This window comes from Helianthus annuus, chromosome 11 (assembly GCF_002127325.2).
Source record: "Helianthus annuus cultivar XRQ/B chromosome 11, HanXRQr2.0-SUNRISE, whole genome shotgun sequence".
NCBI classification, from domain to species: Eukaryota; Viridiplantae; Streptophyta; class Magnoliopsida; order Asterales; family Asteraceae; genus Helianthus; species Helianthus annuus.
In genome coordinates this window covers 39,774,570-39,846,658 of record NC_035443.2, presented here as the reverse complement: position 1 = coordinate 39,846,658, position 72,089 = coordinate 39,774,570, and the positions used below count along the sequence as shown (strand labels likewise).

Below are 72,089 nucleotides of genomic sequence, written 5' to 3'. Positions count from 1 at the left end.
GTGGGGATGATGATTTCTTGTGCAAGGTTCCAATCTTCTTGTGGGAAGATTGGCTCCATGAGAATCATAACAAGAATGTTCAACCTTTGGTGTAAAAGGTTGATTTCTTGGAAGCTTCTCTCAAGTCCCATTGTTAAGTAGTTGACCCGGTCGATTAGGATCTTTTCCACCGATGTCATCTCCTCCATAGCCTGCCTCATCGCACTCACGTAATGGACAAGAGTAGCCCGGTGGAGGGCCTCCTTCCCCTCATGTTGTTCCCTATAGTAGTTGACGAAGTTCCACTGTTTCTGCTTGACATTCTAAGAGAAACAAAGAGGTCGTCATTTACGCAGAACATCACCACGGCCCCGTGCCTCCACTTCTGTTATGATTTCGAACCCAGAACTCTCTACTTTAAGTTATTTTTTCTTTGGTTTTTGAAAGTTTAGAATGTAAATATGTTGAAACATTGTTGTAAAACATTTATTTTAAGATATTTTGGGTTTAAAATCACTTATTTATGTTGAAAAAGCTTGAAGGTTTGCAAATTCAAGCTTTCATGGAGGTTGAATGTTTTGGAGAAGAAGGAAAGAGATATAAGTGGCAAAGACAAGACGATTTGATGAAACATTTTTAAGAATATACCTTTTTGGGTATATGTGTAGAATCAAATCAGATATTTGTCTTTGGAATGAGTTCAAGACATGCTGCCAAACGGCTGACTTTATAGAAAGTGACAGCACAGTGGCCACGGCCCCGTGCCTGGGTGGCACGACCCCGTGGTTTGCAACGGGTCAGAATGGCTTTTGGTAGCAAGTGACCACGGGGCATGTTGGCAAGGCACGACCCCGTGGTGTCCTAACAGATGGCACGTGGGCGTGCTTATGTGGCACGACCCCGTGTTGTTTTTGAGATTTATGACGTTTTGTCTTATTTAAGGCATTTTATTTTATCAGGTGGCTCTTTACTGGTGGGGACAACACCAAAGTGCCGGATGTACCTAAGGTTCTTGTGATTTATACGAAAACACAAGAGGTTGTCAGAAAGGAAGAATCCTAAACTATACGGTGCGTGAAAACAACCTTTATTTACCTTATCCGGTCTCTTGTTAAAGAAGGTATGAGTCGAATCGCTCTGGTCTATGTATGCACCAGATGTAGCTAGATGTAGCTGGTGGTGAGTCCGCCATGGCACAATCGAAACAGGGACGACTATTGCATTCGTCCTTACAATCTGTTAGGGTACGCGTAGCGGCTTTGATGTCGTTTATTTCTGAATCGGCCCCCATCAAATCTTCTCCATTGTTAGTGTTTTGTGATGAATACGTCACATTCATCATAAACTATATTTCTTTTAATTTCTGGAGAATCCTTTTTTCTATTTGGCATATGTCATCTAAGGTTATGTCTTCTTGAAAAGAGGTTTGATGGCATTCAGACGGATGATAGTTATCATTTTTACTTTCGCCCCTCTTAAGGTGACTTTCACAGGGGGACGACGGGTTCATTAAGTAATGGGGGTTGAAATTTAGAAAGCAGCATTCTAAATCTCGATAAAACCCACCACATAATTGACACCAGTCACCGTAATAATTGTGAAAGTAAAAATAATCAGTATCGTCCATATTTTTGTCAGATGTTATTAACCGTTGGGATCAGACGGTCCTGTTTTGCAGTTGCTGGTAGGGGAGACACGGCCCCGTGTTGAACTAACACGGCCCCGTGTCACAGCTACTGTCTGGCTAAAACAGTTTTGTCAGCTGCTGTTAAGGGCACAACCCCATGTTTAGTGAGCACGGCCCCGTGCTGCAGTGTAGGATCGTTTTCGGACCCAAACGAGTTGATCAGAAGAGTTTTGCTCAGTTTGAACGGTGGAAACAGACAAACTGAGGTCAGTTCAGCAATGATATCACTTTAAACTATCGATTATATTGATAAAAATGACTTTTACAGCGAGTCGACACTTCAGCAGCACTTCGTTGCAAAACCGGAAGAATGTTATGTGATTCCGCTCGAACTGACCTATTTATAGCCAATCAGGTTCCGCTTGAACATGACAATGTTCATTTCAAGCGGAATAACATCAATTAACTTCAAGCGGAATCAGCTTGATAACTCGAGCGGAATCAGAAACTATTAGATTTTGCTTGAAAATGACATGATGTCATTTCAAGCGGAATCACTACAAATTCTCACTATCTTGTTTTTCGTGCCCTGATCTAACCACTTCTTTACAAGACTCGATACAAGACGAAGTCGACAGACGCATGCACCAACAAACTCCCCCTCGAATGTTGACGAGTCTTCAGTGTCGAGTCTTCGCATCTTCAGTCTTTATCAGTCTGCGGGCTTCTTTTTGAAGTATCTGACGCTATAAGTATCCTCAATCTCTGTCTCTTCTCTTTCTATCATCACCAACAAACTCCTCTCAAACAAATACTCTCCCCCTCGAATGTTGAGTCTTTAAATTTATCAGCATCAGCAATCTCAGGATCACAACCTGGCTCTTTGTCCTTCAGACTCCCCCTCTCAGTAAGCTGGGATCGTAGTCTGGCTTTCACAGGTTCAAGATCGTGCCTTGGCTCTCATCCTGTTCTGGATCGAAACTTGGCTTTCAATATATCCCAAGATCACCTAGCTCTTATCCTTCACAAATCTCTACCCAAAAATAAATTTTCTGATGATCACTTGTAAAAACAACTTCACAATCAGATACATCACTTGTGGATAAGATATCCAAACAATGATTTTTCAATGATAATCTTTGATGAACCACTTGCAGGAATACAATTTTTCAATTCAAATAACTTTTCTCATTTCATTTCAAAACATCTCACCCAAACCATTAGTTCATCATGATTAGCACTTGTAATTTTGAAAATCAGCTCTTCAACATCAGTTGTCGAAAATCTTTTTGAATTTTTCAAAAGTTATGCTAAAACACACTAAAAAACCTTTTGGATTTTGAATAATATGAAATGCAGTAAACAAATATTTACAGACAATATTTTTGTGAGTTTATGTAAGAGGATCATATCAGTATCTGAGACAAATCACCAACACCATTAAGGTTCATTTCATTTTAAGTTCTAAACAATTCACCTAGATTGTCAGTATACTGATCCACTTAAATTTTCACACAAAGTTCAATTGTTTCGAGCTACGAGATTAATATCTTAAGCACTTAAACTTATTCGCTTGTCCCACTACTTGAATATACTCCCGTATCCAGATCCCAATATTCAGTAGTATAGGTGAGTATACCACAGATGATATCTTATAGGTGAGAGCTCAGGTCAGAACTTCCGTTCAGCAGAGAAATGACGGTTCGACTTTAGGTGTGTCCCCTTTAGAGGATCTTTTCTTCAACAACAATGATTAGCATTTTTCAATGTTTCATCATTTTTATGCTGAGGGTGGCGCTATATTTCAAGCATTTGCAGTAAGTATTATACGGGGACTAGGTCAGAATGTCCGTTCAGCAGAAGTCCCGGGATAATACCCCAGATATCACTGAGTATAAAGACCTAGTATCTCAGAAAGAGGGACCTTTCAAACAAGATTTCGGGGGTAACCCATATATCCAAGAAATGTTACCCACGAGATAAGCAAGTTTGAAATTTTAGGTTTATATCTCATCACAATCTACTAAATGTGCAAAAACCTACTGGCACATCCGTAGTGAGATTGTTTATCACATTTATAACTTTCCATTTCTTTAGCATGTTGTGATAGTCCACTGATGTACTATCATTTCCTCTTTTTCACAACAAAACTCATTTTTGGTTTTATCATGTTTTTGGCTTTTTCAAATTTTCTAATGTTTTTGTATTTTTTGAAATTTTTACTCCCCCTAAAATGCAAACACATTTAAAGAAATTTTGAAAACAAAATGTACAGACAAAGTTGACAACCGTTGTGAATTGCTTCAAATCGCCATCCACTTGGCATAAACAATCAGAACTCCCCCTTTCAACAAACTATTTTCCCATTTGGATTTCAAAACACTTAAGTTTGTTTTAATCAAAATGGTTTTTCTGGAAAATAAGTTTAGTTGATTTTACCACTTGTAGGGATGAGGATCATCATTTTGCTTTTCAACCACTTGTATGAGGATTACATCAAGTTCAAATTAATGACCTTGAGTAATCACTTTGTCAGAAATAAACTTTTGTACCATTTGTAAGACGAAATCACTTTACGTGAATTTCTCAAGAAAGATGCCGACTCCTGCTCCACGTTTACCAACCTGGGAGCTCCGGCAAGTCAGGTTTTTCTATTCAAAGAATATATCCACCCAAGCCTGACCAGCCTTGGGTGTTACCGAGCTACCAACACTCGGTTTCTTACCTCCCATCTTCTTCTCATAGAACTCTTTAACCCCTTTGACTTTTCTGTCAATCATTTTTCCAAAGATGTGTTTTACTTTGGGGTTAAAGGCCTTTTCAACATCGAAAACCTTTTTGTCAGAATAAAACTGATTTGAAATCTCAACTTTACCAATTTTCTTCTTAAAATTTTCAGCCCGAAGTGGTGGAAAATTTTCATCATCCACAGTCGGAACTGATTTTTCACCATTTTCCTCAACCTGTGGCTCCTCTGATTTTGTGGAATCAGATTCATCGCCAGAAGATAGCTCCTCTGATTTTGATCTATCAGAATCATTGCTAGAACTATCAACAAACTTCTTAACAACCCATTTCTGGTTGTCAGATTTAGCTCTCTTCTTGTAAAACCTGTTTGAACATTCACCAATTTCAAATTTTGAATTTTTGAATAGTTTAGTTCTATCAATTGGTGGTTCAAACTCAACCACTTTCTCTTTCAGTTTAGAAACTCCCTGTTTGGATTGAATTGCCTGTGAACAATTCATGGCAATATGACCACTTTTTCCACACTTGAAACAGGTTCGAGTTTTCTTTTTCTGATCAATAGTCTGCATTTCTTCTTGCTTCTTTGCAAGGAACTCTCTGTTTGACTGCTTTCTGAACATCTTTTCTTTTTCTTCTTCAGAAGATGTACCTGAAACAAATGTCATTTTTTATTTAAAATCTCGAATATATTTTTCATTTTTCTGTTTTTCTGTTGGAGTAAAACCAAGACCTTTCTTTTTGAAATTACCGTTATGGTTTGGTTTCTTCTGAAAACTAGAACCAGAACTGTAACCCTTTTTCTTGTTTAATCTTTGTTTAACTCTTGAGGTGTAAGGTTTAGGTTTTTCATTAAGATTTTCATCTTTTGTTTCAGAAATATTAATTTCTGTTAGTTTGAAAACCTTTTTTATCATTTCTGGTTTAACAACTCTTATTGGAAATTCCTCATCAGAATATAATTTGTCCGGATCATTCAAAGTATAAGCTACTTTAAATGTTTCATCATTCAAATTAGATTTTGATAACAAGAATTCATTACTACAAACTCTTTTGCCTTGTTTTTCATTTTGACCCGGAGTGCTGGACTCAGACTTTGACTCCGACATAGACTCCGATTTTGACTCCTCAGTTTCATCGTTATCTAACACATGATCCACCACTTTCTTCATCAATTGAGATTGTTGATCAGTGTCAGACGATGTAAACGTGACATCAATATTTTCTAGCAAATTAACTGATGACTCCGACTCCCACTGTAAGTTTGTTGCCTTTTGGACTCTTTCAGAATTTGGATTTCTGGGAAAATATCCATTTTCCAGCGGGGGTGGACACTTGTTGTAACTGACACCTTGTTTCTTACCAGAATTATTTTTGTCAGTCTTTTTCTTTGTGTCACTCTTCTTTTCAGTCTTCTTCTCAGGAGTCTTTTCTTCAGAAACCTTCTGTTCTTCAGTTACTTCATCTTCCTCAAATGCCTTCATGCCTTCAACAGTTGGATAAATCCTGTCAATGACATAAGAAGTACATGAGTAACTTTTCAACAAACGATTTACTATTTCAGTTTCAATTCTTTATAATTCCAGTTTCTGTTCAAGAGCAGCACACTTATCGATGTAGTTGTTCACAACTTTCTGCTTGATCATGAACGCTCCTTGAAGTGTCTTCATTGCTGTTGCCTGTTCTTCACTCGTATCATTGTACATGTTCATTGCTTTGTTCAACACATCGTAAGACTCTTTCAATCTGTTCATGTTGTGAATCAATGAACTGTTTTGTTTCTTCATTGCTTCACAATTTTCACAAATCACTGGATTCTTCTTTGCAACAGCTTCTTCATCAATCTTGAAAGCTGGAACTTCCTTTACTTTTCTTCTAACCACCAGAACATCTTCATCATCACTGCTGACCGGTGTTTTTACCTTTTTCTTTTTCTGTTTAGCTTTTTCATCTTCACTGTCACTTTCTGCCATCATTTTCAAATGATCTCTCATTCTTTTAGCATAATACTCAGTATCATCATCACTGTCTTCTTCAATTCGAGCAACAAAAGCTTTGTGAACTGAAGCTTTGTTAGGATCATAATCATCCCAATTGAAATTCTCCCAGCTAATCCCTTCAGGTAATTTTTCATCGTCTTGATCAATTACGCATGCTTTAGCATCAGATGAAATATATTTATCCTAGTTGAACCCTGTTGATGGCTTCTTTTCATTTTGATTCACCACACAAGCTCTTTTTGAAGAATCTTTAATCACATTTCTTCCATGTGCTGTTTGTGCCTGATGTTGAGTTGGTTGTTGAGCAACTTGATGGTAGATGGCCTTCCGATAGTAATCATTGTTGTTGAATGGATTTTGAGTTCCACTTGCTTCGCGATAGTGCACTCCCTCTTGAAGTGTCCTTTTTCCCTGCGACGAAAACAAGTGACTTTAGATTTATCAAAACCTAAAGTAGAAACATTAGCCTCACGGAGATCATCTCTTCCTGTGATCTGCTTAAATTTCTCAGCTCGTCTCAACACACTTGCCAAACACCATTTTATATCCATTACCTCCATCTCTTCAGCATCGATCTGGTCGTAATCCTCCTTAGTAAGCATTGGATTCCCGATTCGACCTGCAACCAAACTACCATAAGATTCTAAAACAGTTCCCAACAAAGACATATGGCTCTTTGCAATTTCTTCTGTATAATCTTGATCATCCTCAAGATTCAAAACAATGTTGCACTAAAGCTTCTTGCCATTTCTTGTTGCTGAAACATTTGGATCAAATGATGGAAATGATGAAAAACTTGTGTTGCTGTTTGATCCTTTGGATGAACTTCCAGATGAGTTCTTTGCATTGAATGCAGTTTCCACTTTTGGTGACATGTTGGTTGTTTTATCATTCAACCCTGCTTTATAGTACAAGCCGATGTCTTGTTCACCATCAAACACTTTCATTCTTGAGATTTTTATCTGTTCCATTTCCTGAGCCTCAATCTTTTCAATGAATTTGCTAAGTGTCAGATTGCTAAACCCTTTCTTGTTTCTTAGCATCATGAGATACGTGCCCCAACTTTTGTGTGGCAATGCATCAGCTAGTTTCTCAATCAACTCCTCATTATCTTTGTTGATGCTCACTCTCTTCATGCTTACCAACAAATTGCAGTATCTTTCGATTATCTGCTTTGTACTTTCATTCTTCAAACCTCGAAATAGAGCAAACTCTTTTTTCAAAAGCGATTTCTTGTTTTTGATCATTTCTTGACTTCCAACAAACTTAGATCGTAATGCTTTCCAAATCGAATATGCACTCCCAGTGTGTTGCAGTAAGACCAAGATATCCTCTTTCACAGCTTGTTGTAGCAGACTTAGTATCATTTTTTTCATTTTTGTATTTCTTTTTATCATCTGCACTCATATCCTTAATAGCAATCTCCTCTTCATCGTCATTTGTCGGTCTAACGTATTTTTTTTTCAACACATTCCCAAGCATCTAAACAGTTTGCTTGTACCCAGTTCTCAAAATGTCCTTCCCAACCCTTATACTCCTCGATGTTCATGAGCTTAGGCGGTTTTTGCATAGTCCCTGTTTCATTTTCCAACATCGTGTTCTGTGCAATAGTGATCGGAGTAACCGGGGTAGCGAATGCGTTATAAAATTTCTCGTCCATGTTTCGGATTTCAAGAAATTTCAAAAACTGTCTTTCAAGCGAAATAACACACTTCAAACAAAAACTGTTCAAGCGAGATCACTGATTTGAAGCGGAATCAAACAACACCTTTCAAGCGGAATATGGTTTCGAGCGGAATCAACAAGAAATTCTCAAGCGAAATACCAGTTCAAGCGGAATCAACCAGTATTTTCAAGCGGAATACCGGTTTTCAAGCGGAATCAACCAGAAATGCTGCTGATGTCATCATTTTATCGCTGATTTTTGAAGCGGAATACGAAAAATTTCCAGTTTTATATTGATTTTAAGCCTGAAACTTTCAAGGTTTTGTTAAAATGCAATTCCGAGTATGATATGTAAAAATCAGACCATTTTGACCGTGAAAAGTTTTGAATTTTGAAAAAGAAGATGTAGAAATCAGAAAATGTGGCTAAATTGGTAAGAACTCTTCTTCCTGAGCTCTGATACCACTTGTAGGATCGTTTTCGGACCCAAACGAGTCGATCAGAAGAGTTTTGCTCAGTTTGAACGGCGGAAACAGACAAACTGAGGTCAATTCAGCAATGATATCACTTTAAACTGTCGATTATATTGATAAAAATGACTTTTACAGCGAGTCGACACTTCGGCAGCACTTCGTTGCAAAACCGGAAGAATGTTATGTGATTCCGCTCGAACTGACCTATTTATAGCCAATCAGGTTCCGCTTGAACATGACAATGTTCATTTCAAGCAGAATAACATCAATTAACTTCAAGCGGAATCAGCTTGATAACTCGAGCGGAATCAGAAATTATTAGATTTCGCTTGAAAATGACATGATGTCATTTCAAGCGGAATCACTACAAATTCTCACTATCTTGTTTTTCGTGCCCTGATCTAACCAGTTCTATACAAGACTCGATACAAGACGAAGTCGACAGACGCATGCACCAACATGCAGCTGTAGGAAAAACGCAGAAAATGCAAAAACAAAGAGAAAACCTAAAAATTAAAAAGAAAAAGATAAAAAATGATTAGGGTGTTAATTTTAACCTTTCTCAAAATCCTTGTGTCCCCGGCAACGGCGCCAAAAACTTGACATGCACCAGTGTGAATCAAGCTATAAATTTATAAGACACGATACAATACTACCACTCTACACACGTTAGGGCAAGTGCACCCATCGTAGACGTAGTATAGTGATGGTATGATACCAAGGTCGTCCAAGGACACAAGAGATTTTAATATCAGCTTATCGTTAACGTCTAATCTAACCAAATTTTGATAAAAGTTTTGAAAGTTTTAAAAGATAAAACTAGAAATGAAAAACGTAAATGAAAGGAAAAACAAATAGACAAGAAGAAATCACTTGGTTCCAACTCCTCTTTTATGTATCATTTTGCTGATTTCCATACTTTGGGCTTTTTAATAGAATATCTTAGTTATCGTGGCATGCCCCTCTTGTGAAGGTGACGCTACCCTCAACCATATTGGTCAGAGTCAGGAGGGATACAGTCCCACAAGGTCGGATTATTGAAAGATAATTAAATAAGTTATTAGTGTGAAAAGTGGTAGGCCCCTCTTGTGAAGGCGACGTTACCCTCGTCCACATTGGCCGAGTCAGCAGGGATACAGTCCTGCAAGGTCGGATAAAGTTTTACTTATAGTTTATTTATAAGGGGTTCAAGCCGTTCTTTCTTCCCCCAATTTGATGCTATCTGCCTCAAGGGAAGTCCTAATAAGCTTGAACCAAGTCCTCGCAGGATCTATACACTAAACGAGGCAAGAACTTTACCCAAACACCCTTCTAACTGTCTTCCAGACAGTTAATGTGCTTTTTATAGACCGTAAAGACACGAATGAGTGAATCAACAAAACATGATGAAATGTTTAAATAAAGTTCACTTTCACTATAAAAAAACTAGTTATTAAAGTCATTAATATATTCCCAATTAAAAAGTTGCCAAAGATTGGAAATCAAAAGTAATACATAAAAGATTTGTTTTCACCAAATGATGTGAGAGTTTAGCTAAATGTGGCCTTTGATTGACAAGAACTCTTACAATCGATCTTGGATCCGGAGACTACTACACACTCTAAGAGATGAAAGATGGATGATGGTGGTGGGTGTTGGTTTTGTAGTGGTGGTGGACTGTTGGCAAGTGTGAGAGAAGTGGTTTGCCAAGGGATGCCTTTCTCTTGAACCAAGCACCTCTATTTATAGGTGACAACAGAGGGCAAACACGACCCCTTGCCCACCTGGCACGGCCCCGTGGTCTTCTCTTTCTCTCCCATCATTAACTGTAGATGTCAGGTCTTTTACTAACACGTCCCATGTTTTCATAGCACGGCCCCGTGGTGAATGTACTTGTTGTACTATCACAGATTATGCGAATCTTAGAGTTGACCACGGCCCATGTTGTGTTGGCAGGCCCTGTGTTAGTTTGTCTTTTGCTGTTGTCTTTTTCTGCAGGGAATCTTGATTGGGCACGACCCCATGCCTGGTGGGCACGGCCCCATGCTTAAGCTTCTGTTTTTGTTATTTTTGTTGTTTTAGATGTGGATGGGGGTTCGGCAGGTTGTGTCACTCCTTCTTCTTTGTATTTGTGTTTGTTTCTTCTGTTAATTTGTTCCTTTTATTCGTTTAAGCTCTTTTGATCCTGTAAATTAAAAGTAAACAAAGAAACATGCTTTTCCAACATTAGTACCGAAAAAGGGTTAATTTTATTCCTTGTTTGGTGTAATTTATATCTTGCATTTTGCACACATCATCGTCGGATAACTGATTTTAGCTGGTTGGCCCTCTAGTTGTCGTCGCATCAGCCGGACGCTTCCTCGAATATCACCCGTCACCGACGCACGATCAGACAATTGATCAGCGTCATGCTCTAAGGCTTGGATTGGTTCCACTCACGCTCCAGAGTACTCACCGGATTCCCTTCGTCCCCTCGTCGGCTTTATCTATTTCTCTCAACGCTCTCTGTTTTACTAAGGTGTGGATGTGTGGAAGACTTTGAGTTGTTATCAAACTGTGGTCAAATCCAATAGACTGAAAGTTATACATGTTCAAATCGGCCAGTATTATCGGTTGAATCGGCTACCAGAGATATCACCAGTACGATAGAGCAAGGTCTAATTAGGGCAACTGTGTAATTTTTTTTAATTTTTTTAGCCATCGGAAAATTCAGGATTACGGGTGCATATCGATGAACCGATGCATACCAATACCGATGAACCAGTTTATACCTATATTCAATTTTGTGTTTTAAAGATGATGAATTGGCTTCTTAAACACAAGATTACTTATTATATAGGTTACCTATCTTACGTAATTTTAGTATGTTATGATTATTGATAACTAAAACTTATTAATTTATATTATAGAAAATCAAAATTACTAATGTTCTTGTTGAAGATAATAACATTTTGGAATTTGATGTTTAGATATCATTGGTGTATCCATTATTATATATTTTCACTTTTATTTTATTTAAAATGGTGGACTACCGTTTGATTTTATTTTACATAAACAAATGGATTAAAATATGATAAAGAGTAAAATGCCAAAATCTTCCCTGAGGTTTATGCCTGTTTGTCAGTTTCATACAAAATGACTTTTTTGTGTCAAACAACCCTTCACCTTGGGCATTTTTTGCTATTATTATCCAAACCACTAACTTAGTTTACTTTTTCTGTTAAGTTGAATGATAGTTGAATGAAACTGTCAAATATAAAACCTCAGGGACGATTTTGGCAATTTACTCAAACTCTTTTTAATTTCTTTTATTTACTTAATTTTGTCACACACACACACACACACACACACATATATATATATATATATCTATACTACTTTATAAAGCATATAGGAAGGATAGAAATGGTCATTTGCCACTTTACAAGTCTTTAAAGCTCATTGTACAACCTGTTAAGCACAAAGGTGTTGAAAACTTCTTTTCAACACAAGCTGATACCCGCTTGGATCTTACCCGGATCAACTTGACCCGTTTTACTTTAATGGATCCAATATAAACATTCTATCACTCATTCTAAACCACAAAATTCATTTTATCCATCCTGCCGCTCCACCTTTCTCTACAAACCCTAGATCCTCCACCGCTCCTCCACCGCTCATCCATGGAACCGGTGGTCGCCATCACCGTCTTCTCCCCTTCTCCACTCTTAGTGGTACCGTTTTTTACCCTATCTATCGTTTTTGTTTGTTAAATTTTAGATCTTTTAAGTTTTTTTTAAACATCTTTGTCAGATCTGTTATAGTACTTTCAGATCTGTGTTGGTTTTGTGTTTTTCTTAATGTTTTGTGAATGGATCTACGGAGAGAGTATATATTTTTGTATTGATTAGGGTTTTTGTTTTCTAGAAATGTGAATACAGTTGAAGATGAAGACTGATGAACAGGTGAAAGAGAGAACACTGCGGATTGGTTCAATAACCTTCAAATTCAGCCTTAGTGGTACCGTTTTTTACCCTATCTATCGTTTTTGTTTGTTAAATTTTAGATCTTTTAAGTTTTTTTTAAACATCTTTGTCAGATCTGTTATAGTACTTTCAGATCTATGTTGGTTTTGTGTTTTTCTTAATGTTTTGTAAATGGATCTACGGAGAGAGTATATATTTTTGTATTGTATACTGTTTTTGTTTTCTGGAAATGTGTGTACTGTTGATGCTTTTTCAGGTTACGGAAAAGCATAGTAACTGATGTGGAAAAGCATCTATGAAGGTCAAACCTGGTCAAATGGTATATGAACCGATTCTTGAAGAAGGTGTTTTTAGGTTTGATTGCTCTGCTGATGCTAACTTCTGTTTTGTTAGATTTTGTGTTTATGCATCTTATTTAAGGTTATGAATATGGTAATTAGCTTCCAGCAACCTCATTTTATGGAACAGGGGAAGTTAGTGGACAACTTGAAAGAACAGGAAAAAGGGTTGGTTTTTACTTTTTTTTTCAATTATTTATTTATTTTTCATAAATTAATAACTGGACTTGTTTTGTTTGGTTCGGGTCGGGTCGGGTATTGACGAAGTGGAACCACATCCTTATACCAGTCACATCCTTGGGTTCTAGCTATTCTTCCTCTCGGAGACGCGTTAGGAATTCTTGCTGATACAACAAAACGTTGCGAGGTGCTTAATACATCTCGCTTATTTCACTGTTTTATTTTCTGAATATTTTGCTGTTATAGCTATTATATAAGTGTACTTTTTAAATATATTCAACAGATTGATCTACGTAAAGAATCGACAGCAAAGCTAATTGCCCTGTCACCTTATCCTGTGATTACGTTTGGTCCGTTTGCTTCCGCAACCAATGTTTTGACATCGTTGTCACACGCAATTGGTAATTTCTGAACTATGAATGAAATATGAATATATGATTATAGTTATAGTGTTTTTTACTAAAGGTGACGTCTCCGGTAACGGTATTATTATTTTAGGAACCGCTTTTCGTACCTGAGGTTTTTAGCACCATCTACCCAATGTATTATATTTCTGATGTCACTTAGATCCAAGGGCTTCAAGGTATTTTGTTCCAAATTATGAACGGACGTTAAACTAGAGGTGACAAGATGGGCGGGATGGCTAATTGGTCAAAATAAGTAATAAGTTCGGGTTAAAACATGTCAGTTTTTTTACAGGTCTGGTTAACAATATCCTTACTTCAATAATATCACAAATATTTTATAGTCCTAAGCATATGGTGATAAGACTGATTAGGATTGTGGTGAATGATTTGTTGTACTAAACTTACATAATTTCGAAGTTCTCATAAGTGAATTAAGAATAAACTAAACTCATATTAAAGTTTGTTTGTTTGACCCGTTTACTAAAATTGATGAGTCTGACCCATTTACTAAAAGTGATGAGTTTAAGCCGTTTACTAAAGTAGCTCACTATGACCTGTTTGTTTCAAATGGTAACCTTGACCCGTTTATTATAATAAGTGTGACCTGTTTATGATAGTTGCTAATTCTGACCCGTTTATTAATTATTTTTTTAACTGGTCCGGTTAATTATTTTAACCGATTAGGTTAATTAACCGGATATTTTGGGTTATTAACTGATTATTTTGCCTTTTTATTTTGAATTTTTCGGTTTTTTTTTGTTAACTGGTCCATTGGTTAAAAAACCGGTTAATAACCGGTTCTTGTACTAAGTACTTATAACCGGTTACTAACCTACGGTTAAAAATAACCACTAACTGGTTATTCCTAAACTGGTTATTAAAGGTTACAATTATGATTAATTAACTTGTTATTTTGTGCACCTCTACCAGAGACTGAAAAAAGATGCACTGTGGATAGGCACTTAGGTGGCATCGATGGGAACAGTCAAAAGCAATGGAACTGGAAACGTGGTCCTGCTTTTCTTGAAATTACGGAGTATAATTGGCTGAGAAGAGATATGGACGTTATGGCTTTGGCTGAAGTTAACGATAAGTGGGTTTGGATCGAGACTAACTTATATGAATTCTTAATTTGTGCTGTCAAGAGAATGCTTTCCAAAAGGAACGATTATTGCGGTAACTACATCTTAGAATGGTGCAAGTGGTTACCGTTGAAGTGTATTGTTTTCGTGTGGAGAGCTGAAATGGAAAAAAATGCGACAGGAGCGGCTTTTATAGACTGAAATATTAATGTGTAAGTCTCAAACTGGCCATTTTGTCATTACAGCGATGAAACAGTGAGTCACTTGTTTTGCTCATGTATGATTGCTTCGACAATTTGGCTGCACATTAGTAGATGGTGTAAAATAGCTCTCTTTGTCGTAAGCTCGGTTAGAGATAGCCCTAAACTCTCTTTGTCGTAAGCTCGGTCGAGCAAAGGCCCCGGCTCTGTCGTGGGTGGTTATTTCTACCGTGGCGCTGCGGATCCATGCTTGATTTGGCTGGTTAGTATACATTTGCATGTCAAAATGGGTCTGATTGTGTTGTGCTGATGCGAGCAAAGGCCCCGCCTCTAGGGTTTAGTGTTAAAAACGTCGGGTCTGGTGGATAGAACGAACGGCCGAACAAAACGCGATTCGGGTCGAAACCTACTAAATCGCATGATGGCAGCGGCGAGTTCTAGGGTTTCGGCGGCTACATGCCGTTAGGTTCAAGTGGAGGCGGTGCAAAGTATGCAAGGTGAACTTTACTCTCTAATACTTACTCAAATGTCATCACAAATATATTCCTTTTCTAATGTTTTGATTCATAATCATCTGTAAACAGAATTGCTGTTTATACGGCTCTCTATGGGATGTTTGGAGGATTTGTTGCTGATGTCATTGCTGCCATCGGTCAGGTTTGCAGTTTGCTTGGCAACTAAATGACAACTATACTATTCTCAAGTTGGAACAAAGGTATTAATAATGTCCAGCTTGCTAAAAAAAATCTATTTGTTATTTGCGATGACAGCTATACTATTCTCAGTTTGGGAATGGTCAGGATCGGCTTTGGATGAGGGAGATGAAGCATCTAAATGGTTCACTAATTATCTTGGCAAGCCAAGTCGGTTAGTGTGTTTTAATGAAGGTAATAGTGACCTGTTTATTCATCAATTGGTTTTTCGGGTCATGTTTTTACGACAGATATAATAAAATATGTCAAACATGTTGAGTACAATATTGTAAAGTATGATCATCAATGAACGTGTATAAGTTTACTTGATGTTAATAATTTATGTTGATACAGAGTCGGAGACTAGACATGTGGACCCAAATTATGCATCTGGATTCAGAGTTATGTTTTCTGATGGATATCCGTTCCTTGTAGTGTCCCAGGTTGGTTTTTAAGCTTGTTTTGGTATTATATTCTGTAAATAATAATTATTTTTTAATGCATTTTTGGCAGGAGTCTCTAGATTCATTGAATGAACGTCTTCAGGAACCTGTACCAATAAACCGGTTCAGACCAAAGTTTACATAATTTTTCGGTGTTGGGTTGTTTATCATCAAACATTTTAGAATTTTTTGTCCAGTTGGGTTGGATGGGGTCACACGGATCACACGTAAAAAAATACTGTATATTTAATCTTCAGTAGAAAATACATGATAAAAATACTACATGCTTACATTTGCTCTGTATAGGCTTTATTTCTTATGGTTGAGGTTGCTCCAAATTATTGATTTGCGGTTGTTGTATGGTTTCTGTGCGCCTGTTCACACATCATAGCAGCTCGCAATATCTTTCTTGATGAACACTTAGTCCTCTCCGATTTTTTCTACCAGTTTGTTTATCTATATTAGAATAGTTTTTTCTATTAATAAACTAAGGCTTTTGGATTCATATAATCAGGTTGATTTAAGGTTTTTTGTTTGTTTATTTTTTTTAATAAAAATATTATAGTCTAATTGGGTATATTGTATTTTCTTTTCAGTTTGTATATCATACATCATGTTTAATGGATCTGCTTGCGAATCTGTATCAAGATTCCTCCATGTTAACCTTCGAATGTCAGAGGATTCAAGGATCTCAATACATTGTTTGTAAGGTTGCTTCTCTCCTGTTCCAGTAGTGTAAACACAACATCACAACTGGCGATCGTCAGCTGTCTAGACCGGCCGGTGGTATACTTGTTTTTGGTATGTTCGAACGGTTCCTGATTCTCAGATGTTGGAAACGACGTCGTCGTGTGGGTCAGCATGGCACGAAGTGCTTAAAAAGCGAGAGCTTTTTTAAGCTAGGTGCATAGTACAAAAGACGTCGTTCAGGGCGCAACACAAAAGTTGCGATCGGTTGCACTTCAGCGCCTAGGGCGCTTTTGACATCATAGGTTTATTTCAAATTTATTATGAAATTTCTGACTGAAACTTCTCTAAGGCTTTAGCTGATGTGTGTAAATGTTGTGAGTTCTTATAATCTAAAGTGGAACTTTAAAAATTTTGGTTATTATTGTAATAATACAGAATTTGTGACCATATTTAAGTCATTTTCTATTTATGAACTTTCTTAGAATGTTTGTCCCTTACTAAGACATGGCCTTTGTCATATATATAGTACTAGGACCTGTTTGCAAAAAAAAAAAAAAAAAAAAAAACAAAACAAAAAAAAAACGGTAGCATGCCAATTTTAGTCTGAATTCAACCAATTCAACTAACATGCGTTATTATCATTTCTGACATATAATACAAACTTACAAAAAGTAAGTAATTATCTTGAAATAAGATTACAAGATTTATTATCAGTGATTTAAACTAGATATTTGATTATAATGATTTAAAGTGCATTTATCCACTTATATTAAAAACAAAGTTATACCTACAAGGAGACATAATGTATGTGATATTGATTAATAGGATATGTAATAATCTTGTTCTGGTGATGAGATATGTGATCAACTAGGATCACTAACACATAAAATTAATAAAGTTGAGCCATGATGCATGTATGTTAGTATGTGTGTATTCATAATTCATAGTACCATGTATATGAATTTAAATTTATGTGTGAATCATACGTGTTTATGTTATTATACGAGTTTACCAAGTTACATATTTGTTGCAACTTATGTTGACGCTCTTGAACACCTTCAAGTCGACGATTTGAATGTTAAACATAGATTAGAAATTACAGCCGGATTGATTTGATTAGTTTTGAGCATATGGTTGTGCTTTTGTTGGCTTGGCGCAGTTCGGTTTGTTTACATCCCTTTAAAACTCTTTAATTCCCCATGACCGATTTTGAAGTACCTTAACCGAAAATTTAGTTATGACCCAATTGAACTGAACCTTCTCATGCAAACCCTTAGAATTACTAACAAGTGTTGTTTCCTTTGCATCGCGAATTTGGTTTTGGTTATGGCTCAAAACCGAACCGCCCCGTACATAGCCCTAAACTCACCAACCTAAGTGCTATGTTTCCCGCCGCATCGCGCGGGTAAACGACTAGTATAATAGAATATACATGCAGTTTTTATAAAAAAAAAAATTAATAGTTTTGTCACATAATTTTTCATCTAAACCACTAAGTCCGTTTATTTTTTCTGTTAAGGTGGATAATGTTTTAAATTTTATAAATCAAGACAAAAATTAATTTCTAGTTTTTTATATAGATCAGTTTTATAAAGAGAAAACAATATATAAAATAAATATAATTGGTGTGCAACACATAACAATCGATTACAACTTTTAGTATTTAATCAATTGTAGAGATAGAAAAAAAAATGGAAAACGTTACATATTTTTTAATGTGTTGAGCACCTAGGAAATTTGTTGGCAGAAATAAAATATTTATTTAATTAAGATTATGAGGGTAACTAACTAATATTTATTCTGAGTGGTTTGAGTAAAGAAACTTTTGGTTCATGGCATTATACTTACTATTTGGCTGGTAATTTAAGGTTTGGCAATGATACGTTGTTTGATAAGGGAAGGGGGCATTGACCTCTGTTTTTCGTTAGGAACGAATTTAAAAGAGTAGAAGATGAATTACAAAGTTGGTACATATGATAAGATTTGTTTATTGGACCTTTTTCTATAAGGTCACCAGCATTTTAGTTTTATAAAATTTAGAAGTTTAAGTAGATTTTATTTTTATAAAACTGATCTATATAAAAATTGAAAATTAATTTTTGTCTGAATTTATAGAATCTAAAACATCCTTCTCCTTAATAGAAAAAATTAACTGAGTTAGTAGTTAGATGAAAATTTATAAAAATTATGTGACAAAACTATTATTTTTTTGTATAAAAATTGCATCTATATTCTTTTTTATTATATATGTGACAAAATTAGTTAAATAAAATAATTAAAAAGAGTTTGAGTAAATTAGCAAAATTGTCCCGGTGATTTTATATTTTCCAGTTTCATCCAAATATGTCAACTTAACAGAAAAAGTAAACTAAGTTAGTGGTTTGGATGAAAATGGCAAAAGTGCCAAAGGTAAAGGGCTGTTTGTCATAAAAAAAATCATTTTGGATAAAAATGGCAAACATGCCTAAACCTCAGGGATGATTTTAGCAATTTACTCTGTAATAAAAGATAAATATTTATTTTGGACTACTAATAATTTGTCAAAAGGATACACATTTTGATACAACGTGTAAAAAGTAATCTACACGAACACAACGAGCGGGTTGTGATCATGACTTACGTAATAAGTCGCAAATCAAATATCAAACGTATAACAACTTCGTGAGAAACGTGGTGAATGATTTGAGGTGAATTACACGAAAACGAGATCTGTCATCTAATTTTGAGAGCATCAACATAGAAATGCACATGTAAGTTTTCGTAGAATATTACATATGAAAGAAATATATGTTATTATTGTAAATTATTTTAATAAATTTAGAAAATTTATTAAGGGAAATTTACAATAATGATGGACTTGGAAATGCTTCTACAACCATCAATGTTGTTTGAACTATGTGGAGGATGTGTCCTTCACTTTGGGAAGGTATCTAATACATATTTTTCAAGGTAACAACAATGGGAATGTATAAATCACTTTAGGCATATGTGAATGCTATGTTGTTGAGAGTCAATCTAATTGATTATATCTCAAAACTTAGTGACTTTATACTTCCACCATTCACCAAAGTGACTTTCATTACGACTTATGTTTATGTCCTTATGGGTCAATAGTGAAGCCTTGGAGATTAAAGGAAAATAAGTTATGATCTTAATGGATGAAGTTAACTACGGTTTTTGAAACCTTCCCAATCGAGGTTTTGGAAGGTGAATTTTTATTTATTATGTCTAAACGAAGAAGCAAATGTTGGTAAGAGATAATGCATTGATGCATCTTCTGTCCACATGCTAGAGTATTGTGGTCTAAAGCATGCTATACTATTACTTGTTAATTTAGATGCTCGGCGAAGATTAAATTAACTTTAAACATTCAAAATATGTGATGACATAAAAACGAATTGTGTGTTTAAATATAACTTTATCTTAGTCCAAAGAGATAACTTGGAAGGACCTTATAAACAAATCATTGATAATGATTCTATCCAGTTTCATATGAGAAAAACTCATATAGCTCCAAAGCTACGAGTATAATCTGAGTAGAGTAATACATTCGGGTGACCTATATACACAAAGATATAGATAGGCGATATCGTATCACGGGTGTATCAATGTCAACATTAGTTATATTACTCAAACTTAACCAAAATGCAAGCAATGTGGGTGGGGGGAGGTGAGCCATTTAAGAAACAACCTTCTAGGGTATGTGGAAATGGTATTGAGAAATTTTCCCAAACTCGAAATGAAAGAGAGAACCTTTCATAACCCCATTTAGATGCTATCCAATAACACTTAAATGTGGGGATGACTTGAATTTGAATATGGAAGGTTTGACAATAAGGATTTTCAGTAATCCAAATAAATATTGCAAACACGTGACCAAGTGGAATACACAATGGCTATATGGAGTAAATCAAGTTGATTGGACTCGCGTGCCAAATTGTTTAGACTTTAAATCTAGTAAGATGTCAGTTATGACATACCAACGGTATGATGGAAACGTTTCTAGCCATGAAATAAGTTTCATGTCATTCTAAAGACAAGGTACATAACTAGATCGAAGTTAAGATCATGAGTTATAAGTCTTATGAATCTACTAAAAGGAAAAACTGACTAGTGAGTCAAGAACATGTTAAAACAACTTATCTTAATTTTAAATTAACGTTGGTGACTTAGCGAAGTCAAAAGATAATTTTGGATCCAACAAAATAGATCAAGTTGTGGAATGAGATTAAACCCATGGGAAAAGGGACATGAGGGAAACCTAATCGAGTTGACTGGAGATCCCAAGATCTAGGTTCAATAGGACAACTTAATCATGAACCGAAGGGTAGTCATTGTGGGGGCATAGCTAATATATATCTTTATATATAAGCTAGTATATATGTTTATATTGATATATCCCCCTAAAACTATAAAAGGGTGTTTAAACACATCCTTGTCTATTCCTATAATATTCAGTGACATTATTGTGAGGCTAAGTATAATATATGGTTAATTAATTTATGAAAAATCATAGTAAGCCATAATGCTTTTAATGATTTAAAGGAATCACCTATGTGAGAGAGAAGTATGGTCGCTTCGAATGACATTGTGAGGTGCGCAATCCTAGAGCTCTCACAGAACCAAGCTAGTGTTCCAGGAGCATAATAAGACACGATAAAGAGGGGATGGCCCGATTAGGGAAAATATTGTGGGAATGTATATGGTCGTTTACACAAATGGGGGTTGTTCAAGGACATCATGTTTACAAAACCCTAGTAGGCTAAGTGTGCTTCACAAAGGAAGGTTCAAAGGCAAAATCTACCTATCCTGCAATACTAGACTGTCGAGGTTTCATCGGGGAATTTTGTGTGTTTTAATCGATCTCCATTCATGTGGGGGATTGTTGGAAATTTTAATGGAAATGAGTTTTTCACTAAAGATTTTGGACATCAATAATTATATTTATATATATGTTGTATAAATAATAATTTGAGGGTTTGTGTTCTATGTTGTGAGAGCATCATAATAATGAATCAAACTCTATGTAAAATGGAACTAAGATGAATAGAATATTGATGCTCGAAGTTGAATGATTAGAGTGAATATTTCTAAACTTTGGTGACTCTAGTATAAATTAATCTTTGTCATAATTGGTGGTTTTATCTCTATTCAAGAATCATGATGAAGGTTTTGTTATGTCTTATTATTTTATTTAATATGACATTAACATGTCATGAACGTAAATTAATCCTTATTTGACTCATAATGAATTACTAGACTCATAATGAAGGTTTTTATTGTTATAATTATCTTTAAATAATAGAAATTAATATGGAGTTTTAGCTTTGAGTATAAAAGGAACCTTATAACTTTTTGTTGGATGCAAGAAAGAAATAGAGAAAAATGAGATATACTAGAGAAAAATTTTTTTATGCACAAAGTTTTATAGAATTTAGAGAGAAGTACTCTCTAATTCTTCCACCATCACCAACTTATCTTTATTTATTTTCCCACATAAATTAGAACAGGCTATATCAGGCGCGAGTGCCATCTCCGGCAGTAGACATACTGTTCCGGTTGTTGTACCCTAAGAGACAGACCGTCTGAGAGGAGACACGGATCCGACATACGCTCGATGGGAACAAGATGATCAATGTGTCTTTACATGGTTGATCCAAAATATCGATGCAAGCTTGGTTAATAATGTTTCGCAATATCCGACTACGAAGGCTCTTTGGGACGGTCTTGTAGTCACATATGGCTCTGAAACAGATTCGTTTCTGGTGTTTGACCTTCACAAAGGGCGAATTCCATGAGGCAAGGAGGAGATACATTGGAAGAGCTTAGGAATAAACTACATAAAATCAGGATGACCATTGACAGAAGAGAGCCAAATCCAATGAAACATTCTGAAGATATTCAGGTTTACAACATTAAATTCAAGAACAAAGGTTGTATCAACTGTTAACGACTATCGATGACAAGTTAGAACCAATAAAGCGAGACATCTTGAAAAGGACCCTCTCCCGTCCGTTGAAGCCGGGTATGCTGCAATCCTACGAGAAGTTGCATGGCTCAACATCTTAAAATCAACAACATCTGTAACTAATAAATCATCCGAAATCAGCTTGGGTTTGGTAGCAAAAGACTCAACCCGGAGATTCAAAGGATGTTCGGAACCACAACGGAGTAAAGAAAAAGAAGATAAATCAAAGTTCTTTTGTACCCACTGTAACATGAAGAAACATACCAAAGAAACCTGCTTCAAGATTGTTGGGTATCCAGAATGGTATGAGAAGCCGAGGTAAGGCAACAGCCGCCGTTAGAGGACTAGACACCGACGGTGGTGAATCAGGGGTGTCAAAACAAGAAGATGGAAGAGCTGGATTTGGGGGCGTGGCTATGGGCATCAATCAAACATCACCAGGTAAAGGGTTTGGGAAAATTTACAACCCAGACCCTTTAATTCTTAACCCTAAATACTTTAGTCCCTATTGTTTTGAGCATGAAAAGGAACCTAACCCAATTAATGTTGATTCAAAATCTAAAGTTCATCAACTTAGTTCCTCATCAAAAAAATTATCTGGATGGATTTTTAATTGTGGAGCTATAGATGCTATGACATATGATTATAAAGATATTTTAAATATGTCACCCCCATCCAAAGCCTATATTGAAATTGCTAGTGGCGAACAGGTTGAGGTCAAAGAGGGAGGTTCAATTGAACTTTCAAAGAAAATGAAATTAGACAAATGCCTTTATATCCTGACATTATCCTCAAGGTTGTTGTCTATCAGTCACGTAACGAAAGAATTGAATTGTGTTGTTCTGATGTATCCTGAATTTTGCATTTTGCAGGACATTCTTACAAAGGAGATAATTGGGCGTGGTACTGAGAGAGGAGGTCTCTACTATGTTGATGTGGTGACTTACATGGGACATGCCATGCTTGCTCATGGAACAGTTGATAAACAACTCTGGTTATGGCATTGTCGTCTTGGTTATCCGTGTTTTGGGTATCTTAAGTGTTATTTCCGAGTCTTTTTTCGAATAAATCCACTAATATAAAGTGTGAAACTTGTATTCTTGCTAAAAATCATAGAGTGTCCTTTGAGCAAAGTAATAGTAGGGTTAAATCAATGGTCTCCTTAATACATTCAGACGTTTGGGGTCCAGCTCCAAATTCTAATAAAAGTCGAGTTAGATATTTTTGTGTTATTTGTTGATGACTGTTCTAGAATGACGTGGGTGTATTTTATGAAGCATAAATCAAAGGTTCTTGAAAAATTCTTTATATTTTATAAAATGATTCAAACCCAGTTCCATAGAAAAATACAAATTCTTCGCTCCGATAATGGTGGAGAATTGTGAACCAATTCATGCAAAAATTCTTTCAAGAAAATGGTCTTTTTCATCAAACAACCTGTTCCAACACACCTCAACAAAATGGTGTGACAGAACAAAAAATCGAATTTTACTTGAGAAGTTTCGTGCTATGATGATTGAATCTCAAGTCCCTCAGTCGTTTTGGCCAGAAGCGATAGCATCATCCATATATCTCCTTAATCGTCTTCCTACATAGATCCTTGAACAAAGTTTAACTAACCGATTTGGGCAAAATTCGCGTGTTACCGGCGGTAGAGGGAAGTTTTTTTGGGGGAAAGGTGAAGAAGGAGGGAGAAAATGGCGTTGTATAGGGGACTGATACGTTTTAACCATTAGGGGCGACGTCGTGTCGCCGTTATTGCTCTACGTCGCCGCTAAAGGGTTTAATGAGGGTTGACCAGAGATAAGGTTTGTGTGGCTAGGGTTTAAAGTTCTGACACCTACTTTTAGCAGAGACACATGTCGCCGCTGATGACCATGATCTTGTCGCCGCTAATACCTTTTAAATCCCCAACCGTTAGATCAGGATTTTGATCAACGGCTGGGGTTTGGTTTCAAACTCCGGGACGCGGATCGACCAATAGCGGCGACATTTGGCCTGTCGCCACTAATGGTGTCGCCGCTAATGATATATACTTCTTTTAGTGGTTGGTATTTAAAAAACAATTCATAAATGTAGGTTTCTTCTCACGTGAACCTGCTAATGTATATATATGTAAATATGATTACAGGGTAAAGACTACTACAAAATGGAGTATTAGACGGTGTTGAATATTTATTTTAGACGAGGTTAAAGCAATAAAACCGTCTTAAAATTAATACCTATATGATCATTGTGCTGTTTTGATTAAAATATTCAAGAAAATTCAAAAGAACCCCGTCTAATGCTTAAATACCGTTGTTGAAACAATGGTTAACACAAGGATAACCAAGAGGGTCGTTTCACTTATGGGGTTCAACCTCTTCTCTTGCTCGTATCGGAGGCCTGAGATCTGCAAAACAGTAAACACCGTTAGTCTCGTTAAGAGGGGGAAGGGGATTTTCCCTCTTAACCAGGCTCCGGCGTGAGAATAAGTACTGCTCTGAGATGAATAAAACAGTGTGTGTATAGAGTGAGTAAAGAGAGCCAAGATCCTCAACCTGAATGATGAAGGGTCCTATTTATAGCCGGAGGGTGAAGAAGGAGGAAGCAGCTGTGCCAGCTGTGGGTGTGCGCCAGCTGTCCGACCAAGGGGAATATCCTCTTGGTCTGCTCTGTCGCGAAGGGTGTAGTGGTACACGTGGCGTCCTTGTATTCGCTTGTGCTGGGTACCTCGTACTGGTCGCGTCAGCCCTGCTCCCTGGATTGTCGCAGGCCTATGTGGCCTTCTGTCAATGGTGACACGTGTTGTCCTTTATGTTGGGCAAAGCATCCTTGATGCCAGCTGTGAACCGCCTAGATGTCTTCTGGAGGCTTCTAGAAGTTTCTGGTGACATGGGTGCCTTGTGTGCACAAAAGTGGTGTGGTCCCTGCCATGTAGGCAGGGAATTGGGACCATACCTCTTCAAGTCCCCCCAGTCCAGTGTGCCTTCTAGTTGAGTTGATCGTCTAGGAGGGATTCTGGACTTATGAGAGTTGTGATTTCTATGCATCGCGTTGGAGTTGGTGAATATAAAGTGGGCCAAGTGGACGCATGCCGTATGGTTAATGGCCTTTTGAAAAAAGTGAGCCAAATGGACGCATGCCGCATGGGTTTTGGCCCTTTGGAAGAAGTGAGCCAAATGGACGCATGCCGCATGGGGTTTGGCCCTTTGAAAAAAAGTGAGCCAAATGGACGCATGCCGCATGGGTTTTGGCCCTTTGAAAAAAGTGAGCCAAATGGACGCATGCCGCGTGGGTTTTGGTTCTCTTGAAAAAATGAGCCAAATGGACGCATGCCGCATGGGTTTTGACTCTTGAAAAAGTGAGCCAAATGGACGCATGCCGCATGGGTTTTGACTCTTGAAAAAGTGAGCCAAATGGACGCATGCCGCATGGGTTTTGACTCTCTTGAAAAAGTGAGCCAAATGGACGCATGCCGCATGGGTTTTGGCTCTCTTGTGCTTCCTTCTGTTGGAAGTTTGGTGGTTATGGGGAAGTGTTTGGTGTGACCGTCTGACATCCCTGTCTTTTCGGAGGCGAACAGTTGCTTTTGCAGTGACTTTCTGTCACATCAGCAGACCCTGTTGCCCATGCTTCCCGAAAAACGAGCCGACGTCTTCTCTCTCCTGTGACGTGTCAGTCATCTATTGGGCGCCTTTCCTGTTCCCTGACGGTCCACTACCCATCGCATTAAATGCGATGGGTATAAATATGGGGCAGTTATCTCCTTTTTCCCTCATTTTCGAATTTTAAGTGTGATTTCTCTCTATCTTCTTCTTGTGTTTTCTCGTCGTTCATATTTTCTTGAGTTTAAATCATCTTCTTCTTGACCTTTATCATGGCTGAGAAGAATCCAACTCAGAAGAAAAGGAAACATAGAGGTAGAGCGCCTCCTGGCCCAGACCAAGCCGTTATCAACTGGAAGGAGGAGGAATTTCAGATGCTTGTGAGGGGGCATAACTTTCGTCCTGAGTGGGGGGCTCGGTACCCTCCTTCTGGATCTACTGCATTGGATGCCCCTCCTGGTTTTATCACGTTGTACGCTGCTTTTTTCCGGGAAGGTAATTTTAGGTTGCCGATTACAAAGTTCACTGCTGCTGTTTTGAGGGGTTATGGGCTCCATATTTCTCAGATAAATGCGATTGGGCTCCCTCGGATTACCCATTTCGAATTTGTCTGTAGGTCGTACCGTGTTGAGCCTACGTTTGAGATGTTCAACGCTATCTACAGCGTTTCGTATGCCAGCGGGTTTTACTCTTTTCAGGCTAGGATGGGAGTTGCTCAGGTGTGTTCGGTGCCGATAAAGGGCATTCATGATTGGAAACAAAAGTTTTTTTACATTCGCCGTGGTGTGATTCCGACGGATATGTCATATAGGCAGGTGGGTCAAGGGGTCCCTAAAGTGGATGTGCTGCCAGATTATGCTGCTCAAGAATGGTATGGGAAGATAACTGCGAAGCCGACTGCGATTTCTCAACTGGATGAGATGGCTTTGGTTGGTGCAGGGATGAGTTTACTGTGGGTGCCCAAACATCCGCTGGGTCAGCCTGCATATAGCCATAAGGGCAAATGTATTGTTCTTTCGTGTCTTACCCTTTGATTATTTCCCTCTATGTTTACTATGTGTCCTTATTTTGTTGTCATTTTGCAGTTGGTTACAGTTTGTTAAATGCCTTGGACCCTAAATCAGCGGGTGCCATGGTTGAAGCTATCCAGGCTGATGGGAATCCGACGTGGTTGGAACAGATACGGGACCGTTTTCTGCATCCTACCGACGCTAGTTTGAGCAGATACGCGAATGAAGTTCTTGGTGAGGATGATTGGGATGACTTTGTCGACTCTGGTCGAGAGGAAGTCATTATCCTTTCTAGTGGAAGTTCTGACCGGGATGTTGAAGATCTAATATCTCATTCCGCGCGTGCAGGTACCGCGCCTGGTGGTGTTGTTGAGCCGGTACATGAATTTGTTGAGGATGATGATGATGCGGAAGCCTCTGTTGATCAGTCTTCCCAGTTGGAGACGAGAAAGAAGGCACGGACTGATAGGTCTGGAAGGAGGGAAGAGAAGAAGGAAAGCGGAGCTGCTGGATCTTCTCGTAAGCAACCTTCTACTCTTCCATATCTAGATTATGTGGTAGTGTCTGATACATTGTCTGGCCTAGGCCCTGGGGAGGTGCGTCAGGGGTCGGATCCTGACGATAAGGCCACTTTGACTGAGCATATGAAGAAGAAAGCTCTTGATGATCATAAGCGTCATCTTGATGAACAAGCTGCTGCCCTTCTTGCGGCCAAGAGGGCCAAGCTTCAAAAGGATACCCCCCCAGCCCCTTCTGAATCTGAAGTTGATTTGGGTGTGTTTAGTGGGGGTCGAGGAACTTGTTGGAGGAGATATTTGCTGCCTCTGCTCCCCGCCTTGGTAACTTAGTTTCATTGTATGTTTCTGGTGTCTTTTCTTTGGGTCTTTTCATTAATTGTAGTTTTATGGCAGCATCCAAGACTAGCAAGAAGCCGCGACCGGTGGATATTTCTCAGATTACTCCACCTACTTCTCCTCCTTCGAGGACTGTTGGCTTGACCCCTCCTCGAGATGGTGTTGATGCCACTGTGAGGGGCGGTGAAGGGTTTGTTGAAGGTATGTTTGAGGGAGGTGACGCTGCTGGAGGTGATGCTGTTGGAGGCGACGGTGCCGGAGGTGAGGTTGCTGGAGGCGATAAGGGTAAAGGTGTTGAAGTGGAGATGGAGTCTAGTGAGACTACTCCGCAACAAACCATTTACACAAAACGTCCTCCTGGTGGGGGTGGGGCTACTTCTGGCACCGTGCGAGACTCGCACTTTGAACGTGTTCCTGATGATTCATGGGGCAATCCGGCTTGTGATGATATGCCTCATGTCCCTCGTTGGAGCCTTACTCAGGGTTCTCGAATGACTGACTTACAGAATTGTCATGAGTTTTTCTCTTTGTCCCTTCCTCCTGCCGAGAGAATGTTTCAGAAAAACCGCAGCCGCTTTGCCCTTATAGATGATCATGTTACGGCTGGGGTTAACTTCTTTGCCACTTCTCAGGAGATTCTTCGCGAATGGCGATCTATGGTAGAAGAAACTATGGCGTTTGAAGAGGCTAAGAAGGCGTTTTCTGAGGAGAGAGAAAAATTTAACGCAGAGCAAAAAGGTTTGCAATGGCGGGTTGCTGAGGCTGAGCGGAAGCTCGAAGAGCAGAAGCAGTTGAATGAGCAAAAACAAAAGGATTGGGAATCCGCATATGCTCGTACGAATACGGAGATGCAGTCGCAGCGTGATGCTATTGTGCGGCTGTCTGGTGAGAAGACGGCCCTTGCTGAAGAGGCTCATCAGGCGCGTCTTGCTGCGGAGAAGAAAGAGAAGGAGTATGTTGCGCGGATCGATAAGCTGGAGCTTCTTGTGCAGGAGAAGGCTTCGGAATGTGAGGCTGCTCAGCGTCTTCTTGATGAGAAGGCGGCTGAGTGTCGTGCGTCTGAGCTGCTTGCTGAGGAAGCCTCAGCTGATAGTAGGTGGTTGCTATCCCGTGGCGTTCCATTGGTAACGTTCTTTGCTTGCTCCGTTGCTTTCTTCCTTTTTATTTTTGCTTTTGTGTATTCATTTCTGCTATCTTGCTCGACCTTGTTTTTCATGCAGCTTGCTGATCGTATCTTGCATTCTCCTGAGCTTGCCCGCTATATGTTTGAGTTGGGTGGGGCAGGCAATAATAGTGGACGCAAGAATGGCTATGCTGAAGGCAGGTGTGCCGCTCTAAACAATGAGAATGATTACCACTTTGAGTTGTTTAAAGAGGATTGTGAGGGTGCTTATGCTGCTAAGCGCCAAGAATTTTCGATGCTTGATTTTGCTGTTGTTCGAGCCGCTGGGAAGTTGGCTCATAAAGCGGATGGAGTAGCTTTACTGAAGAAAGCTTTGGGAGATGATGGCGATGGTGGTGCAGGAGGTGCTGGTTCTAGCCATTCTTGATTAGAAGTTTCTGGCCTGTGTGCCGTGTATAGCCCTGAATGGGTTTGTAATGGTTGTTTTTGAGACAATTTGAAATTTCTTACCTGTGGTGCTATTTATTTGACAGATGTGTCGTTACTTTGATTATGGCTATGCGAATTTTGAAATCGTCATAATATGTGCATGTTTAATTACTTTGATTAGGTGTCACGAATGAATGATGGCGCTGACAGGTGATGTTGTGTTATTACAACGTTTTTATTCTGTCGTTTAAGTATGCGCGCTTGTATGTGACATACGAAGTGATCGAGTTGCAGGTTATTGTGTGAGCTCAGCTGGGATCACAGCCTTGGGAACATTACAATGTTTAGTTACCTTGCTATCGATATTTTCGTGTTTATGTGGGCACGAAGTTATGTTTTTTGGCGTTTTGTAGGCTTTGGTTGTGTTTCTGACCCGGCTGTTCACTTGGTTGTGACGAGCCTTGGGGGTCTACAACGTTTCCTATGGTCGAGCCATTGATGTTTTCGTGTACACCCGAAGTAATAAATGCAGTTGTGACAAAAAATTTGCATGAAATAAAGGTAGCCAAACACTTCTTGTATTAAGTAAATGTGTCGGCGATTCGCCCTATACGATTACATGTTTGTATTATATGTAGCATTTTCGTAACTGTTGGGCATTCCAGGTTCGTGGAACCTCTTTGTCGTTCATGGTGCGTAGCTTGTATGCCCCCTTGCCGAGGACCTCATCGATGATGTACGGGCCTTCCCATTTGGGAGCCAGTTTCCCTGGTTTTTCTGCGTTGGACGCTTCATTGTCCCTTAAGACATAATCGCCTGGGTTGAAGGTGCAGATCCGGACTCGGGAGTTGTAATACTTTTCAAGCTTTGATTTGTATTTGGCTTCATTGATTGCTGCCATCTCCCTCCGTTCTTCTAGGAGGTCCAGGTCGATCCTCCTTTCTTCTTCGTTATTGATCAGATTCATGGAGAGCATTCTCGGAGATGGAAGCCCGATTTCTGCTGGGATCACAGCCTCGGACCCATAGACCAAGCTGAAAGGTGTTTCTCCATTGCTTGTTTTGGGCATTGTTCTATGGGCCCATAATATGCTTGGTAGCTCATCGACCCACCCTCGTCTTTTTTCACCGAGCCTCGCTTTGATGCCATCGACGATGCTCTTGTTGACCGCTTCAACTTGACCATTCCCTTGCGGATGTGCGACCGACGAGAAGGTATGTTCAATGTTTAGTTCCTTGAACCATCGTTCGAGATCATCTGCTGCAAAGTTTGTACCATTGTCGGTGATGATTCGGAGTGGCAGGCCGAACCGGCATATGATTTGTTCCCAGATGAAACGTTTAACGACTACCGATGTGGTTGACGCAAGTGCTTTTGCCTCCACCCACTTGGTGAAGTAATCGACCGCGACGATGATGAACTTGACTGCCCCCGGAGCTTCTGGGAAAGGGCCCACCATGTCTATGCCCCATTGCTGAAAGGGCCATGCGGTTGTTACTGATACCAATTCGTTTTTTGGACGCATGGTTTTTGGTGCATGCCGTTGACAGCCGCTGCACTTCCTTAATTCCTTCACGGCATCGAGGTGCATTCCGGGCCAGTAGTAACCGGCGTTCATTACTTTTGCCACTACCATGAGCGGCCCGGCGTGGATACCGCAGATGCCTTCATGTACTTCCCGGATCAGATAATTTGCGTCGTCGGCGTCAACACATCTTAGCAGCGGGCCGAGATATGACTTTCGGTACAATATCCCGTCTGCCATCTAATAATGTTCTGATTTATACTGGATTTTCCGCGCCTCAGCTTTATTTTCTGGAAGTATTCCGGACTGTAAGTACATGATTATGGGTGTCATCCAGGACGTGGTTCCTGTTTGGATGACGCTGACTTCTCTGAGTGGGACAGATGGGTTGCTTAAAACTTCTATGCGCACGTCTTTGGCTAGGTGCTGGAAGCTTGTTGACGCGAGCTTGCTTAAGGCGTCTGCCGGCTTGTTTTCACTGCGGTTTATGTGGTGCACCTTGTAAGAATAGAAGGTTTGCAGCAACGTCTTTGCTTGGTTGAGATAGAGTGCCATTATGTCGCCCTTGGCTTCGTATTGACCATTGATTTGGCCTGCTACTAACATGGAGTCCACATGTGCTTCGATGTGTCGGACTCCCATTTTGATTGCCAAACGCAAGCCGGCCAGAAAGGCTTCGTACTCTGCTTCGTTATTTGTGCTCTTGAAGTCTAGGCGTATGGCGTAAGTGAACTCGTGTTTGTCAGGGCTTACTAGCCGTAGCCCCGCGCCTGCCCCATCTTCGTTGGATGCACCGTCTGTATACAGCAGCCATGGCTCTTCGGTTTGTTTTTTCTCCGCTTTCTCCATCGCCTTACACTCTCTGTCTTTGTCATCCGGGACTTCCGTCATGAAGTCTGCCAAAACTTGGCCTTTGATCGACGGTCGTGGTCTGAAGACTACGTTGTGTCCCCCTAGCTCTATCGCCCATTTGGCCAACCTTCCTGATATTTCTGGCCTTGCTAGGATATTCCCAATATTGTAATTTGTTAGCACGTGGATGACGTGATTGGCGAAATATCGGCGCAGCCTTCTTGACGCGTGAATCAGTGCAAGGACAAGCTTTTCCATGATTGCGTATCTGGTTTCTGGGTCGGTTAAGGTTCTGGACACATAATACACAGGTGTTTGGACACCTTGTCGATCAACCAGCAATACGGCTCCAACGGCCTTGTCGGAAGCTGAGAGGTACAGGACCAAAGGCTCTCCTTTGTTTGGTGCGGTTAGAGTTGGCAGTTTGATGAGACAGTCTTTCATCTCGCGGAACGCATTTTCTGCTTCCGGAGTCCATTGGAATTGGTTTTTCTTCATGCAGTTGCGCAAGGTCTTGATGAATGGGAAGGATTTTGCTGCGTGGTTAGCTAGGAACCGATTGAGTGCTGCCAATCGTCCTGCGAGCTTTTGCATGTCTTTGACGTTTGCTGGTGAAGGCATCCTCTCTATGGCCTGGACCTTTTCTGGGTTCACCTTAAAACCATCTTTAGTGACTATGAAGCCCAAAAACTTTCCTTCCTCCATTCCGAATGAGCACTTTGCTGGATTCAGTTTGATGCTCATGCTGCGCAGCGTGTTGAAGGTCTTCTGAATATTCGCCAGCATCGCGCTCTCCTCCTTGCTCATGATTACCAGATCGTCCATGTATACTTCTATGTATTTACCGATGGCGTCACTGAATGTTTCGTTCATCAACCGTTGGTACGTAGCACCTGCATTCTTTAAGCCGAACGGCATCTTGGTGTAGCAGTATAACCCCGTTGGCGTGCGGAATGCGGTTTTATCTTCGTCTTGAACAGCCATCTGGACCTGGTGATATCCTTTGTAGCAATCCAGAAAACATTTCCATCGAAACGTTGCCAGAGAATCTATTTTCTCGTCTATGTCTGGTAAAGCGTAGCAGTCACGGGGACATGCTTTGTTCAGATCTTTGTAGTCGACACACATTCTCCAACTACCATTTGGTTTCTTTACCATTACTGGGCTTGCTACCCATGTTTGGTACCGGACTTCCCTGATGATTCCTGCGTTTAGCAGTTCCAACACTTGTTCTTTCATTGCATCGTGTTTGATGTCTCCCAGGTGTCGTTTAGCATGCACTACTGGCTTTGCATCCTCTGAGACATTTAGCCGGTGTTCTGCTATATGCCGTGGAACACCAACCATATCAGCCGGTGTCCAGGCGAACACGTCCATGTTGTCATGCAGTAATTTCTTTAGCGCCGCGCGCGTTAGATCAGACATTGCGGGTCCCAGAGTGACTGTTTGTTCTGGGTATGCGCTGTTCAATACCCATTTCTCTGCTTCTATGCGCGGTGCCTGTTTGCTTGCTTTTGCCGGCCTGATTTCATCTGTTGTTAGCACTTCTTTGCTTGCGTATATCAACGCAATGCCTGTTTCGGTTGGAAAGCCTATGGCAGAATGTGGTGCGGAACAGATCATGCTGAAATCTCCTTGGGATTCTCTTCCTAAGAGGATGTCATGTCTTGAATGTGCCGGTAGCACCATGAATGTGACTTCTTCGGTTCTTGAATTTCTCCCATCAGAAAGCAATACTGGGAATGATATTTGTCCTAGGGGAAAGACGGCCTTGTTGCAGAAACCAGTTAGTGGGTAATCGACTGGTTCTAGGCGCGCCTTATCCTCTTGGTCGAATTGATTGAAGCACTGTTCATATATGATGTCTGCGGTGCTCCCGGGATCGATAAAGATGTAATCTGTTTGGTAGTGGCCGATCACCCCTGGGATGACTATTGGCCGCTTTTCTCTTGGACCTCCCCTGACAACTGGGAACACCACTTGCTTCTCGCGCCATGAATCATCCTGCGCGCGCTTGTTGTAGTTTTTTCTTGGTCGCCGTGGACCTCCTTGCACCATATGAGTTTCTAGCTTTCTGAGCTTCTTGTTGTCTGGACCTTCATCTCTTCGTTGTATCTGGCGGTAATCGCGCTTTCCTCCTTTGACTAAGTGACCGAGCTTTCCGTCTCTTAGAGCTCTTTCGATTTCTTGCTTTAAGCTAAAGCAGTCATCGGTCAAGTGGCCCGTATCTTTGTGGAATTCACAGAAGAGATTTGGGTCTTGACCCCTTTTGTTGCGCATCTGCAAGGGTGGTTTGAACTGATGGTTCTCTGTGGCTAAAACTTCAGAAGGTGTTTTGGTTAGTGGAGTCCACTGCTTTTCTCTATTTTCGCGCTTTACTTCTTTTCGGTGGGCTATCTGATTGATCGTATGGCGTGCGTCGTCCCGTGGGGGGCTTCTTTCTCTGTTCCCAGAAGCCCTCCAGGGTTGATTTCTGCCCCTTCTGTTGTTTCGATCGTTATGGTTATGTGCGCGCTGACGGTGATCGTCACCGGTCAGTTGCCTGTCTGTCTGCGCAATGGTCTTGGCCGCTTCAATGAAGGTTTCCCAGTCTTTGGGTCCTCCATCTCGCCCTTTGATTCTTTTAACCAGATCGTCGCACTTGACCGCTCGCATGAAGTGTGCGCGCATCATTTTCTCTGGTATGTCTCCGATCTCTAGACATTCTTTGTTATACCTTGTAATGAAATCTTCTACGCTTTCATAGTCTTTTCTCCATATGTTCAGACAATCACCCGGATCTCTGGCTTGTCTTCGCTGCTGAGAGAAGTGTGCCAGGAACTTCTCTCGGAAATCGACCCGTGATTTGATTTTGCCAGCTGGTAAGTTGTCGAACCAAATGCGCGTCGCGCCAACGAATGTCTGAGCAAACAGGTGGCACCATGTTGGTAAGTTCCATCCGCCTGTTGCTCCCGCACCTTTAAATACCTGGAGGTGATCGTCTGGGTCTGTCAACCCGTTGTATTTACCCACGTTGTGTGGTAATTTCGTTTTGTCGATGGCCGCGCACGCGATTTCTCGAATGAATTTTGAATTTTCAGCCATGTCCTCAGGACGATAGCTCAAGGTGTAATCATGCTCTGCTTTGGGGTTGTACCCCGCGCGCTTGGTTGGTTTGTATGCTTCGTGTTCCGGAGGAAGTCTGCTGAACACTGTGGATTCTGCCTTGTAAGTTGGGTCGTCTTCCTCCTCTTCCCATTCTGTATTCATGTTGCGCGCGCCCAAACGGGTTTGGATCGGCCTTCGTTGTAGATTGGAGGTTTGGACGAAGTTGCTCTCTGTTTCAGCATAAGTATCGCGCGTGTCTTGTATGCTGGGTCTTCTGACCTGTTGCACTGGTTCTCTTTCTGGTCGTAAGTTCCACGCGTTTGTCTGCTGAGCCGTGTGTGTACTCAGAGACCTTGGTTGTGGAGTTACGAATGCTGATTGGTTAGCCTGTGCTTGGAGCAAGGCTTGTTGTGCGCTGAGCTGCGTATAAACGAGGTTTATGGACGCCATTTGTTCGGCATTCCAGGAAGCCAGAGTTTTTCCCTCGGGTAGCCCTAAAAGTGCAGAATAGTTGAGTTGTGCTTGTTCCGATGGCACAGAAGGGCCTGGTCCATGGCTTGCAGTCTGCATCGGCGGCGGTGTTTGGTGGAATATCCCCGTTGGAGGTTGGAGAGCAGCCCCGTTTGTGGTTTGAGTGATGATTCTTGCTGGTGTTTGGAAGATGGGTCCAGTTGTGGTTTGGCTAGCAGCCCTGGACGCACTTCCAAAAATGGATGGAAACTCGTTGTTCAGCTGACCTTCTTGGATGGTCTCGTTCCTTTGACCTCGTTGGACGTGTGCTGTGTCCGAAACGAGTTCAAAGGAAGAGATTTCTCCGTCAGCTGGGTGTGAATGATTCTGGTCTGCCATTTTCACGAGTGTTTTCTAGAAGAGAAAAAGAGGTGAGAGTGGTCTTGCAAAAAAGCGGATGGTGCCAATGTTGAAACAATGGTTAACACAAGGATAACCAAGAGGGTCGTTTCACTTATGGGGTTCAACCTCTTCTCTTGCTCGTATCGGAGGCCTGAGATCTGCAAAACAGTAAACACCGTCACTACGTCAAAAAAGGCTTACGGCCACATAAAAAAGGTGTGACCATACGCCTTTTGCCACACTTTTTTTTTCCAGCTCAAGTGTGACCAAAGGTCAAGTCATCGTAGGTATCATATCGCCACATTCACTTATGTGTGGCCGTAGAAACTTAAACCGTGGCTAAAAGGTGTTGCTGAAAATGAATCATTTTGTCCAAAAGTGTGGTTAAAGGGTAGCAACAGCCACATGAGTTTACTATGAGTGTGGCCAATTCTATTATATAGTCACTAATAAATTTGTTTTAGCCACATCTTTTTTTAAAAAATGTGGCAAAAAGGTTTTGTAATTAAGTAAATTGTCAATTAAATGTGGCTAAACAATATCAACAGCCACATTAGTTTAGTGTAAATGTCACCGTTTCTATTATATAGTCACATGATTTTACTGTAAGCGTGGCCGTTTCTATTATATAGTTACTAAAAAGTTTAATTTAGCCACATCAATTTAAAAAAAATGTGGCAAAATGGTTGTTGTAATCAAGCAAATGGCCCCTTAAGTGTGGCTAAATGGTACTAGTGGCCACATAATTTACTATAAATGTGGTCATTTGTATTATATAGTCACTAAAAAGTTTGTTTTAGTCACATCAATTTAGAAAAAAATATGGCAAAAAATTGGTAAAATCAAACAAATGGTCCATTACGTGTGGCTAAATAGTATCAACAGCTACATGAATTCAATGTAAGTGTGGCTAAATGGTATCAACAGTTACATAAATTCAGTATAAGTGTGGCCATAACTATTATATAGTCATAAGAATTTATTTTAAGCGTGGCTAGAAACTATATATAGACACATAAAAAATGTAAATTTAAAGTATGACTATTATCTAATCTCAGACACACATATTTGTTATAGTTTTATGTAGCCATTTTCATGTAAATAGCAATTTTATTTTTTATTTTTTTGTAAAATTAAGATAGTAAACATGAACAAACCTAAAAACCAAATTAATGATATAACAAAAATAAACCAAAATCCATACATAAGTTTTCAATTTTCATGCTAAATACAGAAACTCCTAATCAAAAGTTATCTAGAAATGATGTAGCAACTGCAACATAACATGCAGCACTTACAACAGCAGTATTTTCATCTAAAATCCTAGATCACTCCTAGCAGGACTTGCAACAACATAACCTCCTAGCAGCACTTGCAACAACATAACCTCTTTTCATTCTCTAAAAAAAAGTCTCCCCACTTTCATTTCGGCCGTTAGCTGGTCCTTTGTCTCGGCCAATCAAATGATTTAAGGTCTTCGCGATGGTAATGGTTTACCTGCAAATAATTCGACAACACATGATGATTTGAGGTCTTCACAATGGTAATGGTTTGGCCGGGGTATAAGCAAATTTACCTATGTCATCAATGGGAGATGATCTTTACGTAAATGTATTCCGTACGTCTTTAAGAGGGATCGTAGCCCGCTTGGACGAGAACCAGTTGAAGTGCATTTGAAAGATGATATAACAGACATGAATTTCCCCATTGATTTCTCTGCTATTTCTGAATATTTTCCCAGATGGGAAATATTACATCCAAATTTCTCTCCTACATCTCTTGTTGCTTGCATTTGATCATCAAGATCATAATTGCATACACCTGAGATTAAAAAAATAACAATTTATCATTGGCATTCATAAAGTTAGTAATAATTGCAAAAAATAATAAATCTATAAACTGTTACCAATTGCAATTGCAAAAAATTTATGAACTGCATATACACTAATACAAAAACAATGCAAGCTTAATGAGAAAAGATGTGTAATTGTACGCTTATTGTCATTTTAATCTCATAGAATATACGGTATTTGCAAAAAAATTATACTAGAAATTAGAAAAAAAATGTACCTTGGTTAGCATGAGATTGATCTGCCCGCATGCATTTTTGGCTCAGATCGTCCTGTGAAGATAACCATGCAAGTAATTAGTAATGCTATAACTCAAGAGGTACATTTTGACTTTTAAAGTCAACCCAATACTACATTTTGGTGAAACTCGAGGGGCCTTGAACTTCCTCTTTGCTTCAAGAGATGCAAAACCTTTTTAACATTAAGGACAACCAAAACAATTTGATCCATCCCTTTTCATAACTACATGTTCATTTATCAAGTCGTATTTATATAAAGAGTGAGTACGTTAATATAACTATGTATCAAATGCATCCCAACCATAACAGATAACTAAAATCATTTTAATGTCCAAGGTATTGATTTAAACAACAGCATGTCAAAAGACACAAAATTTTATATCTTAGGATACAGAAGTAGTTGGTCACAAGATTTTTCTGTGTAGGCAAGTCCAACTATTAGTCACAGGAAACGCTAAAAGACCCGCGTACCGCGTACCGGATCAGTCGTACCGAATCGCGGTACAGAGTCGTCCAAATCGCCTCTGGTACGCATACCGGATCGCTAGATTGGACCGCTCCCGATTGTGTACTATAATGGTGTTCCAATCGGTAAATACACATTTTTAATCAATCCGAAACGCGTTTCCGTTTGTAGTGGCCAGCGTTCCGGTACGCCCAGATTCATGTACCGGAATTTGAACAGCCATTAGCTTTTTCAGTTTTTTTCCGCCATTAACTTTTCACACTACAATTAACACCCTTTAATTATTACCCATCCCATTTTAACTATAAATACTTGATGTAACAATCAATCTAGCAAATACAATATTTCAATTCAATGATTTCAGTCAACTAAAAGAAAACAGTAAGCAATTTCAGTCAATATCCCAACAAAAAAATGGGATACGAATCCAGAAAATGACTACTTGGAAGGGCCTAGTTCGAGGTACGAAGTTATGCAATGGGAAAATTTAGAAGGAGAAGAAGGCAATGGTGACCCAAACGGAAAAAAAAAAAATAAAGTATAGATTGAGTTTTATGAAATTTATGTTTTGATTATGAATTTTCTTTTATGAAGTTTCTGTTTTGAATTTTGATTACGTTTTTGAAAATTTAATGAAAGATCTATTTTGTACTTTTTATGTATACGGTACGTGTACTAGACTACAATGGTACGCCATAGGATACACTGTACCACGTACCGAATTAGCGTTTACAAATGAACCTACCACCCAACGTACCGATTTTTAGAAAGGCCCGAATTGCGTACCGGTTTTCGTACCGCGTACTGGAGTGTACCGCGTTCCATGTGACTATCCAAACTATTGCATTTGTCAATAGACACAGTTATTAGGTTTGAAAACTCAAGTACCACCCACTGGTTGCTCTTCTATATATACTTAAGATCATCTAGATCTGTTAAGTACAGTTGTGTCAGGTTTGGAATATTCACCACAACTTGTGATGAACTGAAACTACTACCGTTTGGCACTTCCAATGCTACTTCAAATACCTCCTTTACATTCCAACATCTGATACATGAATTTGTTGAAGCTTTTGCAATTGTAGCAGAGCATTAGACGGAATAATAGTCGTTCCAACAGCTTTCCACTGAATATTAATTTCTATCAAATTATGGAACGAGCAAGGCATCCATTTTGACGTAGTAGGATCTGAAGAAGTTGGGAACGTGGTCTGCAAAAAAAAAAAAAACAAGGCGTTTGTTAGTGGTTGCATCCTTACAAAAATGAGCCTAAAACATAAGAAAATGATTGTGTCAACAAATTTATTACTATGGAGACATTTAGCAGCTTGTTTCAACCCATATACATATTCAATATTCCTCTTCAATAACGAATTACAAGGAAAATGCCTAATCATTGAGCCCCTTATCAGTATACAGAAATATGTGACCATAGATCACATTTGGCCACTGATAAGGGGCTCAATGATTAGGCATTTTCCTTGTAATTCGTTATTGAAGAGGAATATTGAATATGTATATGGGTTGAAACAAGCTGCTAAATGTCTCCATAGTAATAAATTTGTTGACACAATCATTTTCTTATGTTTTAGGCTCATTTTTGTAAGGATGCAACCACTAACAAACGCCTTGTTTTTTTTTTTTTTGCAGACCACGTTCCCAACTTCTTCAGATCCTACTACGTCAAAATGGATGCCTTGCCCGTTCCATAATTTGATAGAAATTAATATTCAGTGGAAAGCTGTTGGAACGACTATTATTCCGTCTAATGCTCTGCTACAATTGCAAAAGCTTCAACAAATTCATGTATCAGATGTTGGAATGTAAAGGAGGTATTTGAAGTAGCATTGGAAGTGCCAAACGGTAGTAGTTTCAGTTCATCACAAGTTGTGGTGAATATTCCAAACCTGACACAACTGTACTTAACAGATCTAGATGATCTTAAGTATATATAGAAGAGCAACCAGTGGGTGGTACTTGAGTTTTCAAACCTAATAACTGTGTCTATTGACAAATGCAATAGTTTGGATAGTCACATGGAACGCGGTACACTCCAGTACGCGGTACGAAAACCGGTACGCAATTCGGGCCTTTCTAAAAATCGGTACGTTGGGTGGTAGGTTCATTTGTAAACGCTAATTCGGTACGTGCTATAGTGTATCCTATGGCGTACCATTGTAGTCTAGTACACGTATCGTATACATAAAAAGTACAAAATAGATCTTTCATTAAATTTTCAAAAACGTAATCAAAATTCAAAACAGAAACTTCATAAAAGAAAATTCATAATCAAAACATAAATTTCATAAAACTCAATCTATCCTTTATTTTTTTTTTCCGTTTGGGTCACCATTGCCTTCTTCTCCTTCTAAATTTTCCCATTGCATAACTTCGTACCTCGAACTAGGCCCTTCCAAGTAGTCATTTTCTGGATTCGTATCCCATTTTTTTGTTGGGATATTGACTGAAATTGCTTACTGTTTTCTTTTAGTTGACTGAAATCATTGAATTGAAATATTGTGTTTGCTAGATTGATTGTTACATCAAGTATTTATAGTTAAAATGGGATGGGTAATAATTGAAGGGTGTTAATTGTAGTGTGAAAAGTTAATGGCGGAAAAAAACTGAAAAAGCTAATGGCTGTTCAAATTCCGGTACATGAATCTGGGCGTACCGGAACGCTGGCCACTACAAACGGAAACGCGTTTCGGATTGATTAAAAATGTGTATTTACCGATTGGAACACCATTATAGTACACAATCGGGAGCGGTCCAATCTAGCGATCCGGTACGCGTACCAGAGGCGATTTGGACGACTCTGTACCGCGATTCGGTACGACTGATCCGGTACGCGGTACGCGGGTCTTTTAGCGTTTCCTGTGACTAATAGTTGGACTTGCCTACACAGAAAAATCTTGTGACCAACTACTTCTGTATCCTAAGATATAAAATTTTGTGTCTTTTGACATGTTGTTGTTTAAATCAATACCTTGGACATTAAAATGATTTTAGTTATCTGTTATGGTTGGGATGCATTTGATACATAGTTATATTAACGTACTCACTCTTTATATAAATACGACTTGATAAATGAACATGTAGTTATGAAAAGGGATGGATCAAATTGTTTTGGTTATCCTTAATGTTAAAAAGGTTTTGCATCTCTTGAAGCAAAGAGGAAGTTCAAGGCCCCTCGAGTTTCACCAAAATGTAGTATTGGGTTGACTTTAAAAGTCAAAATGTACCTCTTGAGTTATAGCATTACTAATTACTTGCATGGTTATCTTCACAGGACGATCTGAGCCAAAAATGCATGCGGGCAGATCAATCTCATGCTAACCAAGGTACATTTTTTTTCTAATTTCTAGTATATTTTTTTTGCAAATACCGTATATTCTATGAGATTAAAATGACAATAAGCGTACAATTACACATCTTTTCTCATTAAGCTTGCATTGTTTTTGTATTAGTGTATATGCAGTTCATAAATTATTTGCAATTGCAATTGGTAACAGTTTATAGATTTATTATTTTTTGCAATTATTACTAACTTTATGAATGCCAATGATAAATTGTTATTTTTTTAATCTCAGGTGTATGCAATTATGATCTTGATGATCAAATGCAAGCAACAAGAGATGTAGGAGAGAAATTTGGATGTAATATTTCCCATCTGGGAAAATATTCAGAAATAGCAGAGAAATCAATGGGGAAATTCATGTCTGTTATATCATCTTTCAAATGCACTTCAACTGGTTCTCGTCCAAGCGGGCTACGATCCCTCTTAAAGACGTACGGAATACATTTACGTAAAGATCATCTCCCATTGATGACATAGGTAAATTTGCTTATACCCCGGCCAAACCATTACCATTGTGAAGACCTTAAATCATCATGTGTTGTCGAATTATTTGCAGGTAAACCATTACCATCGCGAAGACCTTAAATCATTTGATTGGCCGAGACAAAGGACCAGCTAACGGCCGAAATGAAAGTGGGGAGACTTTTTTTAGAGAATGAAAAGAGGTTATGTTGTTGCAAGTGCTGCTAGGAGGTTATGTTGTTGCAAGTCCTGCTAGGAGTGATCTAGGATTTTAGATGAAAATACTGCTGTTGTAAGTGCTGCATGTTATGTTGCAGTTGCTACATCATTTGTAGATAACTTTTGATTAGGAGTTTCTGTATTTAGCATGAAAATTGAAAACTTATGTATGGATTTTGGTTTATTATTGTTATATCATTAATTTGGTTTTTAGGTTTGTTCATGTTTACTATCTTAATTTTACAAAAAAATAAAATTGCTATTTACATGAAAATGGCTACATAAAACTATAACAAATATGTGTGTCTGAAGATTAGATAATAGTCATACTTTAAATTTACATTTTTTATGTGTCTATATATAGTTTCTAGCCACGCTTAAAATAAATTCTTATGACTATATAATAGTTATGGCCACACTTATACTGAATTTATGTAACTGTTGATACCATTTAGCCACACTTACATTGAATTCATGTAGCTGTTGATACTATTTAGCCACACGTAATGGACCATTTGTTTGATTTTACCAATTTTTTGCCATATTTTTTTCTAAATTGATGTGACTAAAACAAACTTTTTAGTGACTATATAATACAAATGACCACATTTATAGTAAATTATGTGGCCACTAGTACCATTTAGCCACACTTAAGGGGCCATTTGCTTGATTACAACAACCATTTTGCCACATTTTTTTTAAATTGATGTGGCTAAATTAAACTTTTTAGTAACTATATAATAGAAACGGCCACGCTTACAGTAAAATCATGTGACTATATAATAGAAACGGTGACATTTACACTAAACTAATGTGGCTGTTGATATTGTTTAGCCACGTTTAATTGACAATTTACTTAATTACAAAACCTTTTTGCCACATTTTTAAAAAAAAGATGTGGCTAAAACAAATTTATTAGTGACTATATAATAGAATTGGCCACACTCATAGTAAACTCATGTGGCTGTTGCTACCCTTTAACCACACTTTTGGACAAAATGATTCATTTTCAGCAACACCTTTTAGCCACGGTTTAAGTTTCTACGGCCACACATAAGTGAATGTGGCGATATGATACCTACGATGACTTGACCTTTGGTCACACTTGAGCTGGAAAAAAAAAGTGTGGCAAAAGGCGTATGGTCACACCTTTTTTATGTGGCCGTAAGCCTTTTTTGACGTAGTGTTGGGGGTGGGGTAAAAAATGAAATAATATTATCACCTCATATTTACTCTTGTACTTTTTTTTTTTTTTTGCAGATTTTGGTTCAACTTATCAACACAGACGCGTATTGGCTCTATCAATTAGTTTCAGTAGCAAAAGAGCATGTAAGTTATGGAGAGATTACAGGGTCAAAGGTCTATTTTCTGCATCATAAACCTATATTTCTGATCGTCTGGAATAAATTATGTGCTTCTCAACCGAAGTTTTTTAGCGAGTTAGGTATTTCGTTAGTTTAGCTTTATATATAGATTATATATAGTTTATTTATACAGTTTAACGTAGTTTGTTATGCATTCAACAAATGATTGTAATTTGAATTGGATGTCTACTGGTTTATTTCCAAATTGAATGTGTATTGGTTTCACTACTAGAAAACTGTCTCCTTTGTGACAGCCAAATTTGTAGCAAATTTGTAGGAAATTGCTCTTATCCACAGATTTGCTACAAAAAGTTTCGTGCAAAATAAAATTGTCAAAAATCACGTTAGCTACAAAACTATGACAAAATTTCCCACAAATTTTTGACAAAAATCTATCGTCACAAATGATGCCACAAAATACCTACAAACCGTTTTTTTATGTTTTTCCTACAATTCTTCCACAATTATGCCAATTTTGTATTTTATTTTATGATATTTTACTTTAAAATTAATAACATTAATAAGAAATATTATCCATAATTACAAATAATTATTTTTATTTTGCGACAAAATTCCTACAAAATTATAAAACTTTCTCTTAACAGTTTGCTACAAATTTCCTACAAATAAAAAAATATATTTTTATGATAATAATAATATTTTTTATTAATAACGATAATATTAATGTTATTATATGTTTTTTAATTTCTGACGAAATACCGACAAATAAATTCTAATTTTTCCTACAAATTTTTGACAAATAATTTCTTATTTTTCTTACAAATTTCTAACAAATAGATTTTAAATTTTCCTACAAATTTCAAACAAATAAGTTTAATTTTTCTTACAAATCTCCCACAAATATTTTTCTTTAAATTTTCCAACAACTTTTTGACAATACATTAGTTTTCGGTTTCCTACGAATTTCCGACAAATAACAAAAAAAAATCTAAAAAAGTAAATAAAAATCAGTTTTTTCAGCTAAAAATGCAGAAAATATCTAATACAATCTTGTTTACGAATTAACCACAGATACAATAACATAAACTCAAGTTATCACATATTACAAAACTAACAATTTTTAACATATTGATCTAAATAGTACGCAAAAAAACTACCTTTAAGTACACGGACAATCTAATTTTCTCATAACACCTTTCAATTGTTTTTACATTCGTTGCTCCCCTTAATCTCTTTCAACCCGCTCACGTAGCTTTCTTTCTTCACATTCTTTCTTCACATTTGGTTTTCCAAATCTTGTCAAGCCTCCCATTCTTTATCCAGTTGTGTTTGAAAACCAACTAAAAATGATAACAAACACAATAAAGAACAAAATGCTACAAGTTTTTATTATAAAAAAAGGCAAAAAGTTAATATTTTTGGTACATGGTGCATTTTTACATCAAACAAGAAAACAAAAGTTTCGTTCCAACTGCTAATGCATCTACATGTGATACCTAGCTTATGCTATGAAGATGCATGCAAGATTGTGCCATTTCAACTCAAATATGATAAAGTATACTTGAAACTTTTATATGGGTCATTTTGGATCATTTATAAGATAGTATGGGTGGGTTTGCATAAAGTAATTTAAGTCAAAAGGAAACTTACACAATGTAGACATGTCCTCCCCAACCACTTAAGCAATCACGGTCAACTAACGATATAAGTGCTTAGGAGATGGTTTCAAACAGCTCCTCATGATCCTACATACACAATAACGAGTAGAGATTACATACTTATATAACACATTCAGTTTTAATCACCTAAATGGATAACTCAAAAGCATTTTAAACAACATATACAACTTATACATATCTATCAATTGTGTATTATATAGAAAGAAGTCTGGATATCAAATAGACTGTACATAAGACTCGCAACATATAGAATACATTCATGACTGTCACTACAGTTCGGATTGTTGGTAATCATAACTGAATATGAACCATTTCTTCTTTAACATCTATCAATCAAATATAATATAATATAAGCAACCTAAATGAAAAGACGAAAGCAAATTCACTCCAACAGATATAAATAAGATCTAATTATATGGTATCATATAATATCGCATCGTGTTGTATCTTAGTTATATATGATATAGCCTAGTATAATAAAGTCTAATATGGTATGGTATGGTATGGTATGGTATGGTATGGTATGGTATGGTATGGTATGGTATGGTATGGTATGGTATGGTATGGTATGGTATGGTATGGTATCGTATCCTATAGTATAGTATCGTAGCTTCGTATCGTATTGTATAGTATCGTATAGTATAGTATTGTATAGTAATATAGTGTCGTGTGCAGTATCATACCATACTGTACCGTACCGTATCATAGCGTATCTTATCTTATCGTATCGTATCATATAGTATAGTATAATATAGTAGGGTATCGTATCGTATCGTATCGTATCGTATAGTATAGTGTAGTAGGGTATAGTATAGTACTGCGTAGTGTATTGTAGTGGTATGGTATGGTATGGTATCATATCGTATCGTATTGTATAGTATCGCATAATATAGTATCGTATAGTATTGTGTGGTGTAGTATAGTGCCGTGTTGTATGGTATATGATCGTATGGCATCGTACATTATGGTATATAGTAATATAGTGTCGTGTTGTATGGTATAGGATCGTATGGCATCATACAGTATGGTATATAGTAATACAGTGTCATGTTGTATGGTATAGGATCATATGGCATCGTACAGTATGGTATATAGTAATACAGTGTCGTGTTGTGTGGCATAGGATCATATGGCATAGGATCATATGGTATATAGTAATACAGTGTGGTGTTGTGTGGCATAGGATCGTATGGTATATATAGTATAGTATAGTATAGTATCGTATCGTATAGCGTAGTATGGTATAGCGTAGTATCGTATAGCGTAGTATGGTATAGCGTAGTATGGTATAGTATAGTATAGTATAGTATAGTATAGTATAGTATAGTATAGTATAGTATAGTATAGTATAGTATAGTATAGTATAGTATAGTATAGTATAGTATAGTATAGTATAGTATAGTATAGTATAGTATAGTATAGTATAGTATAGTATAGTATAGTATAGTATAGTATAGTATAGTATAGTATAGTATAGTATAGTATAGTATAGTATAGTATAGTATAGTATAGTATAGTATAGTATAGTATAGTATAGTATAGTATAGTATAGTATAGTATAGTATAGTATAGTATAGTATAGTATAGTATAGTATAGTATAGTATAGTATAGTATAGTATAGTATAGTATAGTATAGTATAGTATAGTATAGTATAGTATAGTATAGTATAGTATAGTATAGTATAGTATAGTATAGTATAGTATAGTATAGTATCGTATTGTATCGTATAGTGTAGGATGGTATCGTATCGTATCATATAGTATAGTGTACTATGGGATGGTATGGTATGGTATGGTATGGTATGGAATGGTATCGTATCGTATCATATAGTATAGTGTACTATGGGATGGTATGGTATGGTATGGTATGGTATGGAATGGTATGGTATGGTATGGTATGGTATGGTATCATATCGTATCGTATCGTGTGGTATTGTATGGTATCGTGTGGTATGGTACGGTATCGTGTGGTATGGTATGGTATGGTATGTGTAGGTCCGTTTTTCTCAGAGGATCTATTACGAAACCTAGTCCCTGTTTATCACAAACACGGCCACGAGTGCGGAATCCACGTGACGGTGCAAACCAAACAAAGTAATGCGAGCAACACAACAAATAACCAAAGATTCACTTTAGATTAAAAGGACAAGAACAACATCAAACATATACACACAATGCTTGAACGATAAACTCTCAGTAGTCTCTCTATGCTCTCATGCCTTAACTGTTAAACACACCAAGTTATATATACTGTCCTCAGACGAACCTTGATTGACGGACCTTCATGTGTGACTAAGATAGAACCTTCGTTACACACAAACAACGACGAAGATTGAAGGTTTGCCAAGCATGGGTTCGACGAAGATTGACTCTTCGTCAAACACTAAACATGGACAGAATATATGACTAAGTTAACAGAAGACATAAGATAAGACTAACTATATGTAAACACTATGCACACTAGCATGTGTTTAACATATATTACAAATACAGAGACTGTCACACCCCCAAAATCCACCTGCGGAATATCACCGCCTGGGAGCGTGACATGACCAGGATCAAGCCACCAATCATATCGAACACAGCATTTAATAATAATAGAAGATAATGTAATTCATCACGACATGATTGATGTTCAAAACCAAACTTTGTTTAAGTAGCGGAAGCATGTAAATAAACCCAACATAAATAATAACGTATGAAATGTCATAAGTATTTAATTAAGCATTCATGATCCATGCCCACAACGTCCTGCTCCTCCCTGTGCAAGCTCCATGTATCTAACGACCTGCAATGCATGCAGCAGAGAGTCAACAACTAGTTGAGCGAGTTCACAGTGTATAGTTCAGTAATGGTAATAGTATGAGTAGCATTATGTTCGTTCATTAAGTCATGTATCGTATTAGTTTCCATCGCGGGCCTCTCAGCATGTATGCGAAGATTTGGGGTAATACTCCCAAATATCCTAGACTATGTATTTTTGTATCGCGGCCACCCTGGCATTACTTGCGAAGTTTTAGTATCTATAGTTCGCGGCCTTCCCAAGGCATGTGTGCGAATGATTAGTCATAATATCGCAGCCAACCCCTGGCGTGTGTGCGAAGATCAGTTCAAATGGGTATACTAGTCTAGCCGTATCTTATCTTTACTCTTCCTCTCCCGAGGACCATATCATTAAGTTTGATTAACTAAGTATGTACGAATAAATCATTCAATCCCATTCCCACCCTGGGAAGCCCATGCCTTGGCTGTGTGAACTCACCTTGGTTTGCTCGGTATGTTATTGCTTCTAGGGTTAATTAACTGTCTAAGTCCGTTACACACGACCTAGGATACATTGCACATGATACGACGTAAGTGTTTGCATCAAATTAGGGTTTGCAAATCATTGACATTCAAGCAACTGTTATTTTGTGTGCTTATTGTGTACAGGATGATATCACATAGAATGCTCACACATGCAGAATCATACAATTGCATTCAGTATCATACGATTATATATATAGGATCAGACACCACGTAAACAGTTAATCGTAATCATATAATTCGTGCGTCACGTCTTTGATTTCACAGTTTAGTCTAACGTGGATGTTAACCTAATTGCCACTGTTACGATACTTAGTACATTTAGCAGCGTTATTTAACTTCACGAGTTTAACGAAGTTAGGGACTTAACAAAGTGTCATACACAGCTTAACAGATTTAACATTATATAACATGCAGCTCATTGTTTCAGAGTAATCATCACACAACATCGGACAGGGCCTTGCCCCTATTGAAACTCGGACAAGTGTGTGTGTGGGGGGGGGGGGCTTCCCCTGTTTAAAAGTCGGATATGGGGGTAACCCCTTTAAAATTCGGACAAGATTCACGGGGGGTTAAAAGTCGGACAAGGGGAGTGGTCACAAAACTCGGACCCCCCTCATGTGTTAAAGGTCGGACAAAATGGCAGGGTTAAAGCTCGGACCAAAACACTCCCTAAGAAACTCGGACACACCCTCAACCAAAGAACTCGGACCTCTTTGCATCTTATAAAAACTCGGACAAGATGTTTGTGCTTATAAAATTCGGACAAGAGTGCTTGGTTGAAACTCGGATATCATACTCATCTAAAAGTCGGACATCATGTTATATATATGAAACTCGGACACAATTACATGTTTAAAAGTCGGACTAAATCCAATAATAAAACTCAGACTACGTAATGTTATTAAAGCTCGGACATCATTGTGTTATAATAAAACTCATACAATTATTCATGGTTACGAAACTCTGACCTAATCCACGGACTAACAACATACGTGATATTTCCAAGCCAATTCACAGCATCACAACAGTTACACTTCAACATTCGTACGATCAAAAACCCTAATCAATCTTACATATTGCAGAAGTCATAAGCAATCAATCGATGATTACAACAATCATTATGTGAACAATCTTATCGGCATACAACTAATCATATTTCAATAATCAGAATCCAAATCAAATATTCACAGAACATCACATGAAGAACTAGGGTTTTCATGAACACATAATCAAGAATTGATAATAATCAAGCAATCAATAAACAATTACCTTGTATTGATTCTAGAGAAAATGTGGAATCAAAAGTGCTGAATGTCTTGTGCCAATGATGGTGGTGATGATGATTGCCAGAGAAAGTGAAAGTACGTGCTTGGATTTTTGTGAAAATGATTAGTGAAAAAGGGATTAGGGTTAAGTATCACTAGGATTTCACTAATTGCTCTCTACAACCTCAAGTATTAACTTTTACACTAGTACACCATCTCACAACAATTTCACAGTTTCACCACCAAGTTTATGCATTTAACAAATTTATCACAATTAACACATAACCATGCACAATCACACAATACACTTCACTGTATTAAAACGTATACAATTCCATAGCAACTAATTGTGCAAATAATTAACTACACAAACAATGAACGTGCAATAAATGCGAAATAGGAATCTTGGAAATTCGAGTTGTCACATTATCCCCAACTTGAAAGAAATTTCGTCCCAAAATTTAGCATGCGGTTACTAAGGAAGCTAGGTAAATTGTATCGTTCACTGGTTTTCCTTGGGTGTCACATCATCCCCCCGTTGGTTTGGAATTTCGTCCTGAAATTCTGTAGTAGTAGCTTCAGCCTCAGTAGTGGTTGTACTGTTCGCGAATAACTGGGGATACTTTTCTTTCATTTGATCTTCGCGTTCCCAGGTGTACTCTGGGCCACGACGGGAGTTCCAACGAACTCGAACAAGAGGGATTCTCTTGTGCTTGAGGACCTTAACATCCCGGTCCGTGATTTCAACTGGTTCCTCAACGAACTGCAACCGCTCGTCGATAGTGAGTTCCTTGAAAGGAACTATGAGGGTCTCATCTGACAGACACTTCTTCAGATTCGACACATGGAATACGTTGTGAACTGCACCGAGTTCAGCTGGTAGGTTTAGTCTGTAGGCTACTTTGCCTATTCTTTCTATGATCTCGAACGGTCTAACATACCGTGGATTTAGCTTGCCTCGTTTACCAAATCGAACCACACCCTTCCAGGGTGAGACTTTGAGTAAAACCCGGTCCCCGACCTGAAATTCCAATGGCTTCCTACGCTTATCTGCGTAGCTTTTCTGGCGATCACGAGCTGCCGCCATGCGTTGTCGTATTTGTGCTATTCGTTCAGTCGCGTCAACTACCATTTCTGGACCTGTAATCTGACTATCCCCCACCTCTGCCCAACAGAGAGGTGACCGGCATTTACGTCCGTACAATGCCTCGAATGGAGCGGCTTGTATGCTGGTGTGGTAACTGTTGTTGTACGAGAACTCCACTAACGGGAGATGTTTTTCCCAGCTGTTGCCGAAATCGATAACACACGCCCGAAGCATGTCTTCTAAAGTTTGAATAGTGCGCTCAGACTGCCCATCCGTCTGAGGGTGATAAGCTGTGCTCATGTCTAACCGAGAGCCAAAAGCTTTGTGCATTGCTTGCCATAGTTCTGATGTGAATCGTGCATCGCGATCCGAAATAATAGAGGTGGGCACCCCGTGCCTTGAAACAACTTCCTTCAAGTAGATGTCTGCTAATGTAGAGAACTTATCCGTTTCTTTGATAGCCAAAAAATGTGCAGACTTTGTGAGTCGATCTACGATCACCCAAATGGTATCATTCCCGCGCTGGGATCTAGGTAGGCCAGTAACAAAATCCATGGAAATTTCTTCCCATTTCCACTGTGGTATCCTGGGTTGTTGCAGTAGGCCTGAGGGTTTCTGGTACTCTGTCTTGACTCTCGCACAAGTCAAACATTTGCCGACGTAAGTTGCAATGTGGGCCTTCATGCTAGGCCACCAGTATGTAGTTCTGATATCGTGGTACATTTTATCCGAACCTGGATGTACCGAGTAGCGAGACTTATGAGCTTCGTCCATCACAAGTTCTCGTAAACTGCCGTATAGTGGGACCCAAATACGTCCTGTCACATAGTAGGCACCGTCTTCCTTTTGTTCTAATCGTTGCCTTGAGCCGCGTAAGGCTTCAGCCTTGACGTTTTTTGGTTTCAATGCTTCTACCTGAGCATTTCGTATATGTGCAGGAAGATCAGACTGAATAGTGAGCAGCAAAGCTCGTACATGCCTAGGTAAGGTATCCTTTCGACTGAGAGCGTCTGCCACAACATTGGCTTTGCCTGGATGGTACTTGATGGCGCATTCGTAATCATTAAGTAGCTCGACCCATCGTCATTGACGCATGTTTAATTCCTTCTGCTTGAAGATATGCTCGAGACTCCTGTGATCGGTGTAGATAGTGCACTTGGTACCGTACAGGTAGTGTCGCCATATCTTGAGCGCGAAAACAACAGCTCCCAGCTCTAAATCGTGCGTCGTGTAGTTCCGTTCATGAATTTTGACTTGTCGCGAAGCGTAGGCAATAACTTTATCCCGCTGCATCAATACACAACCAAGCCCCTGTATCGATGCGTCACAATAGACCACAAAATCGTCTGTGCCCTCTGGCAGTGAGAGAATAGGTGCGCTGCATAGTCTATCCTTCAAGTATTGGAAAGCGGTTTCCTGGGAATCTCCCCAACGGTAGGTGACACCTTTCTGTGTCAGCATAGTAAGTGGCTGTGCGATCTTCGAAAAGTCTTTAATGAATCGTCTGTAGTACCCCGCCAAACCCATGAATTGGCGTATTTCTGTTGGTGTACGCGGTGCAGGCCAGTTCCTGATCGAATCTACCTTAGATGGATCGACATGGATCCCATCCCTGTTCACCACATGGCCCAGAAAGTGGACTTCACGAAGCCAGAAGTCACATTTTGAAAACTTTGCGTACAGCTGCTCCTTTCGAAGAAGTTCCAAGATAATGCGTAAGTGCTGCTCGTGTTCCTCCTGACTCTTGGAGTAGATCAGAATGTCGTCTATGAAGACAATGACGAACTTGTCAAGATAGGGTTTGCACACCCTGTTCATAAGATCCATGAAAACTGCAGGCGCGTTCGTAAGCCCAAATGGCATGACTAGAAACTCGTAGTGACCGTAGCGAGTTCTGAATGCTGTCTTGGAGACGTCCTCATCCCGGACTCTCAACTGATGATACCCTGACCTTAGATCAATCTTGGAATAGTAACTCGACCCTTGCAACTGGTCGAATAAGTCGTCAATGCGTGGAAGAGGATAACGGTTCTTCACTGTGACCTTGTTCAGTTCGCGGTAGTCTATGCACATTCTGAAAGTGCCATCCTTCTTTTTCACGAATAGTACTGGAGCTCCCCAAGGCGAAGAGCTTGGACGAATGAAACCTTTTTCCAAGAGCTCTTGTAGTTGTTTTGAAAGTTCTTCCAGTTCAGTTGGAGCTAAACGATACGGTGCGCGAGCTATAGGTGCTGCTCCTGGAGCTAGCTCGATCTGAAATTCAACCTAACGATGAGGCGGTAAACCGGGTAAATCTTCAGGAAACACCTGAGGAAAGTCGCGTACAACTGGAATGTCCTCCAATTTCTTTTCCTTTGCTGATGCATCCGTAACTAGAGCCAAAATGGCCGTGTGACCCTTTCGTAAACATTTCTGTGCCTTCAAGAAAGAGATGATGCCAACCACTGCACCACTCTTGTCGCCCTGAACTTCGAGAGGTTGCTTACCCGAACGGGGAATGCGAACTATCTTCTCCTTGCATAGGATCTCTGCGTGATGTTGGGATAACCAATCCATCCCAATGACGATATCGAAACTACCCAAAACTATGGGTATGAGGTCGATGGAGAAGGTCTGACCAGCTAAGACGATGTTACAACCCTTGACTATATGTGCGGCTTCTACACTCTTACCATTAGCTAACTCTACGACATGTTTGGTGTTTAGGGGTGTTGGTGTACGTTTTAACATCTTACTTACTTTTAACGATATATAACTTGTATCAGCACCCGAATCAAATAAGACGGTAACATAAATATCGTCGAGAAGAAACTTACCCATAACCACATTGGGATCATTCATTGCATCTCCTCGACCCAGCACAAAAACACGACCCCGAGCTTCGTTGCCATTGTTGTTGTTGTTTCCCCCGTTGTTGTTGTTCCCATTGCCCTGGTTGTTGTTGTTGTTTTTGTTACGATTCTGGTTCTGGTTCAATTGGGGACAATCTCGCTTGAAATGCCCTTCAGCCCCACACTGAAAACATCCCCTGTTGCCCCGCTGATGCTGCTGCTGATGCTGGTTCTGTGGAGCTGGTGGTGGGTATTGCTGATTCTGATTTGCAGGTCGCGAACTCCTGCAGTCTTTAGCTTCATGCCCCATCTTGAGACATCTCTGACAACGCTCCTTACGACACCGTCCACTGTGGTGTCTGTTGCACCTATTACACAGTGGGTGAATTCCCCGATATCCACCCTGCCCCTGATTGCCTGAAGAGTGCTGACTGGGACTCTGATAACTGTCAGTCTTTCGCTGCTGAACCTGTGACTGAACTGAAGCTGATCCCTTGCTGGAATCCCCATCCCATTTTCTCTTGTTGTCACTGGGAGTAGCAGAAGTAGTGACAGCAGTAGTGGTAGCACTGATACGTTTAGGCAGCTTATTCTGTTCGACTGCCTGATCCGTGAGACGATGAGCGAGGCGCTGAATAGCCTGAATATTATCAAGATTAGCCGATGTCACATGGCTCTGTATCTCTGGCGCTAATCCCTTGAGGTACAACTCAATGCGCTTGATTGGAGGTTCTACCGTAGTTGGGCACAGCACGGCCAGCTCGTTCAACCGTTTAGTATAAGCTTCGATCTCTGACCCAACCATTTTCAGATGATACAACTCGTCTTCCAACTTGTGAATGTCTTCACGTGTGCAGTATTCCCTTTTTATCAGTTCCTTGAAGTCATTCCAAGGGGTGGCGTTAGCAGCTGCCAACCCTAGGATTTGCACTTGTGCGTTCCACCAAGTTAACGCAATCCCCTCTAAGGTACCAGTGGCATACTTGACCCTGCGAGCCTCAGGGCATTCACACATTTCAAATACCGACTCTAGCTTCTCAAACCAATGGAGGAGTCCCACTGCCCCCTCGGTGCCACTGAATGTGCTTGGACGACAATCCATGAAGTTCTTGAAAGTGCAAACGGGCTGATGAGCGTGTTAACCTAATGTGTAAGATCAGAACGAGGTTAAACATAAGAGTTGTTTAGGAACGTAGGATCTAAAGATCCTAGAATGAGTTACGACTGCAGGGTATACCTCCTGCGTTTGCAGCTGCAAGTGCCGCAGCAACTTGTTCATTGATAAGAGCCGTCAACTGGGCTTGAGTCAAATTGATACGTCCGGCCATTGATCTTCACATCAAAGGCAATATAAGTGAGAAAAGTTCGCGAATAGTGCGATGACAGAAGAGTGTAAGCACATAGATGTTCTCAAGCAATAACAAGTAATGAGCAGTGTAATCTAAGCATACTACGAGCAAAGTTCTATGCAATTCTAGCATGTAGGCAATAAATATAAACCTTATTACCTAGGATGTTGAGTCTTGCACGTGGAGCGAAGCGTCTTTGTGGATCGTTGAGAGCACTGTTCTGGTTATAGTCTGGTTTTAATAAAAACGTTTTCCCATATTAAAACCAAGTTCTCTATAACCAATGGCTCTGATACCAATCTGTCACACCCCCAAAATCCACCTGCGGAATATCACCGCCTGGGAGCGTGACATGGCCAGGATCAAGCCACCAATCATATCGAACACAACATTTAATAATAATAGAAGATAATGTAATTCATCACGACATGATTGATGTTCAAAACCAAACTTTGTTTAAGTAGCGGAAGCATGTAAATAAACCCAACATAAATAATAACGTATGAAATGTCATAAGTGTTTAATTAAGCATTCATGATCCATGCCCACAACGTCCTGCTCCTCCCTGTGCAAGCTCCATGTATCTAACGACCTGCAAGGCATGCAGCAGAGAGTCAACAACTAGTTGAGCGAGTTCACAGTGTATAGTTCAGTAATGGTAATAGTATGAGTAGCATTATGTTCGTTCGTTAAGTCATGTATCGTATTAGTTTCCATCGCGGGCCTCTCAGCATGTATGCGAAGATTTGGGGTAATACTCCCAAATATCCCAGACTATGTATATTTGTATCGCGGCCACCCTGGCATTACTTGCGAAGTTTTAGTATCTATAGTTCGCGGCCTTCCCAAGGCATGTGTGCGAATGATTAGTCATAATATCGCAGCCAACCCCTGGCGTGTCTACGAAGATCAGTTCAAATGGGTATACTAGTCCAGCCGTATCTTATCTTTACTCTTCCTCTCCCGAGGACCATATCATTAAGTTTGATTAACTAAGTATGTACGAATAAATCATTCAATCCCATTCCCTTTCTGGGAACCCCATGCCTTGGCTGTGTGAACTCACCTTGGTTTGCTCGGTATGTTATTGCTTCTAGGGTTAATTAACTGTCTAAGTCCGTTACACACGACCTAGGATACATTGCACATGATACGACGTAAGTGTTTGCATCAAATTAGGGTTTGCAAATCCTTGACATTCAAGCAACTGTTATTTTGTGTGCTTATTGTGTACAGGATGATATCACATAGAATGCTCACACATGCAGAATCATACAATTGCATTCAGTATCATACGATTATATATATAGGATCAGACACCACGTAAACAGTTAATCGTAATCATATAATTCGTGCGTCACGTCTTTGATTTCACAGTTTAGTCTAACGTGGATGTTAACCTAATTGCCACCGTTACGATACTTAGTACATTTAGCATCGTTATTTAACTTCACGAGTTTAACGAAGTTAGGGACTTAACAAAGTGTCATACACAGCTTAACAGATTTAACATTATATAACATGCAGCTCATTGTTTCAGAGTAATCATCACACAACATCGGACAGGGCCTTGCCCCTATTGAAACTCGGACATGTGTGTGTGTGTGGGGGGGGCTTCCCCTGTTTAAAAGTCGGATATGGGGGTAACCCCTTTAAAATTCGGACAAGATTCATGGGGGGTTAAAAGTCGGACAAGGGGAGTGGTCACAAAACTCGGACCCCCCTCATGTGTTAAAGGTCGGACAAAATGGCAGGGTTAAAGCTCGGACCAAAACACTCCCTAAGAAACTCGGACACACCCTCAACCAAAGAACTCGGACCTCTTTGCATCTTATAAAAACTCGGACAAGATGTTTGTGCTTATAAAATTCGGACAAGAGTGCTTGGTTGAAACTCAGATATCATACTTATCTAAAAGTCGGACATCATGTTATATATATGAAACTCGGACACAATTACATGTTTAAAAGTTGGACTAAATCCAATAATAAAACTCAGACTACGTAATGTTATTAAAGCTCGGACATCATTGTGTTATAATAAAACTCAGACAATTATTCATGGTTACGAAACTCTGACCTAATCCACGGACTAACAACATACGTGATATTTCCAAGCCAATTCACAGCATCACAACAGTTACACTTCAACATTCGTACGATCAAAAACCCTAATCAATCTTACATATTGCAGAAGTCATAAGCAATCAATCGATGATTACAACAATCATTATGTGAACAATCTTATCGGCATACAACTAATCATATTTCAATAATCAGAATCCAAATCAAATATTCACAGAACATCACATGAAGAACTAGGGTTTTCATGAACACATAATCAAGAATTGATAATAATCAAGCAATCAATAAACAATTACCTTGTATTGATTCTAGAGAAAATGTGGAATCAAAAGTGCTGAATGTCTTGTGCCAATGATGGTGGTGATGATGATTGCCAAAGAAAGTGAAAGTACGTGCTTGGATTTTTGTGAAAATGATTAGTGAAAAAGGGATTAGGGTTAAGTATCACTAGGATTTCACTAATTGCTCTCTACAACCTCAAGTATTAACTTTTACACTAGTACACCATCTCACAACAATTTCACAGTTTCACCACCAAGTTTATGCATTTAACAAATTTATCACAATTAACACATAACCATGCACAATCACACAATACACTTCACTGTATTAAAACGTATACAATTCCATAGCAACTAATTGTGCAAATAATTAACTAAACAAACAATGAACGTGCAATAAATGCGAAATAGGAATCTTGGAAATTCGAGTTGTCACAGAGACAAACATCATACTAAGTAGGATAGGAGGATATCCGACTAGGTAGATTTGACGGAACTTACAGACTCAATAACAAAAGACTAAATAACATACAACGTAAATAAGACAAAGTTACAGACACATAAATGCACCAATAGTATGGTATGGTATGGTATGGTATGGTATGGTATGGTATGGTATGGTATGGTATGGTATGGTATGGTATGGTATGGTATGGTATGGTATGGTATGGTATGGTATGGTATGGTATGGTATGGTATGGTATGGTATGGTATTGTATTGTATGGTATGGTATGGTATCGTATCGTATAGGGCCTGTAGCTCGGAGGATTAGAGCACGTGGCTACGAACCACTGTGTTGTGGGTTCAAATATCCCTCCTCGCCCACAACCGGCCCAAAAGGGTAGAGCCTTTCCCTCTAGGGTTGGAAAATCATAATCGGGATAGCGGACCAAAACCTATGGAACTTGGGTGTGGGTCTTTTGTCCAAATGGAATGACCTTTTTCTTTATTATTTTTCGTAAATGAGTGAAGCATTACTCATAGTATGTCGGTCCCCTATCATCATATTTTTTTTGTTTTACTCGCCCGTAATTCTTCCTCAACAGGGATCGATTGCTACAAATTATTGATAAATTTAACATTTTATTTTTTAAAATTATATGGTTTTTTTATAATTGATAATTAACAAATATAATATTGTTTTTGTAGGAAATCTGTAGCAACCAGTGACAATTTGCTACACATTTCTGACAAATTTAAGATTTATTTTTTAAAAATACATGTTTTTCTAAATTTGTTAAATAGCAAATAAAATAACTTTCTGTTTGTAGGAAATCTCTAGGAATTGTTGTCAATTTCCTATAAATTATCGATAAATGTAAAATTTTATTTTCAAAATTGTATGTTTTTTTATAGTTGATAAATAACAAATAAAAGTATATTTTGTTAGTAGGAAATGTGTAGCAACTGGTGTTAGTTTGCTACAAATTTTGACAAATTTAACATTTTATTTTTTAAAAATATAAGTTTTTCTAAATTTGATAAATAGCAAATAAAATAACTTTCTGTTTGTAGGAATTCTGTAGAAACTATTGTCAATTTTCTACAAATTATCGACAAATGTAAAATTTTATTTTCAAAATTATATGTTTTTTAATAATTGATAAATAAAAAATAAAAGTATATTTTTTGTAGGAAATCTGAAGCAACTGGTGTTAGTTTGCTACAAATTCCCGATAAATTTAACATTGACAAATAAAATAACTTTTTTTGTAGGAAATCTGTAGTAACTAGTGCTAACTTACTACAAATTTTCGAAAAATTTAACATTTTATTTTTAAAAATTATTTATTTTTTTGAAATTGATAAGTAACAAATAAATAAACTTTTTTTTGTCGAAAATCTGTAGCAGGTGGTGTCAGTTTGCTACAAATTTTAGACAAATTTAACGTAAATTTTAGAATTTTCTATTTTTCTAAAATTGAATAATAAAAAATAAATTAACTTATTTTTTGTAGGAAATCTATAGTGACTAGTTCTAATTTGCTACAAATTTCTGACAAATGTAACATTTTATTTTTAAAAATTAATTATTTTTCTAAATTGATAAGTAACAAATAAATTAACTTTTTTTGTCGAAAATCTGTAGCAAGTGGTGTCAGTTTGCTACAAATTTTAGACAAATTTAACGTATTATTTTAAAATTATCTATTTTTCTAAAACTGAATAATAAAAAATAAATTAACTTATTTTTTGTGGGAAATCCGTAGCAACTAGTGTAAAGTTGCTACCAATTTCGACAAATTTAATATTTTATTTTAGAAATTATTTATATTTCTAAAATTGATAAATAATAACTAAATTAACTTTTTTTGTCGAAAATTCGTAGCAAATGGTGTCAGTTTGCTACAACTTTTAGACAAATTTAGAAATTTTATTTTTTAAATTATTTATTTTGTTGTGGGTACAAATAATACAAGCTTTTATTTTTTTTGTCGAAAAGCCAATTAATATTGTGATGAAAATGCTACAATTGATAGTTGTGTGACAATTTTGTCGGAAAATTGAAGAAAAGTTTTGGGTTTTTTTTTTGTTTTCTTTTTTGTGAGAAAACTGTAGAAAAACTGTAACAAAATTTGAGTTGTGGGAAATTTGTGGAAAACTTTTGAAGGAAAATATGTAGTTTTCTAGTAGTGTTTGTTTTGATTTGAAAATGTTCCATTGGTGTATATTAGGTTGATGTGTATTTCTGGAAAACCTTTTTTAATGTAAATGTTTTTTTTTTTCAGCAAATGTTTATAAGACGGTGTTAAAAAATATTTGTTTTAATAAATATTTGAAAATGTTTTGATATTAAAAGGCGGGGTTCACCAAGTTTAAGCCGGTGTTCAAATTGAACACCGTCTAATAAGACATGATTTTAAACCGGTGTACTTTAAGACGGTGTTACTTCTTTAAACTCTTATCATCCCGTCTGAAGCTCTGTTTTGTAGTAGGAAATGAATACGGAAGTTGGACGTTAATATTTGATACAAGCTAAACCGTCTTTAGTTACCTTCATTCCTAATCTCAATTCAAGAGTTAATTCTAATAGTTTACAAGCTCAATATAATTTAATAAAAAAAATATACTGATCATATTCTTGTGTTGTGCTGCAATATAGAGTTAGACAAAAAAGTCATAAAAAAGTGTTGAAAGGCATATAAGATGATAGGATTAAATACTTACTATTAGAAAACTGAGTGTTTTCACATGTCAATTATTAATAGAACTGAAACTTTTAAAATAAAAACATGTACTTGATTTTAATTATAAAGTTCGTAATCAAATTAAATATTATATAGATAATGTAGTACTCTGATACAGATCTTAATCAGATTTATGCTAATTATATACTTTATGTAATATATTGAACATGTTTAGTATTTATCAATGATATCTATTAACTAGCTAACATAAGAAAGGCCATAAAATGAAAGTTCATTGATAAAAGATGGATCGTTAATTAAGTCTAATGGAACTAATAACAATAGTTCAAACTTATGTAAATATGACTATATACTTTAATATATTGAAAATGTTCATAACCATAACATACCATGTATAACCCACACATAGGTTAGAAGTAAGGTCAAGAGAGGGTGGGATGTAGGCAAACCTTAACTCTATCCATGTGAGTACAGAGTATGTGTAACAACCCGCACATTCCGTTTCATACCGTTTCTCCTTACGATGTAATCTTGTTATTTGATAAGTGGTGTTAATAGAAAAAAGGGGGTTTTATATTCGATATATATGTAATGAATGAATTGATTTATTATTATTATTATTATTATTATTATTATTATTATTATTATTATTATTATTATTATTATTATTATGTATTCGCACAAAAGGGGTGGCCGCACACTCTCTTGCCACTCGCACACCAAATTTACTTGGGCCATCAACCAACTGAGTCCAGATGCGTTGGGCTGCACAATTCAGCTCATTGGGCCACAACTTAAGCCGCACACCCTCCCTTGATGTATCCTGGTCGCACACCTAAACCCAAACGAGTCTGCGACAGATTCTAAGTGAGTTAGTTGGATCCCATTTGTTTTGAATGTGCGCCCAGGTAGGTGTGTGCCTATTTAAGGACACATTTCCCTAAACCCTAAACCTTTTTGAGACAAACATTCCTTCCAGCCGCCTCTACCCTCTCTCTCCCTTTTTAGAAAACCTTTCCATTTTGGGGTTTTTTCTTATTTCTTGAAGATTCAATATAATCAGCAGCAACAATTCATCAAGACTCCTCTCTTTCTTGAAAATCTTGGAACTACACACTCTTCTTCTTCTTCTCCTTTCATTCTAAATCTTCTGTTTAAAGGTTAGTCTAATATAAGTGTTCAAACCCATGTTCTTCTTATGAATTGTTGTATTCTTGATATGATGTTCTTCTTGTTTGCTTCTAAGTGTTAGATGAATGTATTATTTGTTAAGGATGAACATGAAAGACGCACAACATGTTAGATCAACTAGGGCTGTGGTATGTTGCAAAATAATATGGAGTTTCTATGTTAAAATGACTAGATGATTTCGGTTAGGAAAGGATTAAGTGTGATCCACTGTTTCGATGAGAGAATGATTATGTGATGATTGTGTTGATTCAAAAAGGAAAGAATTGTGCATTGTTGATACATATTTGTGGACGCGACTCGGCTCGACATGATTCGGTTTGAGCCACGACATTCCTCCGTCGTGTGCAACATCAATTATGGGCCGAAACAACAAAGGTGTTTGAACCTTGTCCTTGGGCTCAAACAAAGTCGGCGAAACAAGACTTGGGCCTAACCGGTTTGGGCCAAAGCCCATGACGACGAATCAAAGGGGATGTCGACGAAACAAGCCTGTTTCGTCGACCCTGATGCTGTTTCGTCATTCTCCTATCGGTTTCGTCGTCTATCTTTCTGTTTCGCCGTGTTCTGTTTCGTGGTGGACCTATGTTGTTGGTGCTATATAAAGACAGACACAAGACAGAACAAATCAGAACAAAAAAAAGGGAGTGAGGACACAAGTGAGAACCAGAGAGTTTACAGAGAGTATTTGTAAACATTGTGCTGTAACTGACTTTCAAGTTTTAATACAGTGGTGTTAATCTTTGAATCTTCGTGTCTAGTATCTTGTGTTTCCTTATCTCTATCTCGGTTTGCATCTCCGGTTGGATTCCGCACAACCGGGTGTGTTTGACAACAAGGATTAGGCGACTAGATCCTCCCCTAGCCGGACCTAGAAGTGGTATCAGAGCCTTCGCTCTTCTCCTTGTTAAAACCGAGGTGTTTTCGGGTGTTTTCCGGGTGTTTGAAGTTTATATTTTTCTTGGAAAATCTGCTTGAAATCAAGAAAATCTTCATATTTTGCTGAAAGTTCTTATAAAAACCTTGTTATTTCTCATTTTCACATGTTAAAAATTGGTTTTTAGTGAAGTTTCAAGCAAAATCTTGTGTTTGGAAGTTTACGGTTCACCGGAAAACTCATAAGTTTACCGGAAAATTCAAAAATTCTGGGTGTGTTCTTCATACATTCAAGGAATCTTCAAGGTGTTCTTGGATAATTATTGATTTTAGAATTAAAAGTGAAATTGAAAATGGTGATTGGATTAAAATATTGTTTACCTTACTTTGGTTGGTGAATAGGGCATGGTGTAGCCGAAAGCATGCTTGTGTGTCAGTAAAAGAGATAAGGTTTGAAAAAGTTCACCTGCCATCACTACTTGTCTTGTCTGAATCAGTTCTCGACGAAACAAAATTTCAAGCTGAATCTCATCGACGAAACGCAAGTTTTGTTTCGTCAGCTTCGCCTTTCGTCGATCCGTTTCGTCATACTGGGCCAAATCTGTTTCGTCACTTTTTGGGCTTTATTTGTTTCGTCGTGCTTTGGGCCTTACTTGATTTGGGCCCGTTTCGTCGATTAAAAGCCCAACAGAGAACTGTTGTTTCGCCGCCAAACACTTTCAATCCGTTTCGTCTATTGGAAGCCCAAAACAACATATTCAGTTTCGTCGCTCAACGTTATTAGATCTGTTTCGTCGCCAAGCATTTCAAACCTGTTTAAAATACTTAACTTGTTTCGTCGTATCTTATCATTCTGTTTCGTCGTGATTGTTGTCGATTTTTAACATAAGGTTTGCCAAAGTGGTTTAATTGTTTGTTCAAGTGTGTGGATTAGGTATTCATTCTTACATACTCAAAATGAATCCAAGCTGGTGGGGTAATCCGTCTACGGATGAAGGCAAGTATAGAAGTACGGGTTTGTCACCTTCATGGGCCGAGTCTCCCGCAGCGGTATCTTCACAAGCTAATGCAATTTCTACCGGTCAATGGGCATTTGTACCAAATCAAACTCCAAGTATTCAAAGCATTCTATTAAGCGAGAGCGAAACCGGAAGTTTGAATCGGCCTCCAAAGTTGATGCACTTAAACGAATATCCGGGATGGGTTGATAGATTTCATACATACATCCATGGTCAAAATACAGAATTGTGGTTACGTTTTACCACAGATTTTGATCAAGCTATCGAGACTGCTGCTTCAACTGCTGCTACATTTGCCGATCTTCCAGAAGATCAGAAAAAGGCATATGATTTAGAAAAGAAGGCATATGCCATTCTCACTCAGGCGTTGAGCAAGGATATCTATCATCAATTTGTCAGCTTCAAAACAACAAAGAAATTAGGGGATGCGTTGAAGACAAGAGGGGTAGGAAATGAAGCAACACGCCAATTGCGACACGACTTACTCAAGAAAGAGTTTGATGGCTTCACGTGTATAGAGAAGGAATCCTTGGGAGATATGACTAGTCGGTTCTATCATTTGCTTACTGAATTGGGTAATTTTGGGGTAGAAACAACTCCAGCAGAGGTAGTGAAAAAGTTTGCAGATGCGTTGCCACCTCAATGGAATAGTTTCTTGGAGATTCTGAAATACAATGGAGTGTTGGCTACAACAAACATCAATGACTTCGTGCAGCTCTTGGAAAACAAAGATCAGGAAGAAACCCTAAAGGCAAAAAGGGTTCCAGTACCACAGAATCCTGATATGTATTATGGAACTTCCAGTACTTCTTCTGCAAGACCTGTTTCCCATGCTCCAATTCAAAAGGCATTTGTTACTAGCACAGACTTATATGGGAATCCAATACAAGTCCCAGTAAAGCCAGCTCCAACAACAGACTTATATGGAAATCCTCTACAACCAGCTCCACAACAACAAGTCTATCGGCCATCTACCGTAGCAACTGATCTATATGGGAATCCACTTCCTGTTCAACAACAACAAGCTTGTTATGGAAGCACATCATCTGCTGGTCAACCATCAAAGTCAAATACAGTACGGCTCAACACTTCAAGCTTTTCGAAAGTAAGTGTTGAAGAAGCTAAAGAACATATGGAGCTACTGAACACCTTGGTGAGCGCGTATTGTGGATTAGTAGAAGGTCAAATTGGGAACATTAATCTGACACAAGAAGACTATTAGCAGATTGATAAGGAGGAAATGGATTTGATGGATATCAAATGGGCTTTCGCAAGTGCTGTAAGGCGGGCAAAGGATTTTATGGAGAGAACGGGCAGAACCAGCTTGGAAAGCAAGAAAGACACCAAGTATGGGTTTGATAAGCAGGCTGTCAAGTGCTTCAACTGTGGTGAACGGGGTCATTTTAAAAGGGAATGTACAAGGCCAGCTCAGCATGGGAACCAGAATCCGTTCAGGAATCAAGGCAACCAACAGAATCAGAACAGGAATAACGAGCGTACGTTGATACCTGTCAACAACCCAAGTCAAGCAGGACCATCAAATGCCAACCAGGCTCTTGTGGTTCAAGTCGATGAAGGTTGTGATTGGTCAATTCAGTTGGGAAATGATACTCCGGATGGAACAGCTTGCTTTGCTGAGGTGGTTAAGGATCTAAAGCACGCCAGTGGTGGAGAATCTTCCACCAATGGTGATGAATCTTCTGAAGACGAAGACAGTTCTGGCTACAGTAGAAGCTCAGATGAAGAATCCTCGAGTTCAGGGGATGATCATTTGGATGACACATCAAGTGCGTCAGTCGATGCAGATGTTGATGAGCTATTGGAAGAAGCTGCAGCAGGAACTCATAGGAGATCTATATTGGTGGATCAAGCTGCTTATTCTTCTTCTCTCCATTCAGCCTTTATGGCTAATGTCGAAAGTTCATCAAGTCAGGTATGTGTCGATGAACCTACTGCTATTATTTGTGATAATTGTGCTAGATTAAGTGTTAAATGTGCTGATTTGGAGGCAAGCATGTCTGAGTTGCAAGGCAAACATGATGCTTTAAAAGCTAGTTTGTTTGACTTGCAAGACAAACATGTTTCGTTGAATGCTAAGTGGTGTGACTTGCAAAGCAAACATGAGGCGTTGCAAAACAAGTATGATGTGACATTCATCCACAACTAAAAGTTGACCGTGGATCTTTCTAAGTGCACAGAAGCCAACATGTTTTATGAAAACCATGAAAAGGAATTTAAATCGGTGATTGAAAAATTAAAGAAAGATAAAACCGAGCTGACAAAAATGGTTTAAAGAAAACAAACTGACATAAATTTGTATATCACTCGCCTTGAGATAATGCAAAAGGAGATGGCTTGTGTTAAAACTGAAAGTGAGGCGATCCAGCTTAAGTTAGACAGTTATTTGAGCTCTAGCTATGTGTTGGATCACATCATTGATGTTCAGAAAGAGAAACAGGATGTCACATGCATTGGATACAAGAAATGTCCACCACCCGTGAGACACAATTATGATGCCATGCCTGATGAGGAAGATAGAACTTACTTTGAACCATCTGTTCCTTTAGACGTTAAGGAATTTGCAACAGGACTTGGATACAAGAAAGAAGTATCATCAGATTCAGATGTGTCAGCAGATACATGTGTGCCTTCTGCTGAACCGAATCAGGATCCTCCAGTTATTGTTGAGGATGCTGATTCTTCTGATGATGAATCCGATGATACTAACTCAGCAAAGTCTGATGCGGTAATCAAAGAGGAGGACATACCTCTTGAGGATCATATTCTATGTGATCCTCCTGCAAAACCCGCTAAGACTGTTGCAATCAAGTCCTCGTCTGCAAAAGAGTCGGAGAGTGTGAATTTGCTGTACACTCTTGTTGGTGATGATAAAATTTATTCTGACAAAGATTTTCCTATTAAGAATGTTAATCAATCTTTAATCAGTAAAGTCTTTGAAAATTCGACAAGTAAGTTCTTGGGAAAGACAGGATCACATGTTGTGGTAACACAGTGTCCTCCAATTCCAAAGGCTGAAGTTCGAAAGAAATATGGCAATCAGAAATTACCAACAGCGAAAGAGCAGCAAAATCATACCAAACTAAAAGGTAAATCACCGACTCAGGGTCAGAAGAAACAGACCCAAAAGAATAACAAGAAGGTGAACTTTATGAAATCAAAGGGAACGGACAAAATTGAAACATTTGAAAACAAATCTAACTTAGATTTTGTTAAACAAACAAAAGTGTTGAAGAGAAATGAACCAAACAGTTCAAAACCTAGTACCTCGGGATCACAAAGTTCATCATCGACAAGACAATCACATGTTACTTCGGGGTTTGTTGAACGAAGATCATGTTTTGAATGTGGTGAAATTGGACATATAATTCGAAATTGTCCGTATCTTCATAAGTTGAAAGCTAAAGTTGATGATCCCCGTGAACGAAATCACCAAAAGCAATCTGTTTCTTCAAAACAAGATCCCCGCCTTGTAAGAGAAAGGGAAAAGAAACAGAAACGCCAACAAGTCAAGGTGATTGAAAAAGCGCTTAAAACTGATGTGGTTCAAAAACAATCTATTTCAGTCAAACCAGAAAGTTCAAAATTTTCAAAAACTTCAAACAATCACGAAGTTAAGTTTTCAAACAATCAAACTGGTAAAACTCAACAGACATGGAAACCTAAAATGACCACAATTTCAGGGGGACCATCACAATTTCCTAATCATCAAAAAGTGGAAGTTATTGTTGTAGATGAAAATGGAAGACCCAAGACCACAATGGCTTGGGTCCCCATCTCCAACTAATCATGTGAGTTCATGTGCAGGGTGTTCCAGGAGGAACTATCAGTAGTCATTGGATTGTTGATAGTGGGGCATCCAGGCACATGACAGGCGACATGAAGCTTCTCTACGACGTCAAATCTATTAGAGGAGGTTATGTTGCTTTTGCTGGAGATAAAGGCGGATATATTACTGGTGAAGGAATGATATCCAACGGGGTTGTAAGCTTTGACAAGATCAACTTTGTACAACAACTTGATCACAATCTTCTCAGTGTTTCACAAATCTGTGACAAACAGTTCTCAGTACACTTTGATGCAAATGGATGTTATGTGTTGAAACCCGGCTTCAAGATTCCGAAAGAATGGATTCTCTTATCTGCTCCAAGGATAAATGATTTGTATGTCCTTGATATGAGCCAAGCTATTACAACGTCTGCACAAGCAACCTGTTTCATTTCCAAAGCCACAGAAAAAGACTCAATCTCTTGGCATAGACGAATGGGTCACATTCACTTACGCAAAATGAATCATTTGGTGTCAAATGAATTGGTGAATGGTGTTCCTCTTAAAAACTTCCATCTTCAAGACGTCTGTGTTTCGTGCCAGAAAGGAAAACAAACGAAGAAGCGACACCCTACTAAGAAGATCAACACGGTGGCCGTTCCGCTCGAACGTTTGCACATGGATTTGTTCGATCCTGTCAAGCATAAAAGCATCCGGAATGATCAATATTGCCTCGTGATAACTGGTGATTATTCAAGATTTTCTTGCGTGGCGTTCATGGCACACAAGAGTGAAACCTTTGGTATTATCAAAAACTTGATCATTCAGATTGAGAATTTGTATAAGTTGAAGGTTAGACGGATACGCAGCGACAATGGTACTGAATTTAAAAATCATGCCATGGCGGAGTTTTGCACTTCAAAAGGTATTCTTCACGAATTTAGTGCAGCTTATACTCCTCAACAGAATGGCGTCGCTGAACGTAAGAACCGTACATTGATCGAGACTGCTAGGACTATGTTGGTAGAGTCACAGTTGCCCATTCCATTCTGGAGTGAAGCTGTGGCCTCTGCATGTTACACGTTGAACCGAGTCCTTACAGTCAAAAGGCACAACAAGACCTGCTATGAGCTTCTTCACAAACGGAAACCAGATTTGTCATATCTTGAACCGTTTGGAGCTCCGTGCACTATAATCGATCCAAATGGAAAGTTTGGGGCAAAAGCAATTGAAGGATACTTTCTTGGGTATGCCACCCCGAACTTAATAGTCTGGAATCTAGATACTAAAAGGGTCGAGGAATGGTCTGAGGTCAGAGTACAAAGGCACACATTGCCAGTCAAATGTCCTGGTCAGCCTTGGATGTTTGAGTACGATGACTTTTTCAATTCGATCAATGTTGAAGCAGTTGAAGAAAATGCTGTGGCTAGGATGTTTTTCGAGAGTGACAACGCAACAGATTCACCGTTGGTTCGTCCAATTATTGTCAATCAAGAATCATCTTCAGTGAACAATAATGCTCTCGACAATGAGGATTTTCACGATGCTACCGAATTGAACGAATCTTCAGAGGATGATGAATTTCTCGATGCAGATCAAGAAGCTCCAACAACAGCAGTTCATGGTACTTCAGAGGGTACACCTCTAGTGGACGCCCCTAGAACAGCTGAAGCTACTGCATCATCCACTTCGTCAATTCCGGGCATTGAATTGGTTGTTGATCTCAATCTCAACAATCTGGGTACAAATATTCCAGTTCAAGATAATCCAGAAACAAGGATTCACAATACCCATCCTCAACAAAACATCATCGGAAATGTGCAGAGTGGCGTTCAAACAAGAAACATGTTGCGAAACAACAACAATGCAGGCTTGTATGCAGCTATTCGAGAATCTGGTCAGCAAAACGATTGGTCTTTCGCGTGTTATGTCTCACAGGAAGAGCCAAGAACTTGGAAAGAAGCTTTGAAAGATAACTCATGGGTTGAAGCAATGCAGGAAGAACTGCAACAATTCCAGAAGCTTGGTGTCTTGAAACTCGTAGAGAAACCTACTGGTTACAAGAAGATTGGTACCCGTTGGGTGTTCAAATGCAAAAAGGATGACCGTGGAGTAGTTATCCGAAACAAAGCACGATTAGTCATTCAAGGTTTTCGTCAGATTGAAGGGATCGACTACAACGAAGTGTATGCACCTGTTGCACGACTTGAAGCAATTCGGATCTTTCTAGCCTATGCGTCCTTCAAAGGATTCAAGGTTTATCAGATAGACGTCAAGAGTGCTTTCTTACATGGTGTGGTTGAAGAAGAGGTGTACGTCGAACAGCCTCCAGGTTTTGAAGATCCTATCCATCCCGATCGGGTTTGGTTGCTCAACAAAGCTCTATATGGTCTACATCAAGCACCACGAGCTTGCTATGCAACCTTATCTAATTATCTGCTGGAGAATGGATTTCGCAGAGGTCTTATCGATTGTACTCTTTTCATCAAAGAACAAGATGGAGATCTTCTATTGGTACAGGTATACGTTGATGATATTATATTTGGTTCTACTAATGATGTTTTGTGTAGGAATTTCGAGCGTATTATGCAGGATAAATTCGAGATGAGTGCTATGGGGGAAATGACTTTCTTTTTGGGCCTACAAGTGCAACAAACTGAGTCTGGGATATTCATCCATCAGACTAAATATGTTGGTGACATCTTGAGCCGGTTCCAGATGTCTGATGCAATGCCCATTGGTACCCATTGCAGCAAAATCACAGAATTAATCCAGACTTGAAGGGTGAAGCTGTTAGCCCCTCATACTACCGCGCGATGATCGGATCTCTTATGTACCTCACAGCATCAAGACCAGATATAATGTACCCAACGTGCCTGCTTGCCAGATATCAAGTTAACCCGAAGGCCTCACATCTTGCAGCTGTAAAAAGGATTTTTCGTTATTTGAAGGGTTGCCCTGACACCGGTCTATGGTACCCTAGGGATAATAACTTTGATTTGATCGCTTTCAGTGATTCTGATTTTGGTGGATGCAAAATCGACGGCAAATCCACAACGGCTGGATGTCAGTTTTTGGGAAATCGCCTAGTCACATGGCAGTGCAAGAAGCAGACGTGTGTCGCTACATCAACATGTGAAGCTGAATACATTGCTGCCTCAAGTTGTTGCTCCCAAGTCCTGTGGATCCAACAACAATTACGCGACTACGGTTTTGAATTCCTAACTACTCCTATTTACGTTGATAATTCTGCTGCCTTACAGATCACTAGAAATCCTGTGCAGCATTCAAAGACCAAACACATCGAAATCAAATATCACTTCATACGTGATTGCTTTGATAAAAGGCTAATCGATGTTGTTAAGGTCCACACCGATGACCAACGTGCCGACCTTTTTACCAAAGCATTTGACAAATCAAGATTTGACTTTTTATTATTGGTAAACGGCATTAAGGTCAAGCAAGAGTAAAATCAACATCGGAAAATCATTTTTGTAAATACCTTTGTGTTTTAAATTTATCTTAGTTTGTTGATTTTAGGGGGAGTAAATCCAAATTTGAAAATCCAAAAACATCGAAAAATTTAAAAACACAAAAACAATAGAAAAACAAAAATGAGTTTCCTGGCGAGCAAAAGAGAAATGATAGTACATCAGTGGTCTATCCAAACCTCTTTAAACCTAAACTGAAAAACGATAAGCAGCTCTATATAAGATGTATCGGTAGGCTCACAATCATTTTAAACTGTGCAGGGTGATATAAACCTAAATCGACTGAAGACCAGGTGGGAACCATTCATTGGCATATGGTCTTAGTACCGAAATTCCGTTTGAGAGATTGCCGAGGTTCTGAGATATTCGGTCTTTATGCTGCTTATCATCTGGGTATCATGGTTGTATCTTTTACCGAAAAATAACAGTGACGCAAGTCTAGATCTTCCATGATACTATACATACGTGTACATACTGCATACGACCTCAATAAGTGATCAACAATCACATGTCCAATCAAATAAGTGATAATATATCATATTTATCCAGGAGTCAAGTTCGTCTCTCTGCTGTACGAAAGTACTGACCTGTTCACGGACTTGCTCCTGTGCCTTCATGCATATGAAAATCAAGTTCCTCATCAATAAGTGATTCTATCACATAGGGCTTGTTTTCAATCAAAATAAGTGAGAATCTCACATCATATACGGTCAAACAGATGATAAACGGTATACTCACCGGTAAGATGAACCCTCGTGCATACCTTGATACGGGAATGTGTCGTGATGTGGATGAACACCGGTTGGTAAGTATAAATCATACCTTAACGTATCCCCTTGCCATGATTACATCTGATAAGTTGAGCTTAAGTGGACAACAATACCGATAATCGTTATAGGATGCTTATCTTAATGTGAACTAATTGAACAACAAGAGCGTTTTGGCGTGACCGTACTCTGATATGATTCTCTTACCCTCGAAACTCACAAAAGGAATGTCTGTAAATATTTATTTAATGC

General features: G+C 38.6%; 2 protein-coding genes and 1 long non-coding RNA gene across 3 annotated transcripts; 2 read left to right on the top strand and 1 right to left on the bottom strand.

Annotated features, from left to right (window-relative positions):
- Window positions 1–13,013: 13,013 nt before the first annotated feature.
- LOC110910202 lies at window positions 13,014–15,304 on the top strand. The gene is made up of 4 exons (XR_004871487.1): window positions 13,014–13,138; window positions 13,235–13,352; window positions 14,289–15,137; window positions 15,225–15,304. It is a non-coding gene; the product is annotated as an uncharacterized LOC110910202 (long non-coding RNA).
- Window positions 15,305–15,403: 99 nt separating this feature from the next.
- Window positions 15,404–15,982, top strand: LOC110910203 (mitochondrial amidoxime reducing component 2-like). Its single transcript, XM_035979862.1, has 3 exons — window positions 15,404–15,527; window positions 15,687–15,775; window positions 15,846–15,982. Exons 1-3 carry the CDS (start codon window positions 15,404–15,406, stop codon window positions 15,918–15,920), a joined length of 288 nt encoding a protein of 95 aa, XP_035835755.1. The 3' UTR covers window positions 15,921–15,982.
- Window positions 15,983–31,201: 15,219 nt separating this feature from the next.
- LOC110914116 lies at window positions 31,202–33,160 on the bottom strand. The gene is made up of 2 exons (XM_022158936.1): window positions 32,370–33,160; window positions 31,202–32,105 (listed from the first exon to the last, which is right to left on the bottom strand). Exons 1-2 carry the CDS (start codon window positions 33,158–33,160, stop codon window positions 31,202–31,204), a joined length of 1,695 nt encoding a protein of 564 aa, XP_022014628.1.
- Between the last annotated feature and the right edge of the window lie 38,929 nt (window positions 33,161–72,089).

What these genes read in the sequence shown, in the direction of transcription:
- LOC110910203 (XM_035979862.1), top strand. Translation starts at nt 15,404, where the DNA reads ATGACAGCTATACTATTCTCAGTTTGGGAATGGTCAGGATCGGCTTTG. An exon ending in GTTAGTGTGTTTTAATGAAG is followed by an intron (nt 15,528 to 15,686) that starts GTAATAGTGACC and finishes ATGTTGATACAG; the next exon opens with AGTCGGAGACTAGACATGTG. An exon ending in CGTTCCTTGTAGTGTCCCAG is followed by an intron (nt 15,776 to 15,845) that starts GTTGGTTTTTAA and finishes CATTTTTGGCAG; the next exon opens with GAGTCTCTAGATTCATTGAA.
- LOC110914116 (XM_022158936.1), bottom strand. Translation starts at nt 33,160, where the DNA reads ATGGTTGGTGTTCCACGGCATATAGCAGAACACCGGCTAAATGTCTCA. An exon ending in CGATTGGCAGCACTCAATCG is followed by an intron (nt 32,106 to 32,369) that starts GTTCCTAGCTAA and finishes TTATGTGTCCAG; the next exon opens with AACCTTAACCGACCCAGAAA.